The 72,089-nt window shown below is 42.8% G+C and overlaps 1 protein-coding gene across 1 annotated transcript; it reads right to left on the reverse strand.

Annotated features, from left to right (window-relative positions):
* Positions 1-5,529: 5,529 nt before the first annotated feature.
* ST6GAL2 (ST6 beta-galactoside alpha-2,6-sialyltransferase 2) lies at positions 5,530-34,331 on the reverse strand. Its single transcript, XM_063088228.1, has 5 exons — positions 33,407-34,331; positions 25,423-25,520; positions 23,969-24,070; positions 21,519-21,693; positions 5,530-5,801 (listed from the first exon to the last, which is right to left on the reverse strand). Exons 1-5 carry the CDS (start codon positions 34,329-34,331, stop codon positions 5,530-5,532), a joined length of 1,572 nt encoding a protein of 523 aa, XP_062944298.1.
* Positions 34,332-72,089: the final 37,758 nt, after the last annotated feature.

A 72,089-nucleotide genomic window follows, 5' to 3' on the forward strand; every position in this document is an offset into this window, starting at 1 on the left:
CTGCCCTGGCCCTTCCTGAGCAGGGCTGCAGAGCCTGGAAGAAAGCAGTCATCGTGTGGGAACGAAATCTGATGGGCAAAGGTGGCAGAGTCCTCTCAACTCAGCACAGCTGTGCCGCTGACTGATGTCTCCTGAGTTCCCTACCTGCTCACATTCCTCCTCCCATCCCAAACCCTGAAGCCTTCCTGATTCGAAGGTTCCTTCACAATGTAATGAGAAAAGCACAACTGACCTGGAATTTCTTTCCAGGAACCCAGTAAATGGATTTTCCTTTTACATGGCATGTATGAAAATACCAAGGCTAATTTGATATTGTGGTGGGTTGTAGGTGACTTGTGTCTCTACATTTTCCTCTAATAACTTATATTTTCTAAGACTTAAAGCCCTGTCTAGCTGGGGAAGTGTCCCCAAGGCAATAAATTAATCCCAGTGCTGAGTCACTGAGACACATCAGGACACGTTAGCTTTGATGCTCCTTGACTGTGTGATCAGGGCACTTGCATCCTCTTGCACATGGCAATTAACCCCTGGAAGAGAGAACCACCCACCTCCGGTTTCACCAGGCTGCGTCCACATCCATAGCTTGAAGGTGTGCTGCTGTGACTTCTTTTGACACCCAGTCTTCTAATGAGATTTCGGCTTTGTGCCTTTATTCCCCTAGGGATGGCTCATTATCTTGCCACTTGCTCATCTGTATGTGTAACTTCTATAAATTAAAAACAGAGAAACTTCTAGACAAATGAAAACATGTTTTATTTACAGAAGAAAGTCTGTACACTGTGTATACATAAAAATATACAAAACAAAATAGAAAATATCAAAGTGTTAAAATGTGTACAAACACTTTCAAAATGCAACTCCTGGAAAACTTCAGCCTTAATTAGTTTAAAGAGCACACATTTCATTTTAAAAATTATCATACAAAAAAATCCCCAAAGCTGTTAAAAAAGTTCACTGGTTTCCACTGGAAGAATTTTATACGTATTTCATCTAGAGTAAAACAGGATGTGTGTTACAAATGTTAGATTTCAACACTACCAATTCAGTTTATTTGTTTGAAACCTACCTAGTCAGAAGACTATTTTCCATAATACTGATAAATGTTTCTTTTCCTAATCCTGTAAAAGCCATGAACTATAGAAAAACTTCTCTTCAAAATTCAGAGTTAAATCAGGCTTCCAACTAGGCTACAATAGTAAAGTAGTGATTCTACTTTCATAGAGCCTTTTAAATATTTCAGTCATATTTTTTAAAATGTAGCCAAGATGTGTAGAATATGAGTATGTGGGAAAGGGGAGGTGGAGGACTGAATTTCTTTTTAACAGAAAGACATATAATATTTACTTCCTTCTTTTAAAAAAATTAGATTTTTCATAATTAAAATTTATTTTAAAAGTTTCAACGAAAAAGATTGATGGGAAAACACAATGTAAAACCAACCATGTGTGTAGATATGTATATATACAGTTATATAACTATATCTACATGCACACTTTTTATACTAAGAGTAAGAACGAAACCAATGTCCTTTTAATTTCATTAGCCCAAGCTTAACCAGAAATGTGCTAGATTACCTTTTTCTTACTAAAAGGCTTCAATCATCTACTAAAACAAGAATCAAAACTTACAATTCATTTCCTTGAAGTGACAGAGAAATACCTTTCATTTACCAAGTGTGTTAATGATGCCTGAGTGACAGAAACATGCAGAATAATCTCACAATGAAAAATATCCAGAGTATGAGACTAGTTTAAACTCTGGCACATTTTACATTTGCAATTAATTTCTAAATGGAGATGCCTTGATCAGTCAGGGTAAGAGTTCTAAACCACCATCTAAGAGTTCTAAACTATCAGAGTTAGAAATTGAAACAGACAATACAATAGAACATATTCAGAGACTATGTGGCCTATATATTCAATCATGTCTCTCTGGTAATTCTCCTGGCTTCACCACCCCCTTTCTGTCTCTTCCCATAGCTAAGAAGAAATGGGACCAAGTAACTTCGGCCACCAGCCTCCAACATGCACTGTGCACTAATCTGCAAGAAAAGCTGTCCTTTGTGCATACAAAATTCTTCCATCACATACTGTAACACTCATCTGAGATTGATCCCACTTAATGCACCCAAACAGGACCTAATTAATTCAATAGATGTTAAGTGTTGCTGCCCAGGAGGGTCAGCCAACAACATAAGGTATAATCTGTCCGGGCAGAATGAACTGGCTCACAAACATGTAATAGAATAACCCAGTTTCTTCGATTTCCCAGTTTTGAAAATGCTAATGATTATTTTAGCATTGCTTTTGTCCAGACGCTATGGCTACAATGAGAGAGGATTACGGGGGAAGGGGGGGGGGTTCCAGGATTGATTAGGTGTCTGGCTGAGGATGCAAGAGCAGGAGACACATGGAAAGTGCTGTTTCTGAAGCAGGGCACCCTGAGCTCTGCGTCCAGGCAGACAGAAAAGACCTGGACATTCAGAGATGTGTAAAAGTCATTTACTTGGCCATTTTCATGCATGCCCCGATGCGCAAGTGCAACTTTAATTGACCATCTCTTGGCCCTGTGCACAGAGTTCTCTGTAAAAGCAGCCCCATAAGGATGCAGTGGGGAAGGTCAACTATGGGGGACCAGCATTTCATTCCATGGGGACAGTGAGAACACCACGCCCGTTAAGTGTTAACCTCCTATCTGGTGTGACCAACTGGAGAAACAAGTGAGAGAACATTTAGATGCAGCTGAGTTGTTATTCTTGGTCAACATTTGTTTCTTTGTGGTAACAATAACATCAAAAGATAGAGTGAAATCTTGAAATGCAAAGCAATGTGACATCTGTTAGTCTTGAGAGTGGAAAAAGGAACATCTAATGGCTTCAGGTTGCACCATGAGGATTTTTATCAATGTCCCTTCACAAAAGAGGATGGAGGGTTCTGGAAGAGAAACAGCCTAGGAGAAATGCAGTGAGATACCATTTATTATTAACTGCTCCACAGAAGGGCTGTGTGTTTATTACAGTTCCATAAATGTGGCATGTGATGACTTAATCAACGTCTGGCAAAATATTGCCATGTAGGACCCATTTGGCTAAAACTAGAGGCAGCTGTCATGTTAACTATAACTGCCTAACTTTTCTGAGAGGCTGAACAATTTATACTTTTAAATAGAAGAATGCCCAGCCAGCACTATATTAATATGTGTACTACATTTTCTGAATGTTTAATAGACCCTGATTCCCAAGAGTCTTTAAGGCCATAATGAATTCAGAAATTTTAATTAAATTTCTTTTATGCTCTTCAGTCTTTCTTGTAACCTCAGTGAATCTAAAAGTATTCTTTTAAAAGTATATGCGTTATAATTAAAAGCTATTTAAAAATCTTTAAAGTGTTTTCTGGGGCTTTTGAAGTTGAATATCTACAATGATCTCAATAAATTATTCTCTAATCAAGTTCTCAAGTCACCAAAGGGGGATTGTTTGGGATAGTAAGCATGCTGGTGAGTAAAGCCACTCAGAAGACTGTAAAAAGAACTTCAATAGTCATGAACATTTAAAGGCAAAGCTTGCAAGATCCAGAAAAATCTAAGGATCGCAGGAGAAATATTCATCCCACATCCAAGCTACCTCACTTGAGTTACTAAACTTATTACACACGTGCAAACATGTGGACAAGACCAAGCTCTTTCAGGAAATTAGAAACATGCCTCGACCATGTCTTCTCAAACATAAGTTAATGTATAGGACAAAGTTCCCATCACTTCTCATAGATGTAGTAATGAAACTCTCAAAATGGGCTTTTTTTGGATATTGTCATCATTAAAACTTTTCAATTACTCCTACTTCACTATTATAATAAGCTATAGCAGATGCCTGTTATCCAACTTGATTTTTGCTGAGTAGACTAACCAGAGAGAAGCTGTCAGTCTCTGTAAACCATTTGTAGACAAGAAAGTAGTCCTGAGAGCACTCTGGGAAAAACCAATCCTGAAACAAAAAGAAAGTTTTCCACCAAACTCTCCTGACCTTCACACACTTGGCAAGGGAGAATGTATTTCATTAAGCTGCTACCATCATTGCCAAGAAGTCTCAACTGTACCACTGAGATATGTTCTGGTTATATATTGAGATAATAGCATGTTTAATTAAGGTATTCCAAAATGTTTCACTCTATTCATAGCAAAAAAAAAAAAAAAAAAATTTTTAATGTATCAGTAACAGAAGCTGAGATTAAAAAAACCCTATAAACCCTGAATATAGCTAACACATTGGGATGAAAACTTCCCTCTAGCTGTCTTTCCCTCTGAAGCATATACATATTTTCCTTGTTGTTAAAGAGCAATGCTTTGACACAATTTTATTTAATTATATGGCTTTGTCATGCTGCTGACATAAAACATATCTGTGAAAACAAGGGCTGGATTCCCGAATGTCAGTAGGAAGAATGAGTGAAAATTCAGTGCAGTGTCGAGTTCCAGTAGCTGATAAAACCTGCAAGAAATACGCGTAAAAGAGATAGGTGTGCATCCCAGCAGCATGGGCAGAGGCCCCGAAGTTCTTCCTTCTAGTATGAAAGGCGCAAGTTGTCTGGGCTGTACCAATTGTCATGTGTCACTCACTGGCTGTGCTAAAGCTGCAGGGTGAACCTGCAGGCAAGGAGGTACAAGGTGGAAAAGCTGGAGCCAGGGAACCTCCGGGGTCACCCTGCAGCTCTGCAATTCTGTACTTACTTGCTGGTGATGTTCTTCTCTGTCTGTGTGTAACTAACACCCCTAGTCAAGTAAATAAATTATTGCAGAGAAGCAAAGGGCATCCTCTGTGGTGCTATCGGGGGTTTGGCTTTTTTTAGGACTGCTCAAGAGGGATGTTTTATGGTTGTAGAAATCTTTCCTGATACACAGTGGTCAAAGCAGTCAGTGGGCAGTGGGAGGCAGAGATGGGAACTGCAAGGGCTGGAAACACGTGCACTTGATTGGACAGACTGGGGGTTTTTGCTTTCATCATTAAATATCCTAGATTTTATCATAAACGTCTGACTTATCACTCAGATGTGTCATGTGACATTCATCATAAAGTCTAGGACATTTAATGATGAAAGCATGTAAAGTGACACACTGGATGCTGCGGGCACTGTGCTTCAACTTGGATGTTTCTAGATGGAAACCTTTCCATGTTATCAGGAGTATCACTGGAACCTGCAGATGAAATCAACCCTGATAAGGGTTACCCATGGCATAAGAAAAGGTTAACATCTGTGTAGGTATGATACCATGGTTAAACATTTGTTTTCTTTCTAGCTATCCTTTTTTTTTTTTTTGCATCTTTCTTGAGCTGTTTTAAAAGATTCCACTTCTATATTCAAAGCAGTAATAAATACTCAATGGCTTAGAAAGAGAAGAATTCTTATGGTCACCACTACATGACAGTTTAAAGACTCAAAACTGCATCATCTAAAATATGTCTTCAAGTATCCTTTTGTGACTTGGAGGATGACAGTAGTACCTTATTGCACATTGATTCCCAAGAGTCCCTTTCTAAGAGTGTGGACCCGCGGGGCTTGGAGCAGGGCAGTGCAGGGTCTGGAAGCCTGGCAGGACCACCTTGCCCTTGCGATGCAAATCTGCCTGGGTGCCCGTGTTCAGGCGCTGCACCAGCAGCTTCTCGTAGAGCAGCGGGTGGTAGGCACCCAGGGTGCAGGCGGCATCATAGTACAGCTCGTGGTAGTGGCAAAGCTCCGTCTGCCGGACGGACGGGATGTATTCATACACGTGCACCTCTCTGCACATGGACATCATGATGAGGATTCCTGGCACAAAAAGAAAATTAGAACCCAATGAGCAACTCCAAGTGAGAGGGACCGTTTCTCTGGAGCGGTGGTGACTGGGAATGACTGAAGCAAAAGACCCTTGCTTTTCACTTGCTTTCTTATTATCTTTACATGTGCAGTGCTATCACTGCCATTAAATGGGGCACATGCAGTTTATTGGGTGTGGGACATACCAGGATTTAATTCTAAATACAATAGTCTTCTTTAATCCCATTTCACTTTCCATGGTTTCAGTTACCCAAGGTCAATCGTGATCTGAAAATATTACAGTATTTTGAGAGAGAGAGGCAGTGAGAGAGGGAGAGAGAGCAAATTCAACATAACTTTTATTACAGTACATTGTTATAATTGTTCTATTTTATTATTAGTTTTTGTTGTTAATCTTTTACTGTGCCTAATTTATAAAGTAGACTTCATCAGAGATAAGTATGTATAGGAAAAGACACAGTGTATATGGGGTTCTGTAATATGTGCAGTATCAGGTACCCACTGGGGATCCTGGAACGTAACCCCTGTGGATAAGGGGGGATGACTGCATAGTCATTCATTCAGTTGATGACTGTGGGCCCAGGAAAAAGAGAGAAAAGACAAAGTTACTGAACTTAAGGGAACCATACTCCACGGAGCGGTAGATTTGCAACCCACATTAGACTGTCCTGTGTCACATTCTACACACTTGCACCACCTGATTTGCAGTGCAGGACTATTATGTTCCAAAGGAATAAATGTTATAAAAAGCTTCTTGTAAAATAGTTGCTTGATTATACATTGACTATGAAATGGTTGTTTGAAAAGCTATAAAATAAAACTGTACATGAAATGGCTATTATTAAATAGTTGTTTGATGGAAAAAATGGAGTTGGGGAACACAGAGTTTAAGATTCATATTAACAGAATTATTTTTCTCACTGAAACTGTCAGTATTAAAGTTGTTTTAATTTATTTATTGCTTCAAATAGCTACAAAACCTAACCATCACTGAGCAAATCTGAGTCTTGATCTGGGCTAACAGGCTTTCTTTTTTTAGTACCACCAGTGCCATCCTTAACTTAAAATTTTTTATAAAAAATGTGCTTATCCCTTTTCTGAAAGAAATACTCCTTGTTATACAAAAATGCAAAGCCACCCAGTTAATTTCTGTTATAGCTAATATTTGTTGCTGAGGACAGTCATGTTCCCCAATTACTCCACCGTGCAGAATTCTGTATGAGGGTTGCTGGGAGAGAAGAGAGAAGGGGCCTTAACAAAGAGAAGGGTTACGTAGAGCAAATGGAGAGCAACGTCAAAACTTCCGGTGACTGGTCAGTTCCTCTCGTCTTCCAGATCTACCAGTTTCGTTCCAGCCAACCTACTGCCTGCTGCAGCCCCTCCCTCGGGATGGCCCAATGCGACTGTGATTGAGGTGTAATCAACTGAGAACAAGGAAGCAGTGCTTCCTGGATACAGGCGGATGGGCACCCGCATGGGAACATGCAATGCAGCTGGTGAACAGTTTCCCTCCTCCTGGTTAGCAATTACTGCTCCATGAGCATTCTTCCAACCCTGCATTAAATCATATATAAGAAAATGATGTGGCTGGTGAGAAAGCCATCTGCCCAGGAAGAATTAAATTCTCCTTTTATAACTAGTCACTTTAAACCTAAACAAACATGACACTCTTTGGAGTGTGTGTTCCCAGGAGATGTTTCCCCAGGGCTAGAATCTGTGGAGCTAAAGATGGCTCCAGTGTTTTCTGACCAGTGGCTGCAGAACAGGTTCCTGCACATGGCCCTAGCATTCGTGGCTCTCTCTCTTCTGGACATGGTGTATGCTATGCTAGCTGTGCACGAGGAACCACCTTGATGGGGCTGTCCTTCCCATCATGGCATCACTGATTCATTTATTTGTTACAACATTTTTCCTGTATGTGGCAGTTAGGTGGTTTCAAGGGTGTCTGCACAAAGGTATTATCCAAACTAGCAGTGAGAGTACACCCCAAAACCACAGGTCTCTGTTTCCAGGTGGTTCTATAAGCCAATAACAACTGCATCCATGGACGTGGAGTCAATCGTGTCCGAGTTATGACCTTTGCAACTCTAATTCCTAAACTGAATGGCTTTCAAAAGCCAAGGTTGTATGTAGGAAAATATGTTAGTCATGCATGAGGTATTTGGCCTACCCCCTAAAGCAGTAATTCTCAAACCTCAACATGAGAAATGATCTGGGCAGCTTGTTAAAGTGAAGATTCCTGGGACTTGTCCCCTGCTGTGGATTGATTGAATTGTGTCCCCAAATTTCATTGTGAGAAAAATAGAGCAGTTTAGTCAGGCCCCCTACCCTCAGGTCCAGTTGGGGGTGGTGCAGCACATTCTTTGTAAACAAGTTTTGTGTGGGTGGAGTTACTGCACATGCATACCCATGTATCTTTTTTAGTTTGTTGCTATTCTGTGTGTTCTTGAGTGTGTGGAGCCTTGGCCCTGAACTGCTGGATGGCAGAGAGCTTGTGTCGAAAAATTGAGCATGTTTACTTTGCTGGCAGCTGCTCAGTTTTTCTTTGGACTTAGCCGGTAGCAGTTGAGTTTCTTTTTGGACTGCCTAGTGTGCTGAATAAAGCTTATTATTCCCTCAACCAAGGCTGCAAGGACCTTTTTTTCTAGTTACCTAGCTCGTAGACCTGCGTGTGAAGAGTTTGTGAATGGGCTCAAGGGGTCTGTGAGCTCCAGACCCAGCCCTAGCTCTACATTCATATATTAGCTTAATTCCCACTGTAACTGCTCAGGGTGGGAAATCCTATTATGGTAATTGAAAGGTGGGGCCATGAAGAGGTGATTAGATTGTAGGACCATACCATAGTAAATGGATTACAAATGGTGGTCAGGGGTGTGGTTCTGAAGGCTTTAAAAGAAAAGCACTTTAGAAGCTAGTCTCTCTCTGCTCTGTCATTTTCTGCTATTTGAGACCCCTGAGTCACTGTCACAACCACCAAGGCTTTCACCAAATGTGTTCTGGACTTTGGACTTCCCAGCCTCCAATACTGTAAGCAATAAATTTCATTTTCTTTATAAAATACCCAGTTCTGTGTATTTTGTTATAAGCAACAGAAATGGACTAATACATCCCCATTTCCAGAAATTTGTGTTCCATTGTCTTGCGTTGGGGTCCAGGAATCTGAATTTTTAACAAGAATTCCTAAACTATCTGTGGTGAAGGGCCATTTAGAAAAATTTTCCAATCCATCACAGACCAAAATACTTTGTAAAATACAATAATGATGAATTACTTGAAAAGTGATCATCTATTTGAATGCCATGGCTATGTCAAATTGCTATAAAGTTTCTAAATACTTTCAGTTTCTAATCTGGTTGTATCTGTGAGGGATCCCCAAGGTGTCTCATAAGTAGGACACTAGATTCTGCATATTGACAACTAATCTAGAACAGAACTGGGTAGAATTACCCAAACCCAAGTAAGAAGAACCTTGGGTAGTCTCCATCAACATTCTTGCTATCATATGGGTCTCAGATAACTATCAGATGCTCAAATTTGGTTATTTTTCTAGAAAGTTTTTCCAGAGAAAATTTTAATTCTTGCTGCTAGTTAATTGTTACATTTTAAATCATGTATTTGCTAAAAATACAATATAGACTGTCATAAGACTAGGCAAATAGTTATGGTTTCAATATAAGTAAATAGATACATTTATAAGAGTTTCTTATATAAGCACTTCATATTTTAAAACAACTTCTAGAGCTTCAGAAATAGAGGAATTTGTTAGTACAAGCTAAAGGCCAGTAGAGGTGGGTGTTTGTCTTGAGTTATCTTCACAATTCCTGATTTTCACCTACCCCATAGAGATTTAGCAACAATGGTTTCACATATTTTGTATTCTCATATGAACTGTGGCTTCCTGTGATTATGAACCTTGGCCTAGAGCATCCTAAAATTTAAATAACAGCAGAATCTGCCCTAAGTGTTTAAATGGCAGCCAGCTGTAGCACTGATACCAGAAATGGTACGAAGGCACTTTCAAAGAGAAGGAAAAAAATTAGTTTATAACTCATTGGGTACATATGAAAGGTGGACAGGGAGATTTATAGTACCAAAGGAGAAGAATGTTCTTTAATATTTTTAAGTTTTTTTCAGTCAGCATGGTCAATTCATTTATTACACATAAATATGAGTTTAGATTCAGACTCATATAATACTGAAAATCATTATTATTAGATGTGGCTAAATCTACAAGTCAGTTTTCCTAAGACTTGTGACTAGTACTTAGCAATATATAGAAACCTGAAAAGTGAATTACTTTATACTTTGCAAGAAGAAACTAGGTGGACGTCAATGCTTGGACATTACAGCTCTCACACTGTCTGGAATATGTGCGTTGAGGAACAGGGCACGGGGAGTAGACAGTGCAGGGAGGCAGGACCAGGACAGGATCTTCAAGTGCTGTTGGAGGTCACACCGGGCACAGTGCTAATCACTGGGGATTTAGAAAAACTTTCTTTAAAAAACCCAACTAATTAAACTAAAGGACTCATCTTTAAATTTAAGCACAGAGGGCAAGCCCATGATCATTCTTAGAATGACTTGAAGAAGTGTCCTAAATGTTGTACTGAGAAACATGTTTGAGCCCTACCACAAGATCTCTTCTGCAGTGCTGTGACACTGAGCCTTGTCATCATAAATACCATAAATACCAACAGCACACAGCTCTCAAATGTTCTCTAAATAAACACCAATAAGGTAGTTGTTCAATGATTTGCTAGGAACACCCCACAAAATCCAGCATATAGTCATACTCATGGCTACCATTTGTTACGGCAAAAGGATACAAAACAAAATCAGCACAAAGAAAAGCTGCATGGAGTAAAGCCCAGAGGAAACCAGGTGCAAGCTTCCAAAGTTCTCTAACAGCGGAGTCACACAGGATGCTCTTTATTCTCCCAGCAGTGCGTCACTGCTGTGGACCGAATGCATTCCCCCCAAATTCTTATGTTAAGATCCTAATCCCCAATGTGATAGTTTTAGGAGGTGGGGCCTTTGGGAGGTGATTAGATCATGAGTGTGAAGCCCTCATGAGAAGAGGATTAGTGCTCTTATAAGAAGAAATATTGTAGAGATGATCTCTCTTTACAGCAAGAGATGCAAGGACCCAGCAAGAAGGCAGCTATTTATAAACCAAGAAGAGAGCCCTCACCAGGAACTGAATTGGCCAGCACTTTGATCTTGGACTTCCCACCCTCCAGAACTGATAAATTTCTGTTGTTTAAGTCACTAAATCTATGGTATTTCTGTTATAGCTGCCCAAAATGACAAAGACCACAGCAAATGTGAAATGCTGCCAACCAGGGAAGCTTGTTAGAGACTCAGCACCCCTCAAGGTTATTATTGGGAGCTGGTTATGTAGGCAGTTTCTGGCCAGCACATACCAAAATTCCAGACTGCCAGAAAGAAAGCAAGTGTTCATTCAGCACAAGCAGGGCAAGCACTGTGGGTCACTCTTATCAGTTAAAGGGACAGGAATCTTCCCCAAATCCAAGTTCCCAGACACCAGCCAAGGGCCAGTCTTGTAAGCAGTCCTTCCTAAGGGTAAGCAGTCAAGTGGGCTCTGTTGTCTTTTCTGCATAGATACCATATATACATAAATTCAAAGTATCATGTTACTTCGTAATCATTTCCCTATTCCAGACTGACATGGGGAATTCACATCTGGTTATGCTAAAAATGTTATTGATTTTTTTTTTTCATTTCCTCTCTTATGTCTGCTCAGGATTAACTAAAATGCAAGATGAATACACATCATCTCATACTAGGCAATTCAGTGAAGAATAACTTTTAAAAATCACTTAAGGAACTTTTATATTATTAAGTAAATTTGTTTATGGACTACCAAAAATTAAGTGCTTTCATCACTAATAAAAGTTTTACTGCTTTCAACATGGAGCCCGACTTTTTGATAGGCAGGTAAATATTTAGAAGCTTTTAAGTGTATTCTTCCAAGCCAGCCATTTAAAATCTCTAAATAGAGTTGAATTAATGTTAAGTTTCTTACATGGCAAGTTTTCACAAATGAGTCCATAGGAGGAATTCATTTGAATAAAAAAAAAGTATTAGTATTTTCCAGGCAATTATGACTCTGGAGACATTCATTTGCCATATTGCATGTTTTAATATTAGTTAAAACACATTTTGACTGGTCTTAGTAACATGTCCTATTATATGATTCAGCATAACAAGCAGAATGGACACATTTATTTGTTCTGAAACCTGAATAAAAAACAACTTTAACCCATGTTTGGATAATAGATTTTGAAAGAATGAGGTTTTCTCTATAAATCTTTTCTTTGTGTGTACAGATATGTATATTTGATGTGTTATCAGAGACTAGTATAGTATAGTTTAATGACTTAGCTTAATTGTGATTACATAAAAATTAATTTGTTTTTCACCTGGCAGAAGTATTTAAAATAAAAACCCAAATCATTAAGAATAACACAATTTTCTTTTTGATGAAAATATCCTTCCATCAAATAGCAATGTGAGCTATGGATATAAAATGACATCATTGAACAGAAAAAATACCAGCTTAAATCAATTCTAATAAACACTTGAACATAATTCATATGTGAGGTAAATGAGGAATTTCTGAGAATGACCTACAGAACACTGCAAAATATTTTTCTAAGTGAGTGGTGAGGGTGAGAGGCTAAGTGTATTGGATATGCCAGGCTCATGGAAATCTAGCAGCTCTTGTGTGGTTTCTCTGCCAATTCAATCACAAAATGGAAAATTGTGAGTGCTTCAGATTTCTTAAAGAGAAAAACATGACTTTTCAGTGGCATTTCCAGAAAATATTCGTAATTAAAAGATGTTTTAGAAATCTGAATTTGAGGCAATTAAGAAGTATTTACTGCATTAAATAAAATAATATAAGAATTATACAAGAATAATACTTGAAGACCAATTTTTAGTTCATTAACATTGTATTATTTGATGGTAACACACTGAGTATTCATTATTTACAGGAAGATGGAAAAAGTTGTTCCTAGTCAACAAAATTGTGACGCATTTCACATAATTACAAATGTGGATGTTAAGTGGCTTATTATCTTGTGTTAATGCTCTGAGTTTGGATGATATATCAGAAAATTAGGACATTAGGACCCAAAATGCAATATAAAACAAAGAAAAGAAGTTATGACTTGTTTTTAAGCATATTATTCTTGTGCATATATTAAATAGCCTGAAATTATAGTGTTTGCATCTGTGAATTTCAGAAATATCATTTATAATATCAGTAGTGGTTGCATTTAAGGAAGGGAAGGTGGGGGTGTTAGTGGTTTCTACAATAAAAATTTGGCAATTGTATATTGTAAATGAGTTCCACGTCTCTGAGTGTGCTGGACTGGACCCCTGGCTATAAGGCCTGTCTGCCTGTCGGTGCTCAGACGATGAGCCAAGGATAGCGAGGCCAGTGCCTCCTGGTTTGCCTGGGTGACCTCTTGTGTTTAGATGGCAACAGATCCAGCCATGCTCTATGGCCTCAGGTGAGCTCAGTCACCTTCTATAAAAATATCTGTTGTTATGAGGGAAAATAGAAGCCATGAGATTCCAAATAAATTATTTATCCTCAGTCAGGCTATGACACAATAAAAATTACTTCATTGCACTGAATAACAAGACAAAATCTCCAGCATCCAACAAGGATACTCTTTATATCTGAACAAGTAGCCCCCAGAGGTCTGAGGGAAGGAAGCTAATAAGATGAAAATGTCGTTCCAAAGAAACGAGTCCTTCTGGATTCTCTAAATTACCTTGATCCATGTTAGAGCCTTTTAATTTTAAGAATACATGTGCAGTCTAATAGGTGTAAAAACCTCTACTGCTTGCTTGGAGAAGGGACTGCTACATGTAACATATCTCCAGTGTATCGATTAGCATACCTCTTCCTGTGAACCGTGGGGACAAATATGGACTCTGGTTAGTAATTCAAGTAGATGATTCTGGGGAAGGCAGTATATCAGCATGCATCAACAATCATCAAGATGTTATAATCTCTGCTCCAACACCAATACTCCTGGGAATTTATCTTCAGAAAATAGTTTAAAGGAAAGAAAAGTCTATATGTATTAGCACACGAATATAATAATGACTCAATAATGTAATTGTTTCATAAATCAAATACTTTTAGCAATCTAAATAAATATTCAGCAAATAAAGACATAAATCATGATATACTTATTTGATATAATTATATGGCCTCTGTAATAACAAAGGAAACAAGTCTATTTTCACCTTGATTATAGATCTTAATGAAAGAACAGCCCTTTTCTATTTGGGAATATAGTCTCTTGTGACCCAGCACAAAGTTTCAGATGAGGCACATAATGATAATAGTAAATAGTAAATACTAGTAATTGTGATTGGGCACATGAGAACTCAAAGTTAAAGGTATTATTAGTATCTTTATTTTACAGATGAAAGACCTGGGGTTTAGAGATGTTAAGTAGCCTGCTCACGGTCATATAGCTAGCCTAGCGATGGAGCCAAGATTTGATACTGGTCTCTGCAGAGCACAAGGTCTCAAGCACAGTGCACACATAAAGTGATTCTTGAGGAGAGTGGGCATCCTCCTGCATGTAAGACCAGTCAAATCAAAGGTGAGAGTCTACAGAATGACATAAATCACAACCTCCCCATCACTCATATGTTTCTTCATTCAGCAAACATTTACCGTATACTTGTTCTGTGGTGCCTTGCACTAAGCAAGGCTCATTTATTACATTTTAAGATGTAGACGTGGTCAGGATTTGGAAGAGTTACACTAAAATAAAATCAGATGGCAGTACCAGGAAGGGGAGAGGATAGAGTTATTTGGTATTTTAAGAAATGTTTAAATGTTTAGTCATAATGTTGTTTCCCTCTTTTTACAAGGTCTGCAAAGTTCTAGGAGATTCTTCAAAAGTGCTGCAAAGAAAAGCTAATGAGGCAAGACAGAGTCATTCCCTTTCTTAAGGTTTGGTGAAAGGTTTGGATCCATAACTATGTGAGGATAAATAATATCTGTAAATCTCCTTAGGTTTCAAAATGGGATCTCTTAAAAAGTTAGTCTGGTTTTCCCTGATTTCCAAGTGATGACCTTGATACCAAAAGTCAAAATATATTTGTAGTTATTTTTAAATGTTTTGAAAAATAATTATCAGTATTCAATGTGCAACTTTGAGTTAGGTTTTCACATTTAATTGCAGTAAATACTCATCTCTTTAATAATAATTCTTTAAAATACTTTGTTAGGTAGAATTGCTCAGTAATAATAGGAATATGATGTCAAAAAAGTGGAAAACATGATTTAAAAATATTCATTTAGAACTTTGAAAGAACTTCGGTATACATTACAGGTATTAAAACTTTAGTAAGTGATCTTATTAATATTAAAGTAAGCTTGTAATGAAAGTATAGTTTGATTCTTTTAATATTAAAACATTTATATTGTGTCAATATTGTAATTATTCACACATGTTCTCTGAGTTATTAGAAGGAAAACATAATAAATTATTAGCTTTGATAAATTCTCTATGTATGTGAATTGCAAACTTCTGAAATCAGATGTTTTTGAAACAATAAAATGAATTTTGATGAAGAGGTCCTCAGAGTTTCCTTTCTTCAATGCCTAGGTCAAGGTGTTCCTCAAATCCTATAATTTATTGCTCTGTCTCTTTAAGCAGAAAAGGAAGCCCTATTATTTACAGATAAAACAATAAGAATTTATTTAGTTGCAAACTAAGTATTTCTGTCCATATCTGATTTCAGTAGGAAATCTGATTTCTTTCTCCATAGGAAATGATAATACACAGATTCCCCACCACTGAGGAAAAAGCTCAGCCCTGCCTGCAGGGCACTGGGATCAATGACAATTCCGATTTCGCAATATCTACAGGCCAGCTAACCAAAGGACATTCAGACTGGTGCAATGAGCAGAAATTGCTTCTCGACTCATCTTCCCTTCGAGATTTATTGCTTCCTTTTCCCCAGCAGAATACACACGTGTGCACGCGTGTGTGCACACACACATGCATGCTACAGCTCCTACTCTAGCAGGGCAAGGACACCTGATCTGTGAGCCATCAAGGAGGCTGCTGTGGGCTAGATGCTGCTGATGAGGGTGCACAAAAGGTGTTATGTTTCTTGGGAGGAAGGTGTTGGCTGAACGCCTTAGTCCATTTGGGTTACTGTAACAAAATACCGTAGACTGGGTGGCTCATAAACAACAGGAACTTATTTCTCACAGTTCTTGATGTTGGAAATTCCAAGATCAAGGTGCCAGTAGATTTGGTGTCTGGTGAGGGCCTGCTTCCTTGTGCACTGATGGCTGTCTGCTTCCTGTGTCCTCACATGGCACAAGAAGCGAAGGAGCTCTGTTGGGGTCTCTTTTATAAGGGCACTAATCCCATCCATGAGGGCTCTGCCTTCATGACTTCATCACCTCCCAAGGGCCCCACCTCCTAATACCTTGGGGGTTAGGATTTCAATATATGAATTTTAGGGGGACAAACAATCAGTCCACTGCACCAAACCATCTCCCCAAATGTTACTGAGAGGATGGTTTCCTGAAATCAATTAGAGTTGGGACCTTGCTTGTTGGTTTCCAAATGTATATCCCATTAATCAGTATGGGTCTGGGTCCCAGCATGACAGAAACAAAAATTCACTTTTAAGAGGGACATTTACAGTCAGTTGTTATATACGTCATTTCACAAAAAGCTTTAAGGACATAAAATGAGTTCATTAGTAATGGGAGGAAATTTTATCGATTTGTCTTCAAAAGAAACAAAAATAATAAATGAATTTGTAGTTATAAATTTAATAATACTAGATCCAGGATTTAATGCTACAAAATTTCAAAACACAAAGATATCAATATTTTTAGTAATATATTATATTGTTTTAACTAAACACAAGTAAAAATAATTACTCCACTTGTGTTTAAACGTTGCAATAAACATGTAATTAGTAGTTATTAAAGAATCCTGTGTCTTCCTACTGAGCCAAATCCGTGTACCTTGCTGGTACATCTATCAGTACAGAACCTATGGACTTGATATCTAAAGTTCTCTCCAAGGTAAAAGCCAAAAGAATGGTTCTAAAAGAAAGTATGGTCCCAGGACCAGCAGTGTCAGCACCACTTGAGAACCTGAAAAAAATTTCTCACAACCTCCTCCTACTCAGAAACTCTGGAGGTGGGCCCAGCAATCTGGTTTAAAAAGCTCTAGTGGCCACCCTTCAGATTGGCTCCCGATGATGCCCACCTGCAACTCAAACCTTTGTGTCATTCCCTCCCACAACACTGGTGCTGACTGTGTAACAAATAATGTAGCAAATGTGATAGTTTATGACATCGTAAAAACGTTGTGGCTTTCTCCTTCTCTCTCTCAGATCCCTTGTTCTTGGAAAGCCAGCTGCCATGCTGTGAGGATGCCCAAGCAGCCCTGTGGAGAGGGTCATGTGGTGAGGAACTGAGGTCTCCTGCCAGTGGCCATGCAAGGGAGCCACTTTGGAAGCGGATCATCCTGCCTGAGTCTGGATTGAAACCTCATGATAGACTGCAAGCCAGAGCCATCCAGCCAACCTGCCCCTGTATTACTGACCCACGGAAACTGTGTGAGATAGTAAATGCTTATTGTTTTTTTCAGTATCTAAGTTTTGCTTTGCAGCAGTGTACTACTAATACACAAAGCTTCTGAGGATTCTGACAGATGCTAAACTTTGAAAATCACTGAGCTAGAACATTCATTCATTCACTAAATCATTATTTTTTTGTATCTACTATGGGCTAAGCTAAGAGCAGGGACACAATGATAGGCAAAACAGGCACTGCCCAGCCCTTGATGGATCCTGTTTCCCTTCACAGCTCTTATCACAGATTGCAATTACATTTTATCTATGTCTGACCCCTCTCCCCTGCACTGCAAGTTCCAGGTGAGCAGGACCCTTGCCTGGTTTCCTCACCACCACATCTCTGGGGCCCAGCCCTGTGCCTGGCACACAGGAAGTGCTCAATTAATATCCACTCAATGGACGCCTCTCCCCTTCCTTGTTCACCACCTTCCTCCATATGCGTTCAGGCCCCAGTAACAAGGCCTCTGAACAGCACCAATAGCACTACATTTAAGGGGTTCGGGTGCATCTCCCTGGGAATCTAATTCCCATTGGATACATTTCCATAGAAAGTAATGTCTTTTGTGTTCAAAATAATCAACTTTCAGAGTCCCTGTATTTCACACACGCGGATTCCTAAACATGAACAAGGAAAATGTACACAGTGGGTTTAGAAATGTAGGTAATGGCATGTGAGACTGTTTCCACACGTGGATGAGCATCACATGTATGCATCCATATGTGAAAAAAACCGATGAAGGTTTCAGCCAAAAAGACTGAAGAGAAAAGACAATATAAAACCAACCATGGGTATAGACATGCCTGTCAGATGGTCCCAACTTATGGTGGTTCCACTCACGATTTCCCACCTTTGTGATGGTGCAAATGTGATATGCGTTCAGTAGAAACCATACCTCAAAGACCCACATAACCATTACATTTTTCACTTTCAGTACAATATTCAATAAATTAAATGAGATATTGAGCACTTTACTATAAAATAGGCTTTGTGTTAGATGATTTTGCCCAACTGTAGGCTAATGTATGTGTTCTGAGCACATTTAAGGTAGGCTAGGCTAAGCTGTGATGTTCTGTAGCCTAGCTGTACTGGATTCATTTTCAACAGGGTATTTTCAACCTATGATGGTTTTTTGAGATGGAACCCCATCATAAGTGGAGGAGCACCTGTACACCTGATAAGTATGTCAGTAAAGGTAGTGATTCATCCTGCTCCACTTACAGTGGAGCCCTGTGTGGATTAGGATAGCAGCAAGTTGGGACACTGCCACGGGTCTCCTCTGATGAGGACAGCCCTGCTGACCCAAGTATCCGGGGCAAGGACTGGACGGTGCATACTGACATTAGAAGTTAGAGTATTTGAAGATGTGGGGCGGGGTGAGACACATCAAGGCCTTTTCAACAGGACCTTGGAACATGAGGGACATTTGCAGAACACTTTTCGATCACAGAAAAAAAAAAAATCCAACCAAACCACTTATTGATTTTTAAAATTTTATGGAAGATAGACAGGGATGTGGGTGACATCATTTTACTGTTATCTAAGGACGTCAGGTAAATTATAAGACAGACTTTGGCTCTTAGCCTATTTCTGATCAAGATCGAAGAGGAGATGTAAAGACTACAGGGGCATTAGGGTTGGGCTGGCCAGAGCTCACCCAGGGTGTCCCTGTCACCTATCCCTGGTGAGGGCTCTCACACACTTAGTTATGTCAAGGCACAAGAGCAGAAAATGAATTTAATGATGTCAGCCCAGGTCTTCTACTGCATCTCTATCCCCACCCACAGAACAAAGCCTGCCCACTGGGAAGTTAATGATTCCTTACTAACATACTGTTTTCCATTCTTTGGTGATTTGCAAAGCTTAACAGTGCTGTCCTACATGACTTAATGTTCTCTATCTGTACTGTCTAGTAGGGTAGACACCAGTAGCATGTGGCTACTAAGAACTTGAAATGGGGCTAGTGGGACTGACAAGTGGAGGTTTTCCTCTTACTTAATTGTAATTAATCAAAACGTTAGTAGTTGCATGTGGCTAACAGTTGCCATATTGGGCAGGACAGTGCTAGAAAATAATCCTGATTGCAAATGGGCCACCTACCTCATCCTTGGAAAGGCTTTATTATTTCCATTTCTCATTTAAGCGTACTGAGGGTCAGAGGATTAAGTAACTTGCCCAAGGTCAGAAAGCGAGAAGCAGCAGAGCAGAATGCAAACTCAAGCCTGTGCAACCCAACCTGCATTCCCGCAGTGACATCAACCTGTACTCCCCTTCTTCAAGTAAAAAAGGACAGGACTTGAAGCCGTCAACAGCTCCAAAAGCTCTGAATTCTCAGTAAGTAGCTGTGAAAGGAAGCTGGCCGGTGTGACATGCTTTCTTGCAATGAAAACACATGGGAAAGTACTTTTCTCAGCTACGACTGTCTAACCTGAATCTTTCAAACTACATGTCAATAATAAGTATATCTGACAGCCCCTCCCCAGCTGTGCTTAAAAACTTTTGTTCTAATCAAATATTAGCCACATGAATTCATGAGAAGGCGATGACATGAAAAAGACTTTATTAAACTTCTGCCACATCCTATTACACATTCTAAGCATTATTCTATCCTGTTTACCCTTTGCTGACAAACTGCATTATACTTTCTTTCCTGAATCAGCTGGATGCTATGCAAGTACACAAAAGATAAAGAACAAGGATTTTAAAAGAGTGTTTTGAAGAAAAAGAACATCAAAGGCATGAATTTAAAGGGGAGGAAAGCTGTGCTTAAGAAAAATAATGTGCAACCATATTGTAAACTTTTTCTTGAATTTTATACAAAATATTTCACATTATTACAATAGCAAAAATCCACTCCAGAACATTCAAGCCTCAATTCAGGATATTGTGTGTCCTGTGTCCATGACCAACCTATAAATCATGTGTCCACTGTGAGGCTCAAGGAAGGTGTGGGGCTGTAAACTCTTTGGAACTGGGGTAGAGAACATCACAGTCCCTTATAGTCAAAACCAATATCCTTTGGCTCTATCACAGCCTTTTATATTGTCAAGGGGATCTAAGATATTCCTTAATATTGCCCGACTCAGGTCAAATCAAAGAAATAATGGGGTGATACGCTGAAACATAGATAAAGAAATGGGGGTAAAACCTCAAACCTTGAGGATAAAAGCCTAGACAAAAAAAAAAAAAAAACAGGCCAAGGGTGATTATCTTGTTCTCTAAAACCATTTTTGGATTAGAGCTAGTGGACTCTCTGGTTGAGAGAGCTGAATGAGACACTGGAGGTGGTCTCATTGAAGTCCCTACCTACCAGTGACCCTGTAACACGGCACTCTATCCTGTGGTCACACATTTAGCTCCTCAGCCTGGCGTCACATAGGCTATGTGAGTGGAAGTGGGTGGGGGACTGAAGATGATGCAGGTTCCTGGACACACCTCCCCCCCTCCCTTCAAGAGGCAGGGTCCCTGCAATCTGGTGAGCTCCACAACTGCTCTGACCAACAGAACAGCACACGTGACACTGTTCAAGTCTCCAGGTGTTAGCCTTAAAGAGCCAGCAGCTTCTGCTTCCTGGCTTTTGGAGCCCTCTCCCTAGGATCCCTGAGCTGCCATTTAAGAAGTCCAATTACCTTGAGATCACTATGAAAGAAAGACTAGGTTCAGGCACAGGGTCAACAGTCTTGGCTGAATCTGACTTCCAGCCATCCCTGCCAAGGGGCTGGACACATGAGTGAAGCCATCTGATGAAGCAGCCTGATACCATGAAGTGACCCTGTGGATGCCACGTGGAACAGAAGTACCACCCAGGCCCATCCTGACCCACAAAATCATAAGAGAAAAGTTTTCTTATTTATACCTTGAAATTTTGCAGTAGTTTGTTACATAGTAAGCGATAACTAGAACAGAGTGTTTCTCTTTTCCTCAGTTAATCTACTTTCCTCCTGTTAATTGCTCTTAACTATATGACATAACTGTATATTGAGTATTAGGCCTCACCCTGCCCACCCACCCAAGCTCTCCAGTTCTTAACATGCACCTACCAATGAAACCAGAAGATGGTGGGTTTGGCTGAATCTTCTCCTTAGTGTTCTCCTGGATAATGTCCCACAGTTGCCATATAAACTTAGGATGAAGAATGTAAAATGGCTGATTTGGGTTTCTCTGACGATGCTGAATATATGGAGTGAACAGGTTGTAATCTGGCTTCTTGTACCACTAAGAAAAAAAAAATCATTGTGAAAAGGAGACAGTGCAGCACCCAGGTGGGCATATTTAGAGGCAGGGAAGCCAGGCTGGGGAGGGAGGCCACGGCTTGTCACTTCTTGGACACTTCCTCACTGGGATGAGGAAACAAGCACACAGCAGGGTTCTAATGCACAGGAACAACGCCTTATGCTCTAGTAAAATGAGGGAGATGGGCTAGATCAGGGTCAGCAGGCTTTTTTCTGCAAAGGGCCAGATAGCAAACACTTTAGGCTTTGTAGGCCATGTAGTCTCTGCTGCCGCTGCTCAACTCTGCCATGGCAGCATGGCAGCTGCCACAGAAAATACACAGTGTTTGGGCAGGCCGTGTCCTAATAAATCTTTATTTATAAAGACAGGGGGTAGCCAGATTTGGCCTATGGCTGTGAGATTGCTGACCCCTGGGCTGGATCAGTGAATTTGAAAAATAAGTTTTCCAAGTTTCATCTATAGTGACAGAAGGCATATTACCACTGCCACCAGGGCTTGGGGTTGGGGCTGGGAAAATTGACTAGGATGGACTGACAACAGAGCTCCTTGGGGTGATGGAAATGTTCTAGTGGTGACTGTGATGGCAATACATGAGTGTATAGATTTGCTAGTACTCATCAAAATGTACACTTATACTTATTCTATGTAAATTATTGTATAAATACCAATAATAATATTGATTTTTACAAGTCTTCAGAAGTGTCTCAGGTGTCACTATGATATGGAATTTGGAGAGGGTGTGTGGGGAGAGGCTTCAAACAGGGTTCCACAAACAAAAAGTTTGCAGAAAGAATTAATTAAAAGACAATATGAATCTTGCCACAAACTTTTTGAAGTACCCTCATATTAATATTCCCGAGTAATATTCCAGTATAAAAAGGTTTTTTAAATGACTGGACCAGATCATCATTAACAAATTAAGTGCCCAAGCCATGTGGCACTGGGAGGGAAGAAAATGGAATGAGGGGCCAGAGGGGAGGCGTTCCCCATCCCCCACCTCTGGGGCCTCTCACGGCAGCACCAGCCCCATAGCAAGGGCTGAGAAACTTGGGTTTTAGCTCTGTCACTGCCCACATCTGCAGAATGGGGACAGCCTTTTGCCCTGGGCTTGGATGCTTCAACAGAGGAACAAACAAGGTCCAATAGCTAGAAGCTCTCAGTCTGCAAGAAAACTGCCAGAGCTTAAAACAAGGGAACCTTGGGCAGGGGAGGAAGTTGAGAAGTTCAAACAGCCATCTGATACTTGATTCTCAGTACAGGGCACATATGAGAATCAATCAGAGAGCATTCTCAAAAAATGCACAAGGCTGTATCCCACATTTCTGGAAATGGAACTCTGACAGATTCTGAAAGTACTCTCCAAGCGATTTTGATTTGTATCCCTGGTTAAGAGCCAGTTAGCAGTCCTGCTAGGTAAATGTCCATCCTCCATCTCAAGATGAACAGTGACCCAAGCACTCCTTCTGAAGGGACCCATTCTATTCTGGGTGACTCTCTTGGAAAGTTACCCTTTGGAGGAGCCAAGATTTGTCCCTGCGTTTATCTTAAGAAGGTTGTATCCTCTCTGGCCATGGCGGAACAAGTCAAAGACACTCATTTGCACAGCCGACAGCATGTTCTGCTAACCTAAATATCATCCATCTTTCTCAGCCCTCATTAAAAAACATGTACACTGGCTTTGCATGCAAGATTTCATCAAAAGTAACTGGCTGCTTGTTTAGACAGACAATGATTTACCAGAATGTCCCAAATATAATCTGCTTGAATCTCGATGGCTAGTAATAAACTTGTTTCAGCTCTATTGCAAGAAATTAGACAGGTTCAAGAAAAGCCTGGGACGGGCTCCATTTAAACAGCAATGAGCTGTGGAGTCACAAAGTTTAGATTTTCTTGCCAACCACTTCCAATTTATTTCAAAAGTTCTTGCAACTACTTGGAAGGTGCTATAACCCTTTCACAGTGGAGCCATATTGAGCTTAAATCAGTCCAACCTTCAGTGTAGTGAGGAATTTCTGAACATGTAGATATTCTACTTTTTTTTTCTTTCCAATCTTCAAGAACAAAAACACTGTGATACTGCTCACCAAGAATGCTACTGCAACTGGGTAGCAAAATGGTGTGCACACACATGTACTTAATCAGTACCCGTGATCAGTTTCATTTTGTCTGTCAAAGCTTAATTCTTGACCGCTGCCATGATTCATCAGTCACAGGCATTGTTGACCACTGGAGTAGGCACACCAAGGGAGACACTTACCAGGTTAAGATTTGCAGAATAAGGAGCAGGGTCCCAGGCCACCAAAATAACATCTTTATACAAAGAACTGTCCATGAAGTGATGGTTGGGGTTGGTCAGAATCTGCAAACACACAGGAAAACCATTTCAAAATTGTTTGGTTCTCTCAAATTATATTTTAAAAAGAGATAAAAGTTAAGAAGAGGAACCAGAGCAAGAAAACAATGGCTCAGATTTTCTGCTTTCCGCTGGGGGAGTGAGAGAGGCTGGCCCTACATGCTGAAGCACAGAAAGACTGTTTGGGGAAGGAAGGTTTTTAAAAAATCACCAGTTCTTACATTTTTGCCAGCACTGTACCCATACCTAGTGGTATGGAATTCAGTTCCTGAAAGGGGTAGCTCCCTGGCTAATTCCGGCCCTTCCGTCTCTTCTACAATTGCCCTGATGTGTACATGGAGAGAGAATTGTGCTATGAACTCAGTCATTCAGGAGCCTCGGGCATGCCAGCCACGGTCCTCCTGCTGTGGTCCTGTCCGGTTCTGGATGAACTCTTCAATCTCACCTGCCAATCATCTTTTTTTTTTTTTTTAACTATATCTTTGGAAAAAAATAACATACTGCTTTCCCTGTATTTTAAGATGCAGCTATTTTTTTTTTTTTTTTTTTTTTTTTACCATTACTAAGATGTATTTTCTTCACATTTTAACTTCACATGTTTCTGAAGTTAGGACATATCTTATAAGTGACATTAATAAGTACTTTAATTTGGTGGGGTTTCTCTCCTCCTCTCTGAGTTGTTATTACATGAATGGTGGATTTTATAATCGACATCTAGATACGACTTAAGGAAATAAGGTAATTGTTTCTTACCTCGTTGCAGGCTGCCTGGCACGGTGCGCTGTGCAGAAAGCTACTCTTTTGTTCTGCAAGCAGTTCACCATAAATCACTCATCACCACATATTTTTGAAACTCTAGAAATTGTTGTGAGAATAATTTTGCTATACCTTTGACATTCTTAAGAACATGAAGAAAAGAGGTATTTTCATTTTCAATTATCCTTTTTTTAAATTTCCAAATTACAGACTAAAGTTTCAAAAATATACTACAGACCTTCAGACTTTGTATCTTTGATTTTCTCTCCGGTATCCCCTGCCTTTCTTATTGACATGATTTCTTCTAAGTTTAACTGCCCTTTTCCAGTTCATAAAACACAATACGCTAAGTCTATCATTATAAATATCAGTATATTTATCTACTTTGATTTTTCCTTCTAATCTTATTTACTCGCTTCTTCCTATTCATATTATATCTAAATTCCCATTTCTCTGCATTTTTCCTCATTAATTCTTTATAGGACCCATAGAAAAAAAGCAAGTATCATGGTCACGAATAACCAGGTAATTTCTCTTCACTCATCCAGTTAAACTATCTACCTACAAAATATACATCCACAAGAACACTCCATGTGTCTTACCTGGGAATTAATGATGCGCATGGTGGTTTTATTTCCAACATCTTTCTCATAACCACGCGTAGGAGCAGAGTTAAATCTCAAAACTGCATCATGAGAATCTAAGAACACATAAGTGACAAGCTTACTTTTTTCTCTGTAGAATCACATTATCTAGGAAAAAATGTTAAAGTAAATCTTTCAATACCTGAAACTAATTAGATGCCACCAATAAAGTTAAGATATCCATATACATACATATTTTTAAGATAATTTACTATAGATTTGGAACGAGACGTTGGCTGGGGGGGAATCAACATAGAAATATACACAAACCCACTCCGTTACTGGTGCTCTTGGACCATCTAAGTTCTATTTAGATGCTTGTTATGGTTTCACATTCTTTACAGTGACATGCTTTGTGAAGCCATTCTCCCAAAGGTTCTGAAACATCTCGAAGGTGGACTCTGCGGGAGCAGGTAAAGGTCCTAGGAAGCAGGGGCTGCGTGTGGCCGCAGGACCCGGATCCTAGCCACGGTGAGCAGGGACTGTGTCTAATGCTGGTGCCTTCGTGAAGACCGGTGCGTTCTCACCCAGTAACAGCCACAGCCTTCGATCCCACCTTACTGCTTTTGAGTGCTGGTGAGTGCTGAAGAAAACTAGCCCTGACCTCCGCGCAGCCCTCCACCTGCCGCTGGCACCAAGAAGACCCCAGGGGAGTGAGTGCAGAGGCTCCTGCATGGGCGGCTGTGGTCCACCGAGCTTGAGCTAAAGCGTAAATCCACGTCTCGCTTCATTCCACTGAAGGCCAGACGTTTCCAAGTTCTCGGTGCCGGCTGAGAGGCCCGGGGGTGCCCACAGCTCCCACAGCGCCGAGGATGACAAGGAGCGGACAGGTAGAGGGAAGCAGGTCACCTGATGAAAAGGGTGGGAATGGCCTGAAGCAGTCTATGAACATACATGGGGCTTGAGATGCCCCGAAACCAGCCTGAACCAGAGTCAATGAGTAATAAGGGGATTTCTAGGGCCGGCTTTAGCGTCAAAAATCCCATACACAATACAAGTTTAACTTGGGGCAAGGACAGTGCCTGTTTGTGAGAGAGGGAGAGGTAAGGATACGTATTTCAGATACACCAGACAGCCATGTGGACACACCAATGCTGTGCTTAGAGTGACCACACCCCACACAAGACCCTGAGCCGCTGGCCTTTCTCACTGGAGTCCTGCTACCCCCTCCACGGGGGTCTTCCTCCTACTCCCTAGACAGTAGAACTCTCCATGCATGCCACTATTATAGCAACATTGCAAAAGGTGTCTCTACTGACAAGCCCTGAATTCAAATGCATTCAGATTCCAGTTTCAAGCACGAAAATTAATATACTTTTGGAACACAATGAATGGATATAGGGTACCTGGCTATGTCATCAAAAAATCCTACAATGTTCTTTTAGGGGGAATTTTGTAGGAATTGGCAAATTTGATGGCTAAATCTGGCCATCACCTGTTTCAGTAGATAAAGCTGAACTGCAATACAGACACACTCATTGTGCACCTACTGTCTACACGACAGGGCTGATTTGTGGAGACAGAGACCCTGGGGTCCACAAAGCCTAACATATTTACTACCTGACTCTTAAAAAAATTTACCAGTCTCTAGATTTGAGAGGATCTATGCTTTGTATAAACGTTGCCATAATTCCTGAACACTTCCAACTAAGAGCTCATTCAGTACTTCACAGTTCAAGCACTTGTTTGTACCTTTTTTTGGTAATAAAGTGCTTTATTATTTATTCTTTATTGAATAGTGCCTTGTCAAAAAAAATCAAATCATATTTAAGCTAGAAAAATTAGATTACCAAAAGCAGTAGATCTCATGTTTTGGTCTCAGGACCCCCTTATGCACTTGAAAATTATTGACAACCCAAAGATCTTTTGCTTATGTGTATTATATCTATCCATATTTACCACACTACAAGGTAAAAAAGAAAATTATTAAATAGTTATTGATTTATTTTACAATAACTTCTTTTTTACAAAAATAACTTCAAAACAAAAATAGTGAGAAGACTGGCACTGTTTTAAATGTTTGCAACTCTCTTAAACGTCTGGCTTTTTAGAAGACAGTTGGTTTCTCACATCTGCTTCCGCCCTCAAACTGTTGAAACAGTTGTTTTAGTTGAAGTAAATGAAGACTCAGAAACACTGTTGAAAAAAGAAGGGCTATTTTAGTAGTCCTTCTAGGGAACTGTCAATACTCTACTTTGATACTTCATCAAAACTCCACAAGTGCTAGCTTCTTAAAAGTTGGTTACAATGTGGAATCTGAAACATATCGATGAACTTTTTTTGCACGGTTGCATTAAAATCCACTAGTCTTATCTTGCTTGTAAAATGGATCTTTCATCCATGCATACTTTTGTAATATTGTGCAATGATCATTTGAAAACTCTCAGCTCGATAAGTTAGTCAGAGCTTCCAAATATTGATGTGTTTCATTAAAAAGTATCAGAAACCACATTGACTAATGTCACCACAGATCTCATCGGTTTGTAAGTATGGGAAGCTTCCATGCTTCTGGCTGAAAGCTTGAATTTTATTCTTGGCAACAAATACCATCAGTTATGTTCCTAAAAGTGTCAGGCTCGCTTAATCCCTTTGTGAGAAATTATCTGTCCAGTATCCAAGTCTGAATAATTAAAGTACGTCTGTCAGACTTTTTTTTCAAGTAAATATTGTGTTTTATGAAAAAGTGGACCTTGAAAAGGGTCCAGGGGACCCAAAGGGTAAGCAGATGACAGTGTTTGAAGTGCTGGCCTCGGGCAACCCTCTGACAAGGCAGAGGAGAGGAGACTCCAGATGGGGAGGTGACTGCAGGTGCTCAGAGGGAATCGGCAGTGAGGCCAGGGAAGCAGACACGCTGCCTGCCCCTTAGACACAGCCTCAACTAAAGGTAAGGGGAGCAAGCCACGGGTCCCAAGTGTGGGTGCGTTTCAAATTAATTGAGTAGGAATTCCCAATTAATTTTAGCACCCTTGAAAATGTCACAGCATTTAAATGCTTGTTGTGCTACATGGAGCTGTGTTCTAAGCCTTCCAACAACTTCACAGGGCACAGGAAGGTAACGCAGCATAACTCCTTTGGAAGTGGTCTTAGTTGAAAGAGTTAAAAGGTCACCTGTGTGGAAGAGGAGGGAGGCAGAGCTGATGGAAGCTGGTGCTGGACCTGGTGAAGGCTCCCAAACAGCAGTGAGATTGGGGTGAGACGAAAGCACGTGGCAGAGGACGAGCTGAGCGTGTCCATCACACGGGCACATTTTGCAAATGTGCGTGTGGCTGATCATAGCCTGGGTAATGTGCCTAACGATCTGGGCTGTCCATTCATATTTAGAAAGTAAGGAACAGATCAGACAGCAAGCACAAGGGGAATAAACGAAAGCTTCATTTCTGGAGAAGGCATTTCCAGGCCAGAGCCATGCTGTGTTGACCTTGAGAATGGAGCCGGGATAAGTGCATGCACTGAAGGAAGATTAAAACCCTCTGAGGAGCCAAGGAGCTGCTGGGACAGGAGGTGGCCAGCACGAAGTCACTGCTCTGTCTCGGGCCCCAGACGTCATCTCCTCCCCTCCTTTCCAGAGCTGATCCAGAAAATGAAAACTGAAACAAGAGTGCAAGCCTCTTGTCACTAGGGAGTGGCCTGTCAGGGATCAGGACAAAACGGGAAGCTCATCTCTCTCAACTCCCGCCACCCTCGTCTCTCCTCTGGCCTGCAACCCTCACGTGCTGACTTCCCCTGTGCCCTCAAATCCAGGCTCTGGAGTGGTCTCTCTAAAATGAAGATCTGTCCTGCTGCTCCCTGCTTAAAAGATCTCAGTGTCTCTGCATCATGGGCACAGGGGTGACAGCTAGAGTTTCCAGACTGGGGTTTGAATCCAGACTCTGTCCATGTGACTCCAGGTGCCTCCATGTCCTTATCTGTGAAAGGGAAACAGCTGTATCTATCACTTAGGGTTGAAAGGCTTTTAACAGCTAACACATAAGAAAACACTCAGAACAGGATCTTGTCTGTAGTAAACTCCCTAGAGGTGGTACCTATTATTACAATTGTGAGGTGAGGTCTAATTTCCATAGAATGGCATGCAGAGACCTCAGCAAGCTGCCTTCCTGCCTTCAGGGCCACTCTTCTCTCCCCTCCCCCAGCCCCTGCACTCCTGCAGCTCTCTCACCCGAACACCAGGCTGTGTCTCACCTACCTATTATGCTCGGCTTTCAGCCTGGATTTGCCTCTTCAGATCCTCTTTCCCACCCTCCTCTCTCTGCCCAGCCACCAGCCATCAGGGCAGGTTAGTATCCTGCTGTCATTCCCATCCTATGCTATTGTCAGTCTACGCCACTCTGTCCTTCTCCTATCCACGTAACATTGGAAGTGACTGTTCACAGTCTGTCTTCCCCACGAGACTGCCATGGGTATTGAGGATCGGGGCTGGGTCTTATTCATCTTTATGTCTAGCATAGGATCTGGCACAGAGTTGGTGATCAATAACTAATTAATGCTTGTTGAATGAGTACATGAACTACTTTCTTGCAATTTTTAAGGTAAGATAACAGGACATGCCAAATCCCAAGCTCTCTCCAGTAACGGCTATGTGTCCTACTCCCTACTCACTATTATCCCCTACCTCCCATTTCCCACCCACTTGCCAGAACTTGAGTTAAAAGTACACAGATCTTGGTCTCCTACATCAAGGCTATTACTGTTAGTTCAGAGGAGTCCTTTCTTCTCTGCAGTGTTTCCACAGGAGTGCTGGTCGTGATCTCACCAGCAAATTATTATTGCTTACAAGCACGGGTGAAAACAGATCATCTCATGAGTCTAGGAAAAAATGTTCCATGTTTCCAAAACAGTTCAGTTTGCTGTTCAATAACATATTCAAACTGGAGGTGTTTATAAATGCTACACTTTTCTAACCGCAAACAATTAGAAGTTATGACAGTCTAACAGAAATGGGGTGGGGGGTGGGGTGTCTGCATCGCCCACGGAGCAAACACCAGGGGGAGCTCAAGAGCAGCCAGTAAGAAAAGAGGAGGGCCACTAGATCTCCCTCTGGGAGGGACAAGTTGCTGAGTACTCAGGGACAGCAGCCTGGGGGGGCCTCAGGGCAGAGTTGAGGTGGGCTCATAAACACAGAACCCCCCCCCCCCCAGGGACTTTCTAGCTCTGCCCTCAATTTTTCATAAAATCATGACATTTGGTCTTTTGATCTCCACTTAGCAATTCACAAGTAGATATTTAGGGACCAACATGAATTTAGCTACAGCATGCCCCAATTTTTCAAGTTGCCTGAAGGAGTCTGCTACATGAATTTGTTTGTATTATGAGAGCTGCTAGTAACCATGTGGGTTGCATGTAAACACTTGGGCGAGGAGGAAGGAGAAAGGGCAGCACCCGGCATGTACAATACTGATCCTATGAGATACCAGCTCATAAAAATAAAAGACTTTGTGTTTTTACAAATTGAGTTATGCTACGGTTACGTTTTCTTAAAATGGTAGGTACCAAATCTGATTCAAAGGACCTAGACAGAACAAAAAAATTTTTGAAAAAAGTCGAGGCATGTTCTTTAGTTGTGATTCTACAAACTCTAATCATGAAGCCTCATATCGGAGCATACAATATAAGTTAAATTTGGATACTAGAAACCATCAAAGATATTACTCTGGCATTTCATGTTCCCCAGAAACATGGACTTCCCAGTGTCTTTCTCACTTTCTCACAAACTCTGAATAGAGCTTACAAGACTCTGGTCAGAGGTATTTATGCAGGAATAAAGAGCAAGGAAATTCTCCCAGACATGCAAGAGCAATCCAAATATGCATCTACCATGCAGAAGTGTTTAACACAAAACAAAACCAGAAGCAAGTTACTGCCTGCTTCAAAGCTTACAATATTTAAATTCCTTCTCTGCATTATTAATATTGGCCCTCGGAAATGAGAAAGAACTGTGGTGTTATTTCACCCTGGGGACCTCTAAACCACTGCTCTTTTGTAATAAATTGCGGCTGCTCTCTTCTGGCTTTGGTTACAAGCTTATGAGACACATGGACAGCATTACGAGCCTGCTGCAATGTCAGCATGGGGACACAGGGACCCCAGACCTCAAGCCCAGACTTGCTGTCTTGTTTTCTTAACTTTTTAACAATTTTCCATTCAGCCTCATTCCCAAGAACATCTGGGCTGAGCACTGGGTTTCCGAGCTTGCCTACAGTGACATCACCCAGTTCCAAGATGGCTCTGGAGCACCAGCCAATCTTCAAGGACACAGAACAACTAAAGGATCTGATTAAAATGAAGCCAGGAACTGATTATTCCTTTGTAATGAGGGAGCATGCCCCCTAAATGTCCCTTCCAGACTAGTTATGACCTGCTACTAGTTATGACCTGTGCTCCATCTGGACTTGAGGCTGAAGCTGTGTCTGATTCACATTTGTTTTCCTGCACCTAGTACAGAATCAGGCACAAAGTAGGAGCTAAACACTTGTTTATTAAATTAATGAACGAGGCTAAAGGGCCAAGCTGCTTGCTCACGACGCTTCAATGCAATCAGTTAGCCTGGGCATAGAGGGGAGTCCCAGGAGCAAAGGGATCCAGAGTTGCTGAGGGAGAAGCAGTGACACAGCAGCCCGGGCACCTCCAGCAAGAGGGGGCAAGAGGCTGGGGAAGGTGGGGAAGCAGATGAGATCCAGTGAGGGTGGGGAATGCTGTGGAGAGCCAATGCCAGCCTACCCGGTGCACAGCCTAGACTCTGTGGGAGGGGAATGTACTTCAACCCTACCCTGCCACCCTCAACCACGGGAGAGTGTCAATATTTTACTTAAAAGCCGGGAGACAACTGTGATGGATAATGTGACATGTCACCTTGGCTAGGTTAGGGTACCCAGCTGTTTGGTCAAAGGCCAGCCCAGATGTTGCTGGGAAGGTATTATTTAGAAGGGATTAACATTTAAATCAGCAGACTGTGAGTAAAGCAGATCACCCTGCACAGTGTGAGTGGGCCTCACCCGGCCAGGTGAAGGCCTTAGGAACCAAGACTGAAGTCTCCTGAGGAGGGAGTTCTGCCTCAGAAATGCAACATAGAAATCCAGCCTGAGCTTCCTGCCTGTCAGGCTGATTTCAGACTTGTCATCCCCCACAATCGCCTGAGCCAAGTCTTTAACATAAATCTCTGTCTGTGGCTCTGAATTCTGTATCTCTGTTTCTCTGGAGAACCCTGATACAAGAGCTGTGAAACACATGTGCTCCAGGGCTCCTGACACGGATCTGAAGAGTGTCTGGCACAGAAGACGGAAGCTCGGGTATGGATGGCCCTGTTATTTACCGTCTCAGAGAAGGGCCCCACTAGGTGCACTGTCCGTGACAGAGATGTTGGATCTGTGCCGACAGTGGGGAGGCCAGAACTCATTTTCTGATGGCAACAATGTTCTCAGCAGCAGCAGTCAGGCTCGCCTAGAGCCGAGGGATGACGATTCAGTCACGTAAGTAAGTGGAATCATCTTCATGGATCCCTCTCTTTGGAGGTGACACCTCTAACTGGGCGTTCTCCAGCGTTCCTTCCTTCTCCTCTCGTTCCTCCCCCACATGACGGGCTCGCCAGGCTTTTGGGAATGAGGCTGGGAGCCCATCGAGGCAGAACAGGGTTTCTACAGGAGACGAAGTGTGCGCAGGAGCAGGAGAAAGGAGGTCGGGGCGAAGGGCAAGGCCCCCTGACCCAGCTCTGGGGGGCAAATCTCTCTCTCTCCCAGGAATTCTGAGACCCTGCCCCAGCATTCCCCCAAAGAGTACCTCTGCTGGGATCCCAGACAGACTCACTCGGTCCCAGCCGCCGGGGCAAAGCACCTGACACTCTCCAGCTCAGGGACCCCAGCCAGCCCCGCCATTGAGACACAGGCGCGCACGAGAACCAGCCCCCACAGCCCGCGCGCCCCAGCCGGGAGCCCGGCGTCGCGACACCCACCTATTTCCTCGCCCAGGGAGGAGTTGAGGATGGCGCCCGCCGACATGACGACGGCGCAGCTGCGCAGGCCGCCGCGGGGGCGCAGCCGGCCGAGGGGCACGGCGGGCACCAGCCGCCGCCAGCCCAGCGCCGAGAAGGGCGCCTCGGTGCCGTCCAGCGTCCGCACGCGCGCCCGCCGCCGCAGCGCGCACAGCAGCTCGGCCCGGCCCCGCGCCGCCGCCCGCGGCCCGCGGAAGCGCACGCCGTGCTTGTTGGCGCTCAGGTAGTCCTTCATGGCCTTCTGCAGGCGCGGGTTCAGCATTCTGGAGGAGACGTTGCCCTTCCAGAGCCGGTACAGGAAGGCCCTGGACATGGATGAGTACAGCCTGTCCCCGTCGTCGCCCTCCTTCGGCACGTGGCTCCTTCTCGGTCTCGGGTGCCTCTTCATCCGCCTTCTCTGCACCTGCCCGGCCGGCAAAGTCCCCTCCCGCTGGCCCGGCTGCAGGGGGGCAGGGAATCCCAACATCCCCTGAGCGTGCCACTCTGGCCGATCTGCAGCAAAAAAGTAGTCGTCGTCGTCCGGGTAGAAAGCACTTTGAGATTTTCTCCCAACCTGGGATGAAAAGAAATCTTCATTGTCAAACTCATCCCACGTCTGTGGGTCGCCAGGTCCCGCGTGCAGGAGGTCGGCCGGCTGTCCCGGGGGCAGGAGCTTGTTCACACCCGTGCTGGTGGGCGAGGGGGCCTCGTGCATGGCGCCCATGATGGCCCGCTGCTTCCCCTGGATGGGCAGGAGCCTCCTGGTCTCCAGGAAGGAGACGGAGCTCGGTACGGGTGCAGCAGGGCTGCTGTCGGTGAAGTAGATGAAAATCACCAAAAAGAGGAGCCCCCAAACAAATATCCCGAAGAGCATCCGTTGTCTCCATTGCTTCAAGTGCAGTTTCATGGCAGGTGTCTGGGGTCAGCACCTTGTGTCCTACAACGGTGGGAGAAGACCAAACCTGAAAAATAGCCAGATGCAATAGTTAGCAGACGTGGGACACCCACTCAGACGCACTGGGGACACTCTAGCTTGAGCTGTGTTTCTGTAGGGACTGGGGGCACAGGAAACCAGCATCATCCCGGAGCTTTGGCTAAATTCTGTTGTCAAATCTACCCCCTATTCTCCACCTCTGCAAGACAAGGGCTCTCACCATCTCGGCTGAGAGTCTCAGGGGGAGAGTCTGCAGGGTGAGGTGACGCAGGTGGACGGGCTTCCACCTTGGGATCCACTTAGTCAGCGCCTATCCCAACAAGCTCCCCTGGCGCCTGCGTTTACAGAGTTCCAATTGGTGAAGCAAAGTGGGAGTTAAGCTAGTTTGCCCTCTTATCTGCTAATCAGAACCCAAAGGCTCAAGGCTCGTATATTTCACAGAAGCAGTGCTGTGCCTTCCTCAGGGGTGACGCCCTGTCTTTATGGTCTCCCCAGGCGGGAGGCTGCCTGGAACGCACCAGCAGTCCACAGATGGCACTGTGTTGGTGACTGTGGCTGCAGGCAAATGTTATGCCAGTTGCCTTTTGACTTCAACTGCCCTCAGTCAGGCCCTCCTACTTCACCTTGTCAGGAGCACTGCAGGATTAGAGGGAAGTATGTTACACTTTCAGATATGGGAGATTAGGAAAGGGTTTGCTGATTCTAGCTGGGAATCCCACAGAGAAAGGGTGATGAAGGAAGCAGAGATGAAAAGTACCAGACCCAGTGAAAGAGAATGAGGGGTGGGGACGAGGAAAGGGTTTGCTGATTCTAGATGGGACTCCCACAGAGAAAGGGTGATGAAGGAAGCAGAGATGAAAAGTACCAGACACAGTGAAAGAGAATGAGCCTCTCCTCTGTACGGTGTCACACCAATGTCTATTGCTATGTGGGTAGCACAGTGCTTGGTACTAAGGGAAACAATACAACATTGATAAATGCTCCTTAACTTCAGGAACTTAAGCAAAGCTCCAGAAAGGGAAACATATAAGGTATGTTTGTGGAATAGTCATTGAGCTTGCTGTAGCTTAAAGGTGAGTGAAGAGCCGAACACAAGCAGACCTTCAATGAATACTGGTTGAATGAGTGATGTGAATTATGTGAGCCTGTGTGTGTGTGGTTGGGGTGGACTGCGTGTTTGCAGGTATGAATGGGCGTGTGTTTGGGTGGTGCTGTTGGAAGAAGGGAGACCATCTGGGGAAGACTTAACGAGACAGCTACGCCCGTCCAGCTGTGGAGGGCCTCCTGTGCCTACTTGGATGTCTGGGCCACAGGCTACTTGAGACTATAAGGGAGTGATGTGGTGGTTCCCTGGCCCTCCAGGAGATTACTTTGTGGCAGATAAGACAGGAGCTTGGAGGAGTGCAGGGAGGCAACAGAGGATACGAGGAGGTCATGAATAGAAATTGGACATTCACACAGTTCAGCAAGTCTGACCAGGGAGCTGGCGGGGAAGACTCCGCTCTCCTTCCCCAGCATGGCTGACTGTTGCTAAAACACAAAAGCATGCAAGGTGTGGCCATAGTGCCACATCTGCCACTTTTACTTGAACAGATAAGAACTGAAATAAAAATGAGTGTTATCTACATTGATGTGGTCACCTGGAAGATATGCAATGTCTTTGGTGGAAAAAGATGTGCCAAAGGAAGAAAACCACATTTCTTTTGTGGCTCTATAGCAGATTAAAGGTGGACACAGACTCTTTGGGGGTCTGTGTCTCCCCTGCTGAACAAGGGGAGGGCTATGTGACTGCTTGGACTGGTGGTATAGTTACCAGTCCCAGGTCTAGCAGCTTCCACTTCCTGCCTCTTAAAACGCTCACTCTGGGGGCAGCCAGGTACCAATGAAGACATGTCTTTGAGCTTACTCCATCATGCAGGGAGGAAGCCCAGGCTAGCTATGTGGAAAGGCCACATGGAATAAGAGGTGGCCAGCCAGCCCCAAACTGTTCCAGCCATGCCAGCCCAGGCACCAAATGTGAAGAGTGTAGAAGCCATTGTGGATGCTGAGCTCCCCTCCAGCCCCGCTGAGCTGTCATATGACTCCAGCCCCAGCCAACAACTGATTGCAACTCTATAGAAGACTCCAAGAGAGAATAGCAGAGGCCAACCAAGCCATGGAACCATGAGCAATAACCATAGATTGTTCTTCTAAGCCATTAAGTTTCAAGGTGATTTGTTACATCAGATGACCACTGGAACAATCAATGCCAAATAAGGAGTGCCAGAAATGCTTCCAACAATCGCAGCATCCTTGGGATAAGGGTCTGATATTGCAGAGGGATTCCACGAAAAGCAACATTCACTTACATGTATAAGTTGTGGCTTTAAAAAAAGTGCTTTACCTTGTATTCACATGGAAGTAAGGCTGTAGGTCTCATATACAGTCACAAATCAAACATACATATACAGAATATATTTTAACCAAGCCAGAATCACTGATGCCAAGAAATGAACACAGAAGAAATAATACCAGTAGTTAACTTGCTATGTGCCAGGCTCTGTGCTTAATGCTCGTCCTGGATTACTTCATTTGGTTTTCCTAGCACCTAATAAAGTAGGAAATACTGCTATATCCATTTTTTAGATGAGGAAATTGAGGCTCAGAGAGACTAAGTAACTTGCACCAAACTAAGAGATATATAGCAGCAGATATCATATACAATCCCATCTGTTTTATTCTAGGGCTTACACTTTTAACATTAAGTTCTTATTCCATCTGATCAAACCAACTAAGGCTGTATTTTCTAAATTAGGCTCCTCAAACTATCTGTGGTAAAGGATCTTTTTTTTCCCCCCAAATTGTCATTGTCTTTTCCTATTTCCATGCCTAAATGTCTTGGCAATGCCCAATTGCTGTAAAAGTTTCTAAATTCTTCATCTCAACTTCTGTGCCTATCTCATGGAGAACTGGCGATGAATGGTTTGCAGACATGAATGGTCCAGGGCCACACTGTGAGTAGCATCTTCCACATGATGTGTGTAATCTGTCCGCTCAGAAGACACTGCTTCAAGGTGTGGTGTCCAATGGGAGGGTCCAGAAGCTGTTTCCAGTTTTTCAAGATTTCTAATACAAATTAGAAAATTACCCTTAATAACACTTGTTCTGTTTCCATCCCAACTGCAATATAGTTCTGACACTCACCACCTGGAGGTAGCACAGGCTCCATGAATTAAGGGATCAGTCCTCCACAAGACTGCCCTCATTTCAGATGCCAGCTACATGTGGGGTCCCCAGGCCACCCACACTTCCAAATGTCCAGCTACCCATCACCAAATTCCTATGACCTTCAGGCTAGATAATGTGCTACAATAACTAACAGAAGTAAGGGAATTGCTATAATTGTGGTTATAATTTTATTGAAAAGGATACATGTAGGGTGACATCTAGAGGGAATGCAGTTTCCACACCCTTTCCTCATGGAATCTGGGTATGTCACCCTCCTGGCATACCAAAGTGTTTACCAACCAGAAAGCTCCACTGAGCCTCAGTGTCAAGAAGTTTTACTGGGGTTTCATTACACAGGCACAGTTGGTTATATCATTGGCCATGTGATTGAACTCAACCTCCAGTCTCCCTTCTCCCTGGAAGTCGGGCCAACCCAAAGTTCTAACCCTGTAATTTCACCTGGTTGGTCTCTCTGGTGACCAGCCCACAATCTGAAGGCATCTAGGGGCCCAATGTGAGTTGCCTCATTAGCAACGAAGATAGCCCTATCACTCATGAAATTCCAAGAGTTTTAGAAGCTCCATGCCAGGAATTTGGGCCAAAGACCAGACACATTTTTTATTGTATCATTTCAAGGCTGCAGTAGCCAATTTAAAGCGCAGTCTTACTGTTTCTGGTTGGGAATCACCATTACCTGGCTTCCCCACACTGAGCAACAGCTTGGGTGGGAAGCTAAAGAAAGGGAAACAGAGGTTTCTTATTTTAGCATTTGCTCGAGAGAATATTTTTAAACGACAGAGGCAAAGGTGAGGTGGGTGCAGAGTGGTGGGAGATAAAACAATGAAAACAAAGCCCTGGGTTTGTTGGGAAGGAGCTAGAAGCCTCTGGCTTGTGGCATGGGGCTGAGGGCCAGTGTCCCCCATGCCAGAAGAGCCAATGTTGCCTTGGTTCAGTGGAGTCAAGAAGCTGCAGAAACTGGAGCTGAGAAGGTGAACCTGCTACATTTCATGGCAGGATTTGGATGATCAGACATAGATGTCATCCTGTGAAAATGCCTTATACCCAAGTAAAGAGGTAGGAAGCCTATTTGTCGTCAGAAGATGACAGACATGAAAGGAGAAACAATAATGAGAGGACATCTGGGAACAGAAGGAAAGTAAAGGAGAGTGAGCAGGATAGAGAAGGCTGCCGTGGGCCAGGGCCCTGCGACAGAGTCTGTTCTCTCTGGCTGGTGTGCTGGGAGTAGAAAGAGGTGGGATTTGTGAAGCCCTTTGAGGACAGTGAAAAGACTAAGTATCCCAGTGAAAACAATGATGACTCCTCATTAGGCAAGCCTCATGCGGCTCCTAACGCACAGTAATAATAGAAAGGAGTGGGTTCACTGCCTCGACTCATGGTTAGGCTTCAACTTTTAGTAATCTAAAAGGCTTCACTGCAGCCTCTGTAGCTGCAGACCTTCTGTTGCCAATTAAAGGAACATTTCCCCAAATGATTAAATCTCAAGGCAACAGCAAATCCTCTGCTAGCAAACAATACAGAGATCGCTGTACATATCATAGGTCTCAGTCATCAGCATATCTGTAACAGATCCAGACTGAGAGAGGCAGGGGACATCAGTGTTACAGATGCAGATCCTTCTCTTCCTTGAGATGATCACACAGACTAATAGAAAGGAAGGTTTGGCTGAGTAGTAGAAAATACATTTTTTTCTCTAGTACAGTACATCCAGAATATTATAATGATGTAGCTTACACAAAGTCACCTGTCACACTGGCTGCTATATCCCATCATTAGCTGGTGTGATATAAATGGCATCAGGGAGATAGAAGAGGCCCATCAAGCAAACCATCGTCCCCTGACACCAACAGAAAAGTGCTCCCTAATCACACCTACACGTGTGCTTCGTCCAGGACGGTGTAAGCGACCGGGGCTGTTGAGTTCTTGCCAGTTTCCCGCCGGGACACGCACTGGCGGTACTGCTCACGTACCCGATGCGGCGTGGCCTTCCCGCCCTCTCCTCAGCGGCTCTAACGTGGTCACTACCGGGCAGTGTGAAGGTCTGAGTTCCCAGTGGATGTTTTTAGCCTATTTGAACTACTTTTCCCTGTTTCCACCCTCTCTCCCACTTCTGTTTCCCTTCTAGCCAAGCCTCTAGGAAACTTCTATGTCTGTAAGAAAAATCTAAATACCCACTGCTGGAAATTATTTTGATTATCCTGCTCGCTCAGCAAGGCCAGTGCCCATATTTTACATACTAATTCCCATAACAGAGAAATGAGTCCCATTTCTTCATGGCTATTCAGACTAGCACAATAGAGTATTTAAATTCTCCTTCAAGTTGTTCTGAAAGAAATCACATTTTCCCAAAGGCACAATTTATCACAAGTCGTCAGGAGAAATTATGAAACATAGGCACTGCCACAGACGAACATCACAACACAGATCAGGGTGAGTGCGGCTAACGTCTTATTGTGTTCAAGGGCAAAGAGAAGTTAATTCTAGGCCTTGCCACTTTAATGATGTCCCTCTTAAGCCCTGTGGTTGACGAGCTTTATTGCCAGTTTTCTTGAATGGAGAGTTTTTTTTTTTTTGACATACATTGACTGATGTGTCTGCTGCTGTCGCCAAGTGGCCAGGCTTTCTGTGGGTCTGAGAAACACTCCTGTTTTTCTGTGTCCAAGAGTTGTCTGGACTAATCTTAAATCTAATCTTACATCTAAGTATTTATTTTAATATTGCAATAATAAAGAAGACTTAGTATCAGAGCTATAGTGAGACATTCACGTATCTTAATAGCTTTCAGGAGTCATTTTCTTTCGAGAATCATTTTTCTAAAATTAGCTCTTGTCACATATCTGAGAAAACACTCGGTCTGCAGGAAAGAGGATGGTAACTCCCCCAGCTGGAATTCTTCTATCTCTTAACAACCTCATCAGCTCCTTTTACAAATGGCCCCTTTTCTTTTCTTCTTTTTTCATTTTTTATGAATGTAAAAAAGTCTCCAGACAGCTAAATGCAGGAGGCTATGGGTGCATTGGCTAATCCATTCTCTCTCAAGCCCCAACCCATTCTTAAGCTAATGTCCAGAACAGAAAGGAAGAGGTCAGCCAGGTCAGCTAGCACCGTGCTGGGGGGGGGGTGGATGGCAGTCCCCTTTCTCTGACCCTTCTGTGGGCTAGGAAGGACATTACCAGGGCTGGCAGCCTCAAAAAACCTTGCTTGGCAAGGGTGGAAGTTTAAAATGCTGGTGTCAGGCTTCTGGTTAATCTAAATTCAGTTGCTTGAGCAACCTACAATGAGGAAGACTGGAATCTACTTGATGACGGGGACACCTTAACCAGTCTTGTATTCCCAGCACCCAAAGGGGTTTGGCCCGTGGGAGGTCCTCAGTCAGTATTTCTGAAATAAATGAAACGAATGGCTGGAATTCATAAGATAAAATAAGTGGGGGGAATGAATATGTCCTGCAGTGGGACTGCCCACCCGGGGCTCTCAGGTGGTTTGGGAGGGAGGGTATGCATGGCCTGCTGTCCTCTCAGCCTGGCAGCAGTGTCCAGGTGGTTCCCGGCACATGCGTGCTTAGGTGGCTTCATGGTTCAGTTCGTATTATTGACGGCAGGCCTGGCCGTGCTCAGGGTGCTGGGGGAGAAAGCCAGTGGCAGCGGTATCAGAGGCTGCCACTTACAAAATGCCTACCAAGTGCCAGGCACCCAGCACATCGTCTCTTTTTAATTTCTCATCACAGTTTGAAATTTACAACAAACTCCTTAGTAAACATTATTATTCTCATTTGACATATAAAGAAACTGAAGCTTCAAGTGGTTCCCTTCTGGTATATTGTCTCAAAGCCCCTGTCTTTTTATTATTATTATTATTATATCATAAAGCCAGAAAAAAAGTCACTGGGAGCTACTCAAGCACCAACCTTAAAATGTTAATGAGTTTTTTCTCTCTCTGCCACAAAGCGCTATGCCTAATTTCAGTCCAGCTCCCTAAATTAACCAGACCAAGCGATCCCCTAACATCCCATCTTCCCTAACACCCCCATTTTTGTTTGCTGGAGTAACTGATTTTTCCAGTTAGGCCTCAGAATCCACACCTCAACATGCCTGGCATTTACCTGAGATGCTCAGTCACGGGATGCCCACAGAGTGGATTTTGCCTAGTCAGGATGAGTGGTCAATTAACTAACATTCCCAGAAAGGTATATGTGTTAAGACCTGTGATCACAATAAGTTTGCTACCTAGGTAGGAAGACAAAATAATCCTGACTACTTTGTTCCTAAGTGCCAAGATTGCTGCATGTGCGAAGGGGCACTATGAATTAAAGTAATCCCGGAGGGCTTCGAAGATGAGGGGGATGAGAGCTGGACACAGACGGATGCACTGGTGTACAAGAGAGTCATTTTAAGCCAGTGGAATGCCTCAGCCAAGTGCCTGGGATGAGAGTATGTATGGGGGACAGACTGGTGGGGCTCAGGCTGGACAAGGGTGGCCATTCTTACAAGATGATAGCATTATCTTTCTGGGTCAGATAATTTCAGGGTTTTTGCTCGGGAGTCAGGGCAGATGGGAAATAGTTTAAAAGGCAAAGACTCACATATGTGAGCCACTCTGGGCAGCTTCCAGTCAGGGCAGGGGAAGTGGAAATGATTGCAGACATCTATCTGTGGCTGTGCAGAGACAACACAAGCTGTCTGCTGGCTAGGGTCTGCTGGCTTCCTGAAACAGCAGTCATCTGCTTTGGACACGGTGGCCTGTTTGTTTTATGATATTTAGCATTCAAATATTTACACTTTATACCAATAATGTGCCAAGACTATAATTAAAGTTGTAAATATGCTTCAGCATTAATGTTTAATAGTCAAGAAGATGGAAGGTTGTTTACCTATCATTAAGACTTGAAGGGTCTACTTGAGTTCCCAAAATGTAAGTGGGCTTTTTAGGTTGACAGCAGGTGGTTCGTCTAAGGAGGCTTCTAAACCAGAAGAGGCTACTTTTTCTTAAGGACAAGCTATATAGCGTGCTCCCCATCCTGGCCCTGGAGGAGTCCCAGGCATTACTGTGGGCGGGTAGTGGGCGAGCCTGTGATGGCCAGGGAGTGCTATGCTAGCACCACTCAGGGGGTGAGTCAGGGCCACTGTCCTGGTGAGACAGTGGGTGCTGTAGAGCAAGACAGATGATACTCCCTTTGTGAGGAGACAAGCGACATGCAGCAGACCAGAGAGCCCTGAGGTCAGGCAGCCTGCTACTCCGTGACTGTGGATAAGTCCTCCGAAACCCAGTTTCTTCATCAAATGTGAGTGGTAGCAATGCCTGGATCAGACTGCTCTGCAAGGTGTGCAAAGAAATCTACAAGCTTAGCTGACACGCAGCCCAGAGCGCTAGATCAGTTGATACAATTTTTCAGTCCAAGTTTAGAAATTCTGTAAAAGTGGAAGGAGTGGCATAGCAAGCGTGGATATTCTGTAGGAGCACAATCCCTGTGCCTACACACCAATGGCTCACCAGCAGGCACCCCTCTCTTACACAACCCTCCATCGACGTGTCCCGGTTTAGATAAACACTCGTGCCTGACACAGCTAACAAGCACCAAGCAAGCCCTGCCTAAGCCAGGGCTCACTCCGGCATTTCAGTCACAAAAAGCCAGGCTGTTATGGGCTGAGTGCCTGATAAGTACCTTCTAATGGGTTCATGTGTCAATCGGCTTATTGTAATTTATGCTGCCATAATTCAACAAACATTCATTGAGCCCAACATAAGGTTGAATATACATCACATGATGCCTTGCCTTGGGGGAACTGACTTAGTTCTTGGGAAAGTAGGATTTAAATTCTTGAGTCACAAAAGCAAGAAACAGAAAGAGTGCTGTAGATGCAAATTCCAAACTCTTTCCTCCGTCCAGACAATGAAGCTTCTCACAAGACCCCAGAGAAGAAAGGGTGCCGAGGAGAACCCTGCAGAAGACGTCAGAAGCCCCACATGGCTTGTGTTTTTCCCACTGGAAAGAGAGTGTTTTATGTGGCATGAGCTGTGTCTAAGAGGAAAAAGGCTAAATGGCTTAGCTCCAGCTCCATGGGTAAATCTCAAGCGTAATGCTGAGAGAAAAACATAGGCTGCAAAAGCAAACGTAAAGAACTAGGCCGTTTATGTAAAAATTTAAAACACACAAAATAAACTTCAGCAGCAGCTCCCTCTGAGGAGGGAGGAAAGAGATCTGAACGGGTGGGAGGAGGGAGGTGTGCATCATCGCTAAAATATTTCCTTTCTTATAAAGAAAGGATCTGAGGTAAACATGGCCAATTATTAATATTTATTAAATCTAGGTACATAAACTCCCTTTTTATATTAGTGACTCTATTTATTAGTTATTGCATATTTGATGTATGCAATAATTTTAAACAATAACAAAAGTTGTAAAAATAAAGTAGTAAAAGAGTTATAAAAATAAGAAAGAAATCATCGTGTTTGTATTTACATCTCTATTTTCAAAACCCCTTAGGTAACAATTCCTGCTAATATAGTCACAGAAAATATAAATCTAACACTTTACCCCGGACCCCAGACTTAGTTAAAGCTTTCGTGTGATGACATTATCAGTCAAGAAGAGAACAACTTGACTCTGTCGTGGTTTCTGAGCACGGAGGAGAGCACCGAGCTCACAGTGGAAAAGGATTCCCACCCCGGCTCCTGCTATCCAGGTGAACTTGAGAAAGTTTCTTTACCTTTTCAGCCTCAGCTTCATCTTCTATAAAATGAAGATAATCCCGACCTCATAGATTTGCTGTGGAATAACATATGTCAAATGATAAAACGCAAATGCTCCCATAAATAATATGTATTAAACAATACCAGCTACGCTGGGTACCAGCAGCTGTGGCATCACTGAGGGCATGGTCAGAAAGAGGACACGGAGGACATCTGCTCTCTTTACCTCCCAGTGTTGTTGAAGATAGCCAAGAGAGAAATGTATTAGGAAGAACATTTTAAATTCAGATGTTTTACCAATTTATTCAGTCTTCATGATATGAGACAATGTTTAGATTTAATAATTACACCACGTTAATTGTGGTCAATTTTTTGTTTCATGAAATAAATGTAAACGAAATGATGATCCTGATATACATAAAAAATCACCTTGGCAGATGTTGAGGTGCCAGTGAAAATCACAGACAGGTAAGCATTTTTCTGGGCAAGTAAAGATGGTAGTTGTTTGCTTGGCAAGGCTAGTTAGAGGCTGTCTTAGTGCAGGATTGATGCCCCTGAAGTTTGGTTTTAAGGATGGAACTTTTAAAACCTTATTTAAAAAAAAAATGCCAAATTGTTAATGATCTCACACCTTGCTCCTTACAATGGGATACATTATCCATAGAAGTTATGGGATAAACCAGCCATGTCTTCCTGGGGTGGAGATTTCAAACAGAGGATTTGAGCTGAGAGAAACACGTTAATTGTTATATTAAAACACATATACACATGTATTTTTGAGTCAAATATAGAACACATTTGAATACTTAGTATAAAACATGAGCCATCAGTGAAAGTTCTCAGTGTGGGGCTTTCAGCTCTGCCCGCTGATCCTCGAGAGCTGAATGTCTGTGTCCACAGAGCTGCCCTAAAGAACTGCGTGAGCAGCACTGACCCTGGAGGCTGCCAGGGTGAGGCTCAAGTTCAAGGCCCCGCAGCAGACTTAAGAATAACCTGGACACAGGTAAGGTGTTTTCTCTCCAGGATGCCTCTCCAGTTTTCATTTTTCAAAGCTAGTAAAAAGTTGCCAGATTATGAAATAGTTTTTGAGGTTTCTACCATTGAGGATTAGCTTGGCCTCATATGATCTTCTAATTTTCTACAAACTCCAGTCCTGGCCAGTCACTGAGTCACTGATCCCACGTGAAAAGCAGCACACAAGTTTCTTTCTGTCTACGTGTGTACAAGTACACATAAGCATGGAATGGAGGGTCCAGCACCCCCTCACCCCTACCTTGTTCACTTGTATGTTCTACAGATGTTTGAGCCCCTACTGTGTGCTGGATGCTCGTTACAATGCTGAGCAAATCAAATATGACTTCTCCTTCACTGAGCTGACAGTGATGTGGGAAAGACAGAAATTAAGTATACAAAACTTGCAGGATACCATGCAGTCTTTATTAATTTTTTCCTACCACATTCTCTTTTACCCCATGCCCTTGCTCCATGGACAGGGAAAAAAACAACACCTCCCACCCTACAGAATCATCTTCACAAAGGAACCAAGGAGAGTTATGCCAAAGCTTGGCTTTTAATTTCAAAAGCTGTGTTTCAAGGGGTGGAGAAGTAAGACAAAAATTGGGAAGAACATTTGCTGAGCCTGTTTTCTTCTGCTTAAGGGGAGACAGAGACTCTCTGGGCTGATGGAAAAGGAGAGAGGGCATTGAAGCAGCCGAGTTAGGTACTGGCCGGAATCTCACACCCTGCCAGCTTCAAGCCCACTGTGGTGAGGGCCGAGAGGAAGAGGACGCTGGAGCCCTAGGTAAGTTTGGGAACTGAATGAAGAAGGGCTTTTGCCCCACTCTGCAGCTTGAACCTTGGGACACTGCAGTCTTGCAGAAATTCCCACCCCATTGGAAACAGTAGCACTGTGATGACTGTGTGAGCCAGAGTTCTCATGGGGGACAGCTGTATGTGGCCCCCAAAGTAGACAGAATCCACAGTCCTAAAGGGGAGGATTTGCAGGTGTGGGCATGGGGGGTGCGGCAGTGCAGGGCGCCACAAGGCGGGAGTCCAGGTGAGCCAACACCAGCCAGTGCAACACACATACCAGTGGATGCCAACTAAGGACTGGACAGTCCCCCGATGTCATGGAGCTATCTGAGCCCCCAGGAATTAGAGGAGAAACAAAGAACCCAAGTCACCTGTGTTTACAATGTCAACTTGATTTAATCAACTAAAAGGACTGGCTGAACTGGCAGTTAAATTTCCTAATATTGAATGGAACAGGGTCTCAAAATACAGCTTCAGTTGAACTTGCAGTTGCATTTCTTGAACATGGGTGAATGTGGAGGGAAAATACATATCTGCTACATAAATACACAGTTACAATTGTGCTACCGTTTTCTATACACAGATGTCTCTCACATCTTAGCTGTAATCTGGGTTTCGCTCCTGAACTGCAGATCCATTATCACCAACTGCCCATGTGACATCTCCACTGACATTTTTTCTAAGAATTTCAAACTTGACGTCCAAACAAAACACTTGTCATTTTTTTTCAAACCTCCTTAGTCTTCCCCATCCAGGAATTAGCATGACGTCCAGGTCTAAAGCTTTGGTTTCCTTCCAGATTCCTTTTCCCACTTACACCCATATCCAGTCCTGACCTCCTGCACACTCTGACAGCCCTAACTGCACAATGTATCCAGACTCTGCAGTGTGCAGCCTTCTGCACTGCCCCAGCATGCTCCCAGCCACCTCTCACTCGCGCAGTAACCTTTCACTGGTCCCTGCTTCCAACCTGCTGCTCTTCTGTGGATGCTCTGTGCAGCAGTGGAGTGAGACTTTTAAGAGGGAAATTGAATGCGGCCGATTTCCTGCTCTGACCCTCCATTATTCTTCCTTACACTTCAAATGAACGAGGTTCCCTGAGACAAGACTTCAGGCATAGTCCCCACTGGTGAGCCTGTGGAGGTCTTCTGAAGGCAGAAGAATTCAAGCTGGGAACAAACGGACTGTGAGCAGTTAGGTCCCTGGGGCAGGGGCATGTCAAGTGCAGGAAACAGAGCTGCGGAGGCAGGGCAGCGAGAACTTGCATCTCCGTGCTGCAACTTGGGTGAGAGCAAAGTTGTGTAACAGACCATCTTCATGAAGATCAAACCACTTGTTACCCAGTCCACAAACACACTGTGATATAAAAATGCTGGCTTCTGTGAAACAAACTAACTACCACTTTTGAAAATACAATTGGAATGTCTTTATCACATCAGTGACATAAATAAATGCAGCGGGTTTCAGCATCCGCACTCGAGCTCAGTGAAGACCTTCCCTCACAAATGGTTTTGGCTAAAACTCAACTACATACAATAGAAGTATAACTTTTGGAAGTTTATTTTGTGGTGTATAAAACTAGGAAGAAGAGAGCAAAGTGAAAAGAATAACATATTCATACCCACCCAGTTTTGACTGATGCATGAAACTTTTGCTGGCTTCTGCAGGACCAAACGCTTGACAGTCTAACACACTCAGGATGCACCAACACCAAATGCTGGAAATCCAAATGCACTCCAGAAACATCAGTGACAGAAGTTAAAGGAAGAATAGAAGATTGAGACCATAGTCATAGCTAAGTCATCAGACTCTGAACCTAGAGCCAGGATGACACAGGAAAATAACAAAGGAGAAGAAAAACACCACCTGAAAAGTATGTCTGAGATGACACCAGGAGTCATAAAACCTGAAGAATGTTGCTTCAATATCTATGTCAAACAAGTAATCTGGTTATCTCCCCACCCCCGCCCTTTTTCCTTACTGCCAAATCTGTCTCTGGCCTGTAGAAAGCTCTTTCTATCAATTTGTAAAGAATTCATGGCATATAAATTGCCCACCTACCCCTTGATGACAATATTTATATATGTTTAAATATAAATATGTAACACAATATAATTAATATTAATATAAAGCATTTATTATATGTCCAGGCACTGTGCCAGATGGTGGTGATTAAAAAAAATACAACATAGTCTCGTCTTCTTATAGTTATAATTATCATCCTATAATTTAGCTGAAATACCTCGTAAAGTTGTCTTCATGTTACCAGTGTCAGCCAAGAATATTTCATTACTAAATGAAATATACAAATGGTAAATATGCAAATAGTATTACCATTTGGCTATCTGCAGCTAATTTCCACGCTGAGTAAATGACAGTTCTGTAGCAGAAAGCATTTATTGACTCAACAAGCATCTCCTCTTGTAAGCCACACACTCAGATTTAAAATTACAGTGGTCACTCTGTACATGACATGCAGCTTAAGTGAAATGGTAACACCAGTGCACCCCAGTGATAAAACAGCACCATCTTCCTGCTGCCTCTTCCTCCTGTGTGCATTGGCTCATTTTATTTCTGCTGTCAGCAAGATTTAAATAAAGACTTTTTTTTCCTTTGCTCTACAAATGTTTGTGGCATCTATATTACTCTGACTTAACAGCATTAACTACACTACAAATATATACTCTCTAGATTGCATTTCAAAAAAGGAAAATGTTTATGATCTCTATCTCAGAAACACTGAATTCACCAGTCTGAAATTTATTTAAAATGTCAGATGAACTTGATAAAAATCTATAGCTGGAATTCATTTCTGAACAGTGTAGGCTTATTACTTTCATTTCAAAGGGAAAGTACATACCCTAAAAAATGGTGTTGCTCCCTCAGAATCTAAAGTTTAAGTTAAGCCATGCCTGGCTACTTGCTTGCCCCTGTTTGAGTAAAAATTTCAGTCCCAATTCTACAATAAAACAGAGTATTGGTTTTAAGAGAAAACAACTGAGAAGCATGGGCTGAGATGCATGTAATTTTATTATTTCTTTACTTATGAGCCAGGCACTAAACTGAGGCCGGGCATAGAAGAAACATTTCTAGACAGAGACAGGGCAGTGCAGCCAAGAAAAGTGACTAAACACTGAAGAAAACAAATTAATTTGATAAATAAAATATGTTCCTATGTTTCCCAGCCCCCAAATAAATGAATAGAATAATAGAATCATGAGTTCATTGCTTACAATGTAAATGTTTTCCTTGTCTTAGAAAAGCCAAAGAACATGCTATCAGTGGAGATATTTTCTGCCACTATTATGCGTGTTAAAATTGGCACAGACCTTACTAGGACTCCAACTTTCTCTTTTTACAAATGAGGAGCCCATGGTCTGGAGACAGGAAGCAAGTTTCCTAAGGTTTCAGAGCTGTTGGAGATGACACAGAATGAGGATACAGGTTTCCTGGTTCATGCTCCCTCTCTTGTTCTTTCCATCTTGTTCTCTCTCATCAAGTGGTGGAAAAGGACTGACAGACTTACAACCTACAGAAATCTATGCTATTCACATTTGTTCCTTGTCATCTGATGATACTGAACAGATTGGATCATAGATTTTACTTCTAGAGTTTTTTAAAGTTCTGTAGCTAAACAAAATGCTGCAGAAACTGAGAATGAGGAGCCTCGAGAATAAAACTGCAATATCATATAAAGTCTATAGAATCATTAAAATGGAGTTCAAATGTTTTGGTGAGTGTTAGGGAGAAACAACACAAACTGAGGATTTTTTCTATACTCTTACAAAACAATCACCAACACAGAAGACAGACTTCTGTGACCAAATGTGTGGGGGTTTCTCCCCACCAGCAAGCAATCAATGAATTCTGCAACGGACACCAGCTGGGTGTCCTCCGATTCAATTCTGAAGCTATCTACCTGAAGATAGCATCGGACTGCATAGGTTGAGGGTTCAGTCCCCAAGGCTGCTCCCCATGCCCCCCCCCCCACCGACTTCTGATGCCAATTGCAAGCTCCAGGTTGTTTTATCTGTACTTCTGACCAACTGGCTATAAACTGGGATCCCATAAACCCCTCCTTTGGTTTGATTAACTTGCTACTTATATTTATCTGTTTATTACAAAGGATATTTCAAAGAACACAGATGAAGAGACGCATAGGGTAAGGCATGGAGGAAGGGGCACAAATATTCTGTGCCCTCCCCAGGCACCACCCTCCAGGAACCTCCACATGTTCAGCTATCTGGAAGCTCCCTGAACCCTGTGTTCTTGGGTTTTATTACATAGGCTTGACTGAAGCATGGACAGCCATGCAGAAGTGTGATTGTATAAAAAGGGTATCTAACACTAGCAGCCTGAGTGGGGAAACCCAGCAAGCCTGTGTGTTCAGGTTCTTCTCAGCCTCTCTGTGCAGACTTCCTTGCTCCCGGGCATGGGGCAATTCCTTTCTGAAATGGGGTCTTATGACCTACTATCAGACAATGTAAGCCAGAGAATTTCTTTATGGCCAGCTCCAAGACAGAAAGGCAGGAGAAAGGTTAGAGTCCCACCTTGGGATGCCAGGAACCGTGGATGAAAACAAAAGTATACATATCATAATGTCACAGGGAGCGCAGGTGGCTCCCTTTCTAAAGCACAATGTTTCTCAGGCTAGTTCCAGACCAGACCCCCATTAGATAGGTCCTCACAACAGGTGGGCAGTAATCTCTATGGGACATTGTGCACCCAAGGAAAACACACTGGCAAAATGCTCAGAAGTCCAGGTCCATCATTTGCTAACCACGGGACCTGGCACTACTTACATAACCTCTGCTGTCCTCAGTTCCTCCACTGTAACATCAGAAGAGTTAATTGCTCTGAACATCTCACGGGGTAACTGTGGGGATCAATAGAGGCTGGGCATAAAAGCAACGTGGAGCTAGGAAGAGCTATTGCTATCATTACGTGTGTGTCCTTTCCTCTTACTTGGGAAGACAGCTACTGAACAATAACAGTCCTCAACGTGTGGTGCCTGGCGCTGCCTCAGAATTTCTAGGGATGGGTGTTTAAAATGCAACTCCCTGGATCCTCCCGCAGAGATAGGGATCCTAAGTCTGAGAGGCGTGGCCCCCGAGCCTGCCTGGTCAAGGTTGCCACATGGCTCTGGAAGGGCTGTGGTTGAACGAGGCTGCCTAAAATGGACAACCGCATTCCGCGTGGGCCTCTGGGGATGGCTGGGCACTCTGGGCAGACTTTCCCATAGAAACAATGTTAAACATACTACTTGGAACTCCCAAACTACCCACAGATGCCTATCTGACCACAATCTTGTAATTCCTGTCACCTCTACGAAAACCAACCACCTCCTACAACACTTTAAACCCTGGAGGCCACACGTGATACCAGACACACACCTACATGCCTTTGCAAGGGTTGTTTTCTTAAGTGTCCTTCTGTGCCATTCCCTGTCTTTGCCTGTGCTACCCTAGCACTTCATATATAACTGTTCCTCCCGGGCAGAACCTTTAAATGACCAGTGCTGGACACACTTTACTTTCAATGTTTGATGTGCAAATACATGAATGAAGGAATGGCTACGTATTCATTATGGTTGCAAAAATCTTACCATAGCATTTAACATTACTCCCTTTGCAAAATGTATTCAAATTTCTGTTTGATAAGGCAAAGATATTATGTACTTGAGTCACAAATACCTGGATTCAAGTACATTATAACATAAGTGTTTCCATTTATTAGCTGTATTGACTTGGGCAAGTTATTAAACCATAGATCAGTTTCTTGGACTGCAAGATTGGGCAGTATCACACAGCTTAGCCCGCCTTTAAGAGGATTTTAATTTGGGTCTCTATGAAAGGCAATTAACATATCACCAAGCATAGATGTTTCACGAATGTTCACTCGCTTCTTCTCCTTTTTCCTCTTCTCATTCTTTAGTTGGTTCTGTGATGGTCGATGGCCACATCTGTAACAAATCTTCCACAAGGAACTTCTGCACTAAATCTGATTCCTGCTCAGTAGTGTGCTGATACACGCCTTACCACTGCCTCTCGGGGAGGGTGGTGCATGTGATGTGCATGCAACCCGTGCATCCACTGCTCTGGCCACCCATCACATGCAGCACTGGTGATGCCCTGTGGAGTCTGGTGAGGCCACAATGCGTGGAGTCCAGCAAGACTCAAAATGAGCACAACACAACCTCCACGACAAGGGGGATCCAGTAGCCCCAAGAGGCCGTGCTTCGTGTGAGAACCAGAACTGGCTTCAAAAACAGAAAGAAGGCAGTTGTGCCCCAAGAAACACAATTGACCAAGGACCCCACTGTACCCTTTCTTACTTCCCCGTATGAGCTAAACACGTGCACTAAAATAATGGTGCAGAAGACTGCTGCCTAACTCGTCAGTAGGCTGCAGTGGTGGCACGGGCGGATATAGTTAGTCTTCAGCGGCGTTTCCACTGTTCTGGTAAGGTCGAAACACATAACACACATGTCAGCTACAAAATACAAATTGTGTCATTTCGTTGATTCTGTAAACAAATCAAAGGCTCCTATATTTGCATTTAAGACTGGACTTACAGAAAATAAACCAAAAAATTCATGCTAATAAATCAAATTTTAACTATTCTTTACTTAGAACATTAAAAACACCATGGCAAGTTGAGAGAGAGAAATATGGGAAGGGAGGGGCAAAACATTTTGTTTTAGTACCTTTAAGGGTATTTTTTTTCCTACTTTTTGAACACAGGGTTCCACATTCTAATTCTGCACGGGGTCCCACAGCTAGCCCTGGATGTCACATGATGTGCTGTAGCAGAGTCATTCTCTGCAGCCAGGCAGATTCCAAGCTCCTGTGCTTTGACACCATTTTATCCAGCACCCCCCCCCCCCCCCCCGTAAAGCAACAGGTCTTTTCCATTTCAGAAAATTTAGTCATTATTCCACTGTTGGCAAACTGGATATCTGACAATTAAATGTTTATTCCCTTGGTCTTTTCCTATTTTTTCCCTTTCTCTCGATCATTTAAGCTGTACTTTCTCCACTCACTGGAGAATATTCACTCTGTGCCAGGAATATCTCCTTCTGTCACCTGACAGTGCTTCAGCTCAGCCTCCAGTTTCAGAGATGGTTAAATCATCTCTGAGAAGCTTAAAAAAACTAAAAGATAATGAGTTTGGTGTAACTTCAAAGTCTTTCTGCTTTTCCCCCAGTAGTTAATCACCTCTCTAACCATGGGCTGTACTTCAGAGCAGGACTAATCTTCCAGAGTGCTGGTCTGGGTAGGAAAGAGGAGGAAGCAGACGTGTGCACTGGCTGCTGTGCAGGCACCCTGTGTCAGAGAGGGCAGGTTTCCTACACCACGAGGTGTGCACCAGAAGCAGATTAAAATTCTGTGTGCTTGTGTCCCACAGAGGACTCAGGGAATTTCCGTCCCAAGACCTTTCCGCTCTTTCTTCCTCAAGGCCTGCCCGCCAGACCATCGTCTGGGTTGTAAGTTACATCATCCACAAGTCACTTCAAAGACTAAGGTATTATATAAGAAGGTAGTGCGAGAGCAAAACAAACAGAAAACCTATGTCACTTTACAATGGCTGCTTAAGCTACAGTTGAAAAAATTTGTTAGACATGCAGCAAATTCCATTTTCTTTGACTGGTCTATCCCATTCTAATAATAACAGCAACAAATGCTAACCTTGAGCCCAGTACAGGTGTGCTGGTTGGCACTTAATGATGCTGTTTGTGAAGAAACAAGCAGATCACTTACTCTCATTTTACAGAGGAAGAATATGAAGCCTAGAATATGATTAATTTTTTCATGTTTTGATAAAACAAAAAATAGCAAAAAATAAAGAAGAAAAGAAAAAAGAGTCACTTATACAAATACCTCCAAGGCACAGGCTCTGGAATTTCAGACCAAGTCTGTTGACCCAAAGGCCCCATCTCTCCTCGAAGGCTGCCCTCTACAGTTTACAAAGTTCTTTCAAATGCCGCACAATTCAGTGCCGTATGGATTTTAGATTAAGTGTCCAATTCTGACCTAAGTTACACTGCAAATAAACTTTTCATAGGTCATAAATTTTTAGAACTGGCCATAATAAACTAAATATCAGTGTACAAGTCCCAAAGCAAAGATAACTGCCCTGGAGGCCTTCAGCAGGGCTCCAACCGTGCTTGTTGTTAACTCTGAAGTAATGACCTATCAGAGAAACAGATGAACGAATCGAAATGGGAGACAAGAAATTGACGAAAGTGGAGGAGAGAATCTAATATAAAAGAACTGTCACTGATCTAGCATCTGTGCAGAGTATGAGGACTTAAGATGATTACAATAAGCCAACTTGTTTCTCCAGTTAGGAAGGAAATTTCTAACTTCAGAAGGTACCTTTCTTCTCTGAATGTCTGCTACCACGTTAGAGAGTTGAGGATGGAAAGCATGGATCAGGGAATACAATGAAAAAACCCACTTATGAAATACATTATTCATTGAAGGAGTGACACTATATTCTTTGATAAGTTAGTGGATGATAAAAAGTAGACTGGGTTGGGAGTTGTTGCCAGATTGTAACAAACCCCATGCCTACTATGAAGGAAGTTTCTTTTGTTCAACAACTATCTATGCAAAGAATTTGCTAGCCCCTGGGAGTACAGAGGTAAATTAGATACACTCCCATATCTCAGGAATTGTGGGGGGGAGGTGGGAGGGGGTTTGGTAACCAGAATATCCCACAAATACATGTACCCCAAGAGACAGAAGCAGCCCTGAGGGAGTCCTGGGAGGGAGCTACAGACTCACTAGAATTTCCATCTGGAAGGGGAGAGTACCTTCCAAACAGGTGCAACGGTGAGGAGGGCCTGGACCTCTGGCAGCTTCTCTGTGCACAGAGCTTGGCTTCTTTTATTCAGATATTCTGAGAAGAACCAAACTGGGACTACTGTGTTAATTTCCTGCAGCAAACAGAAGCACATCTTGTCTCATCCTTTTGTCTCTCCCCAGGTGCCTCCAAACAACTGCCCTTTGAGCTAACTGCAAGAGCGGAGGTGGGGGGCTGGAGGGGAGAGGGTTCCCTGTTCCTGCCGTCGTTCCCGGCCAGGGAGGAAGGGCTGACAGTTTACAAAGTGCAGAAGCCCCCTGCTGCCTGGGCTCTCTGGGCAAGAGAGGGGCCCTCAAAGCTGTTAGTCAGACCCTTCCAGAACGTGAAAGAACCCTGGGGAAGGAAGAAAGGATTTGTTTGCATTTAATCCCTTCTCATCAACTTGACTGATGGGGAGCCTCACACTCGGCACTGCACGGATCCAAGGCTGAGGCATGCACACCGTTCACACCTGTGCCTCACACCTGTGTGGGCTGCTGGGCCTCCGACTGTGCCGCTCGCCTTGCCGCTGCTGCACAGCGAACAGGACCGAACAGAGGGCCCTGCCCAGAGACTCCTGACTCTGAGCCTGGGAGAGACACTCCTCTATCTGTGAGGACCGTCATGAGGCCAGCTCAGTGCTGGGCCGTTTTCCACTCCCCTATTGTGACCATGCTGGCCTGGGGCCCGTCTGCAAAATGGCTAGTGAGGGCAGGGAGGCAGAGCCCGCTGTCCAGGCAGTCACTGGGGGTCCCTGCGCTCAGCCACATTGGGCAGGAATTCGGCTGAGCACTCATAGTGAGATCATCCCTACCTCTCAGTGGCAGAGAGGGCTGAAGGGACGTGTGTCCAGCAGGGTGCTGGTCTTCCATTCCAGGCACCAAGAGAAGGCCCTTCTTCCAAAAAGGAATAAAAACAGTCATTTTGGTGTGCAAACTGGATGTTTAATAGTAATTCAGAAGAGAGCCCAAAATGTTGAAATCTCTAATTACCTCAGCTACTCATGAAATGTAAACAAGTAAACACAGATCCTTTTAAATTGTTAGATCCCTATGATTTATTACCAGTTTTCTATGAAGCCACAAAGTTGTTTACTTTCACTGCCTGAGAGTAAACCTTCTCAAGGATCTAAAGTGTCGGGAAAAAGAAAAAAAAAGCAAAACTCCAAACCCATTACTAAAGGTGTGTTGAGGCCAAGTGTACCGCTGCTCCCAAAAGCTTGGGATCCTTCTGAAACCAGTTCCAGTATCCAGTGTGTATGGGTTTCCTGAAGAGCAGAACATTCTTCAGGTCGACAGGTTGGTTTTAGCACAGGGTGAATCCTTCCTGGCTGGCACCAACTTTCAGAACACAGTCAGAGACTTTTCTAACCACATCCAGTTATCAAGAACCAGGATAACAACATAATTAAAAAGTGTAGAGAAACAGCTGGCATAGCATGATTCATAAGGAAAATGGAAAGGGCTTGGGGGTGTGCAGAGATCTAAGGCCATTACGAAAATCAAAATAATTTTTACAGATTCTCAAATTTTATATTACTCTAAATAACAGCAACACCCTGATATTTCGGTCCCAGCCCAGGCTCCTAATAGAAGACCACATTTTCTTACTTAGAGAGCATCCTTTGCCTGGTGCAGGACTCCAGGGACAGATCATGTCTGTGCTTGTGCTGTGGAGATCAGGCACAGCCCCGGGCAGTGATGGGGTCACCAGATGGAAGAACCGCCAGACTGCCACCGTCCACACAACAATGCCAACAGCCAACATACATGAAGTCATTAAAATCCACTTAACTTGATTATGAAAGCAATTTAAAATTATTTCCATGGTGTGTGGAAATGCACAGTTAGGTCCTTTACTCTTCACTCCTAAGTAGTCCCTTGCACCTAATGTATACATAAACAGAGCAGTGAAATAGTTTATTCAAATGCTCCACATAACTTTTTTTTTTTTTAACTTAGTGTACTTTCATTAAATTCCTGCCATGTTCCATTTACCACTGAAAATCACTCAATGTCCCTAACTTCAACCACTGGTCAGACTCAGAGTAAGGAAAAGAGTCTCTTTAATTAACTGACATGTCCCAGTCATGCCCCTGGTTTTAATTTGACCTTTTGGGAGACTGCAAAATGTCAAAAAACAAAATGAAACAAAATAAAACTCTTAACCAGATACTGGAGGAAAAAATACATAGTGCTTAGTGCTCAGAAAGACTTGAGTCTGGAAAGATAATCTGAAAATACACAAAGTTCCACATAAACTCCAATGACCCCGAATGCAGGCTGACCCTGGTCACTGCCTGAAGAAGGCATCCCTTCATCCTGTGACCATCTCCTGCAGGGAGCAATGGCAGAATGAGGTCACGGCCATGGGTCTGGCACACACAGGTAGGAGACAGTACAGCGCCTTCCTCAGGCTTTAGGCTAAAGGTGTGTTAGTGTCCCCATCTGCAGTGAAGCTGGACTGAACTCAGGGTCAAGGCTCTGCATTCAGAATTCTTCATGGACAGCTGATATCATGTACTCTCACCGGTCTAGAAGTACTTTTTCCACATTTCAGTGTCTATTCATGGATGATTCTTCGGCAGGCAGGAAAAAAAAAAGCAGCCCGATAACAAAACACTGCTGAGCCCCTCTGCTCTGGAGCAGTCTTATTATTGCACCAGGTTTTGATAATGTATGTAGTTCCAATTGTTAGGATTTGATACATTTATGAACCCAAGACAAAGTGCTTTTATAAACTCTCCATGGACAGATCCTACCCAATTTATTTATTAGTTATTTACCAGTTACACATGTCCCTCAATTCTGAATGCTTTGCTGAATAAAGAAAGATGCTCAACCATATTCGTAATAATTAGGAAAAGAAATATGAATTTCAGGTTTTCTCTGTGAGATTCACAAGTGCCACAAAAATCATTAGGTTGAATGGTTTAACTTTAATTTCCTGACATTGCTAGTAAATGTGTTTCTCCAAAGAGGTTAACTGCAACTCTAAAGTATAAGGTATGTATGTACAGAATTGTCCACCTGCCTCTGTCCCTAGAATGTTCTGTTTATAAGTGAACCACTAGAATTTGGGGAGCTACACTCACGGGGATTCTATCTGAAGGAGAGAGAACAAATCCAGCCCACTCCCCTTTATTTTTAGAAACCATGTTTAGGGAGTGGACAGCCATCATTTCAATCTTATGGGACTCTTAGCTGCATTCATTCAACACACATTTATGAAGCATCTACTGAGCTCAGTATCATGCCGTGTGCTAAGCAGCTGGGGACAGAGTCCTGGTGGCCACCTGCAAGGAACTTGCAATTAAACAGAGGTGAGAGTAGCGTAAAGTCAATGACAGCACAGAGTAGTAAGTGTAGCATACAGGGATGACGCTACTGTTGTGCACAGGGGGACCATTAGATCACGTGTGTGTGTGTGTGTGTGTGTGTGTGTGTGTGTGTGTGTGTGTGTGTGTGTGTGTGTGTGTGTGTGTGTGTGTGTGTGTGTAACAGGAATTGGCGGGGGCTGGAGGTTAGCCAGAGGGAGCAAGAAAGAACCAGGCCCATCCTTAGAGTTAGGCTTAACAACCTGGTTAGAAAGTGGATGTGGCTCTTGGGGGTAGGAAAGTCGAGGTGATGAGCTGGGGCCCAATCCAGAAGCACATGATGTTCTAAAAAATTGCAGACCATGCCCTGCATGCAGTGGGGGATGACTGGGGCCTGTAAGGAGGAGAGAATATCCCATGATCAAGCTAAGGGCTTGGGAGAATGATTCTGCCAAAGTGGAGAATGGATGGGTGTGCCAGATAAGGGCAAGAGTGGACGGAGACATCTGTAGAATAAATTCCTAATACGAAATGCTCCTTTTGCCATTAACAGTGCAGGGCATCCAACTCAATTTTTTCCTTAAAGAATATGATAAACACTGGAAGCTGAGGCCCAAGAAATACTTCGCCCTCCAGAAACTGTAAATGTCACTGTCTCCATAAGGGAAGAAACTCTGGACAAGCACGTGAAGCATAATCACATATTTTCAAGTCACTGAAATAGCACATGCCCACAGGCATGTTGCAGAAAAGCCAGCATTTGCAACAGCAGGTAGCAGATACAGGTTCCTCTTCAGGAGACAGAAACCCAGTCATGACAGCTTTAATACCATGCAAGCTTTGGCTGCCAAACATGCTGCTCGATACCAAATGGTACCATTTGCATCTGGCTTTGAATTTAAGCCAACTTCTTTGGCTTTAGGAAAATCCTGAATTATACAATATAATCTGAATACATCTGACCTTTATTAGGTAATCTCCTATAACCCTTTTTACTTTTGAATCACTTTTCCAGAAGCTTTTTAGTTTGATGTAGTCCCATTTGTTTATTTTTAATTTTGCTGCTTGTGCTTTCGGGCTCATGTTCATAAAGTCTGTGCCCAGTGTTTCACCTATACTTTCCCTTAGTAATTTTACAGTTTCAGATCTTATACTTAAGTCTTTAATCCATTTTGAGTTGATTTTAGTGTATGGTGAGAGATGCATATCTAGTTTCCTTCTTCTGCATATGGATATACAGTTTTCCCAGCACCACTCATTGAAGAGGCAATCTTTCCCCCATGTAGATTTTTGTTGCCTTTGTCCAATATCAGATGGCTGTAAGCCTGAGGGGTGATTTCTGGGTTCTCAATTCTACTCCACTGGTCTGAATGTCTATTTTTATACCAGTACTATGCTGTTTTGGTTACAATAGCTTTGTAGTATAATTTGAAGTCAGGTAGTGTTATGCCTCTGGCTTTATTTTTTTTGCTCAGGACTGCTTTGGCTATTTGGGGTCTTTTGTTGTTCCATATGAAAGGTAAGATTGTTTTTTCCATTTCTGTGAAGAATGTCATTGGTATTTTGATGAGGATTGCATTGAATCTGTAGATTGCTTTGGGTAGTATAGACATTTTCACAATGTTAATTCTTCCAATCCAAGAGCATGGGATATCTTTCCATCTTTTTGTATCTTCTTTAATTTCTTTCAGAAGTGGTTTGTAGTTCTCATTGTAGAGGTCTTTCACCTCCTTGGTTAAATTGATACCTAGGTATTTTTTTGTGTGTGGCAATTGTAAGTGGGCTTACTTTCTTTATTTCTCTTTCTGTTAGTTCATTATTTGAGTATATAAATGCAACTAATTTGGGGGCATTTATTTTGTATCCTGCAATGTTACTGAAGTCTGCACAGCAAAGGAAACAATCAACAGAGTGAAACAGCAACCTACAGAATGGGAGAAAATTTTTGCTAACTATGCATCCGACAAGGGATTAATAACCATAATATACAAGGTACTCAAGCAATTATACAGTAAAAAAGCAAATAACCCAATTAAAAAATGGGCAAAGGAATTGAATAGACATTTTTCAAGGGAGGACATACAGATGGCCAACAGGTATATGAAAAAATGCTCAATTTCACTAGTCATCAGGGAAATGCAAATTAAAACTACATTGAGATATCACCTCACACCAGTTAGGCTGGTAATAATATAAAAGATGGTGAATAACAAATGCTGGCGAGGGTGTGGTGAGAAGGGAACACTCCTACACTGTTGGTGGGACTGTAAATTAGTACAACCACTATGGAAAACAGTATGGAGGTTTCTCAAACAACTACAGATAGATCTTTCATATAATCCAGCAATCCCACTTTTGGGTATATACCCAGAAGAATGGAAATCATCATGTTGAAGGGACACCCGCACTCCCATGTTCATCATAGCTCTGTTTACAATAGGCAAAATATGGAACCAACCTAAATGTCCATCGATAGATGATTGGATAAGGAAACTGTGGTATGTATGTATACATATATATGTATATATATACATATATATGTATACATACATACATACACATACACACACACACACACACACACACACACACACACAATGGAATACTACTCTGCTATAAAAAAGAATGAAATGCTCCCATTTGCAACAACATGGATGACCCTGGAGAAACTTATGTTGAGTGAAATAAGCAAAGTACAGAGGGGTAAATACCACATGTGCTCACTCATATGTGGGAGCTAAGAGAGAAAGAAGGAAGGAAAGAAAGTCTATAGTAGGGCACTGGACTTGCAGAGGGAGAGAATATTCCTTGGGCTACAAAGTGGAATGGCAGGGAAAGAGGGAAGAGGAGGGAGGTTAGGGATAATTGGGTGGGGGACATGGGGTACAAATGTAATTTTTGGCAAGGGGTATGCTGCCAGTATAAATCTGGCCCTCACATCATGGGCACAAGGGGTGACAATTAGCTTTGTATCTCATGAATATTCATAACCAATAATAAATAAATAAATAAATAAATAAATAAATAAATAAATCACATTTCCATTTCTTATTCTTTTCCTTTTGACAAAACTTTAAGATAACATTCTACCTTTTTTTTTTATATCCCTCTGAACTTTAGTGTTTGGTGTAGGGGCTACATCTCTCAAAGTTGGTCAGTGCACTCCAGCTACAGGCAGGCAACTCATGGGGTATGGGACAGGCCTTGACACGACTTTTAGATTTTTACTTATTTCCAAACTGCAATGTAGAATTTATCTAAGAGGACAAAAATGCCAGAGTTTATATGATTTAAATCTTCCAGATCCTGCTGAATTTTTCTATGAACTAGTTCCTTAAAAACATCTGAGAGTCTAACTATATTAAGTAAAATAGCTTCTCGACCTATCTATCTATCAGTGTCCCCAACAATAGTAAATTATTCCAAATTCACAATTTAGAGGCAACAAGTTGCAAAATGAAACTAAATTCAGTTAGTAAGGGAAATTTCATTTTTAAAGTGTGTTTTTCCCCATAGAAATGTAATACATTCAGTGTTTATTTTTAATAAAGTGAAATATATTAAAATATGTCTTCAATAATTAGAGCATACTGTACTAGCTTTTTGTACATTTTGAAATTTATTTTTGATACTGTGGTTGTAGTCAGCTGAAAGGAAGATCTATAGCATTCAACAAATGGCAAAACCAAGCTCTTATGTTAATTAACAACTCTAGGGTTATTAATAACAAAACGTACTTCATACAGCATGAAAGTTTTAATGATGAACAAATGTTAAACTTTCCTACTTGAACAGCACAACAGTACTTCATTACTGGTTACCTCTGTCTTAATTCTAGAAAAATATTCTAAATTGTTTAAAAGTTATTTCATGGGCCGAGCCCGTGGCGCACTAGGGAGAATGCGGCGCTGGGAGTGCGGCTACACTCCCGCCGCGGGTTCCGATCCTATATGGGAATGGCCAGTGTACTCACTGGCTGAGTGCCGGTCACAAAAAAGACAAAAAATAATAATAATAATAAATAAATAAATAAAAAATAAAAAATAAAAGTTATTTCATTTACTTTAATGTAAGTAGGTGACACAAGGGTAATCTATTCTGTTAGAAATTGGGATAGTGGTTACCTTTTGGGGGACAGCAACTGGAAGCGTGTACAAGAAGTCTTCTGGGATGCTGGTAATATTTGTTTCCTTATCTGTGGGTTACACAGGTGGACTTAAGTTTATGAAAATCCACCAAACTGTATACTTATGATCTGTGCAAAAGATTTAATAACTAATTTTTTTATGTAGCAATCCTCTGGTTTGGGTATAGAGCTGAAGAAAACAAGATGGGTAAAGTAAATGCCCAAAAGCCAGAGTAAAGCTGAGTGTTGGAGAGAGTGGACACCCTGGTGTCAACCCTACACACGTGGACACCAGCAGCACATTACCGCTGCAGACGTGCTTAGAGAGAATGCAGAAGAAAAGAGTTCAGGACCCCAAAGAGTCTCTCTGGAGGAAAAAAACAAAATAAGTGGCAGGTGGGGGAACATGAGGATGACATGTTTCTCTGCACATCTTTTCTCCTCCCAAGTTCCTTCTGACATCATTCCATCACTGGTGTCCAGTTTGAGGCCAGTGTTTAGCGTCTCCTCTCTACTCTGCCATCTTTGGATGCTTGAGGAAATACTCTTATGGTCTATATGATTTCAAGCTGGGGATACAGCTAAGTTTGCTTCTCATATCCCTTCGGAGACCCCAGAGGGTGGTTTAGGGGCACTGTTCCACTTCACTCTTTAGTATTTGAAGTGGATGAAATCTGATATGTCAGCTTATATGGAGCTGCCAAGAATATTGTCCCATGAAAGTAGATGTACACAAGGGTACTTCAGAAAGTTCGTGGGAAAATAGAATTAAAAGACAACACAAGTTTTTCCATAAGCTTTCTGAAGACCCCTCGTGTGTGTCTGTGTGGGTGTGTGTGTGAGAAAAGCACATGATGGCCTATGAGCACAGACCTGTTTTGTTCAATGATATCACTCACACAAGCACAACAAGAACTTGTGGCTGTGAGTTTCTTTTGGTAAACTTTAATTTGTGTCTCCCATTCAATCGTCTCAAGCAATGTGGCCTATGATTTGGTCACTGTTTTTTTCCACCCTAGAAACTGTCAGCACCAAATGAAGAAAATTTTATTTTGAAGTACACAGTTGAACAGGCCAAGGCGCTTAACCTCATCTCTGAAAAAAAGATTTGCTTAGCAACTGCACTGGATAAATAAAAGGACTGTTTAAATACCTTACTGCAACCATCAATACTTGTTTCTACCCACTATATTAAAAAAAAAATCTAAAGCAAACAAATGAACAAAAACATGCTTGACCTTTTTTTTACAGTACGGTCCTATACTGACCTCTCCCTACATACACCATTTGAACTGTTACTTGAGAGGAAAGAAGATGTAGGTTCAGAGAAAATATATACCCTGAGAGGCAAATTAATCAATGAAGGTATGACTTTAGGTGCAGCAAGGAGTGCTTCTAAGAAATACCTTCTGATTACTGCCCCATGGTCTAGGTTGAGCAGAGAACTGGAGGAGAGCAGCCCACGTAACAGGCTGCATGTTGTAAGAATCACACAGCACACTTAAGGGCTGCTATTGAGGTGCCACATGGGTATGGTAATTCCCAGACAAAACGTGTAAGTCATTCACGGGGTCACTTTATGTATTTCTACATCATAAACTCATTTGTCCTTTTCAGCACAATGTGGTCAGTACAAGATATATCAAACTTGGGTAACTGAGAGACAGGGAGATATGGGGTAAGATGAGTTAGTTTACTTTCACCAGTAAACATGCACATCACACACTTGACTATACTGAGTTCTACACTATGATTAGGTTATATGTATACCACCTAGAAACAACAAGGGTTCTTTGGTCCAGGACTCTTTTAACTACCCCTTAAGCAGCATATTATGTAATACAGTCTAAAGCTTTTCTTTTACCCACTTCTGGTTTTAATCCAATACTGTGCTCAAAGGTCATAAGATAATAGTGAAAAAACTCCAAACCAAAAAGGATTGTTTTTCTATTTCAGTGAAGAATGTCATTGGTATTTTGATGGGGATTGCATTGAATCTGTAGTTCGCTTTGGGTGGTATGGACATTTTCACAATGTTAATTCTTTGATCCAAGAGCATGAAATGTTTTTCCATTAACAGAATCACATTATTTTAAATTCATACCTTACGGACATTTCCCTATATCCTCAAGTCAAATTGTGAAACTGTCCCACCTCAAAGAGTTAATGAAGTAACCTACTTAATGTCACCCCTAAATGTTACTATAATGTACCAAGTATTGAGTCAGGCAAATTACTTCATTAGTTCAACTGTCCCAGCTACTAATTTTGAACATAGGACAGAAGAATATGTTTGTTCTTTTTTAACTACACCATGACTCAAAGGAGGGAAACTGCACTTTGAAAAATGGCTATGATACACCTGCATACACATTATACACATGTCACATACATATATGAACACATTTTTAAAAGGAAGCCACATTGTACTTGTTTGCTTCCCATTTATTTATAAATTATTCAATTACAGGAATTTTAGTTAAAAAAAAAACCCTAACGGGCCGAGCCCGTGGCGCACTCGGGTGAGTGCCGCGCTGGGAGTGTAGTGATGCTCCGGCCGCGGGTTCAGATCCTATATAGGGATGGCCGGTGCACTCACTGGCTGAGTGCCGGTCACGAAAAAGCCAAAAAAAATAAATAAATAAAATAACCCTAACAAACTCTTGGACTTATTGTCTTAATTCTTTTACCTAATGTCTACAGCCATTAAAGGACACTAATTCAGGGCAACTTCTAACAGTAATCTGTTCTCCAGGAGAGAGACTGAGTCACCTACACTATTTGCTTGACTTTAGGCTGACTTGAAACATCTCTAGTGGCTCAGCCTCTTTCATTCCAGTGAATAGCTGACTGATACAAAGGATTCCAGTCATCAGCGCTGGGCCCGTTCCCCTCGATGCCCTACCTGATAGGTCTAACCACAGGAGTTAGTCTCAACAGTCAGAAACATTCTGCAAACCCCCAAAGGTACCCTGAAGATGCTGTTGTTATAAAATTTACAAATATGTACATGCACATATATGCACACATAGATAAAAGTATGTTTTTCCACATATGTCCCATTTATAATAAATTAAGAATGGAGTTTAAATTCTAAACATTTTTGCTAGGTTCTCACAAGCCACATATAATTTGGAACATGCAATTCTCTTAGAGATAAGTAATAAAGGAAAAAGAATGTTCTCATAGTCAAAAGGGCTGGGCTCTCTTGATTTTGTTACCCAACAGCTGTGAATCCCAGCAATTAATGCTCAAGTATTCTGATTCAAGTTCCCACTCCTAATCGCTGACATAACACCACATTAATGTGGGGACTTTTTCCTCTGTATGTGAATGTGGGTGGGTGTGCGTGCACATGTGTGTTTTTAAGAGACAGTCCTCTTTTTCCTTCGAGATTTCTAATGTGATATATTTTTCCCAATTTTAAAATATAATTACATAGCAAAATCCCTCTTCTAATAGTAAAAACAAATTCATTCATTTAATCATATATGTATAGTTCCATTTTGTAACTGAGTTAACTCTACCATTTAGTAAACAAATCTCTATAGTAATGGTACTTTTTTCTACCAGTCTGTGGTCAGTGGTATAAATATATGTTTTTAACACATAATAATATATTTACATTTTAGAAAATCCGTAAGAATATTTTCAAGGAAGCTACTTTTTCAAATTTATTTCTGAATAATGAAAGCTATTAGATTATCTAAGAGATTTACCCTTTCCCAAATTTAATTTAAAGCCAAGTCATTTTAGAAACCATAACAATTACCAAGATACAAAAACCTCTCTTGAATAATTTGAACATGGAAAACCAATTGTTTTAAATTTAATAAAGCATTTTGCTCTTAGGCTCAAATACTAGAAGCAGCTTAGAGTAGAACTTAATGTGTGAATTATAAAGTTCTGAAAAAAGGCGCTTATAATCAAGACATTACAGGATTTTTTTAACTGTATATCCCTAATGTTTTAGCAAATATATTTCTAAATGTCCCGAAAGCTTGTTCTCTTCACCAACTCAATAACTCAAAGCAGAAGGGTTATTTTCTCAAATCTTAGCCTAAAATTTTCCTTGGAAATTTAACTTGATATGACACCCTTCATATCAGCCAGAATTTCATTCTAATACTTACTGCCTGGATATTCCAAATGTTATGGCCCATTTTGAAGTTGGAGCTCAAGCCTTTTTCTGCTTCCAGGTTCTGATGAAAACATGCTTTCTGTATACCTGGCCTCCCCTGCCACCTCCTTCCATGAGGGGAGGATTAATCACCTTCATCCAGCAAGCTCAGCTGTGGTTTGAAGACATGAAAGCTCACAGTCACAGTCTATCTCTGTCCCTATACAATGATTGCGGGAGTCATTTCCATTCCTCTGTTGAGTGGATCTCAATCTAACAGGATGGACTCTGAACACCCACAGCCAGGTTCAAATCCTAGCTCTGTCAAGGCACTTCACCTCTTAGGTTCAGTCTTCTCACCCGTGAAATGGGGATAATAATACCTCCCAAGTTTGTGGCTAAGGTGTGGTGCAAAGCAAATGGCAGGGTGTGGTGCATAATAAGTGTAAATCAGTTGCTATTATTATTCTTTGAATTACTACCCTCTCCTGGGCATGCAAGGAAATTAGCTTTTAAATATGCCAGAATATACAATTACCAATTTTGTCCAATCCCAGCATCAGAAGACACCTTAGAGAGGATGTCATCTAAGCCTTCCTTTTACAGCCCTGGAGAACTCTGGTGAGGCTGAGATTTCCTTCAGTGCTGGTCACTGCAGGGGCACCAGCCAATAGCTTTCGTTGACATTTTGCTCTCTAAAAAGTCCAGTGCAAAACTGCAAACCCAGCCCTCACACCATTCTAGTTTTTTAGAGCCTATGTCTGCCTTGAATTTGGACTTCTTTCCTGGAGAAGATTACAGGGGCCAAACAGAAGCCAGGAGGGGTACAGAACAGTTCTGTGGGGATGAATTCCCCCAGAGTGGGCAGCATGACTATGGTACAATTTCTATGCACAGAGCAATTCCTCCCCAAAACCTGGAGGCACCTGGTACCACGGGACAGCCCGGAACCTGCAGGAGGCTGAGTGAAGGCAGTCGTCTGGCAACTGCTGGGACCCAGCCTTTACCAAGTGGTAGGGCTAGGAGGAATGCTGGTGCTGGCCCAGGCCACCAACTCTTGTAAGGCCTTAGGATGCTCATTTCATGCATCACAACCTTTAAACCTATTTCATCCATGGACTGGGCAGGTTCTAAAGTTTTGTTGTTTTTTTTTTAACCTTGATAAAAATTTGCTTTTATTTTATTTTGCTTTGAGAGACTATTTGGCACATCTTGTGCCTGCCTCCAGTTTTTTCTTTTTTTTTTTTTTTGAGAAATGAGTTTTGAGCTTGATTTCAATCTCCCATAACAAAATCTGTCAAAGAAAATGAATGACAGTTACATATTTAATAAGTTAAACAATGCATATAAAGATTATTATACCCTGAGAGAATTATGTAAAGTAATGTTTGATTAAAATATTTACATCAGTGGTGGACTACTTTGTGGACTGTTTAAAAGTCTTTTTCTTAAAAAAAATTATTATTCTTTAAAAAGATAAACAAAATTTGCAAACCTTTATCTAGACTGACAAAGGGAAAAAGAGGGAAGACAGAAATTACTAAGAATGAAATAAAGCCGAGGCATAGTAGAGCAGTTGCTTCTTCTATTATGCTGGAGTGGGCTATGAGGAGAGGGATGTCCTCTCTTTTTTTGTTCACCACTGGTGACTCTCCTTGTGTCACAGCAGTTGGGTGTCTAGCGGGCCACCTGCATTGTAGCTGTGGCTACTGCTGTGGCAACAAGCTGCTTTTGCGGCAGCCGTGGCAGTGGCTGTGGTGGGCTGCCCACGAGAAAGTGGTGTTTTTGGCGTGCACCTTGCCTGTTTCCCAGTGGGGGATGCTGCCCTGGGCTCTTGTCTTAGGACTCTGGCGTGCTCTGTTTCTTCCTTGCTTCTGGGCAGAGGGGGCTGGACCTCCGGTTCCAAGTATTTTGAATCGCCACTGTTCCCCATCAATTCTTGGAGGGGCTGGAAATTTCAGATCAGGGTAAATTTCAGATTTGTTAAGAGGCATAATAATTCCATATTTCTCTAATGCTTCTGTCTTTTCTCTGTGTTCTTAATAACATTTACAAACAAATCTCTCAAAAGTAGGAAGGAGCACTTTCAGAAAATGGCAGCTATATTAAATTGGAAGTGTGACAATCACTAACAGTAGCTGGTCATCTACAACCGTCCATTCAGTCCTTGGTATTGACATCAACAGCTGGTTGGTGATAAGAACACTGAAAATTCCTGTGTAAATGAACACCTGCACTTCCCTGATTCTGAAATTATCTGATTCTGTGAAATTATTTCTTCTACAATCATTCGTGAATTTCGTCCCACAGTTCCTTTAAAAGAATGAGATTTCAGCTTTCAATGCTTAAAAAATCAAAACTTAACATACACCTACCACAATGGCATTATCTGTTTCACTTAGACATTGAAGCAAGTCAAGTAAAGAACCTAATTTAATTTAAGCAATTAAATTTTATGATCACATTATATAAGATCCAGGAGAGGAAAAAAACATGATCGATTGGGAATAACTCAATATACTTAAGAGAAAATGCATTTTAAAAAGACTGTTCCTATTATCATGCATAAGATATTCTTATTCAAAGTATCATGAATGAGGCAGCAAATCTGCAAATTAATTGTTTCCCAGAGGACAAATATCTCCAAGTTTTTGAAAAAACACCCATCATTTATTCACCTGAGCAGGAGATTCAGAAGCCCAGGAATGAGTTTGTCATTTTAGAAGACTTAATAAATGCTTGGATAAATTCTAGCCCTAGAGGATAAAATTTCACCTACTATAAGCAATAGATAGACTAGAGACTCACACACTTATCTCAGAAGAGCAGAGTCTAATCAATCAATCAATCAATCAATCAATCAATCAATCCTCCAGAAACAGGCAAGTACAGACATTTCTCAGCAGTGCCTTCACCATTTAACCAATCTTGCTGGCTGGATTGGCCACAACTCCCTAGACGCAACTTACGTCTTCACCCACAGAGTAAACTCTTTCCCTCTTAATTATCCTCATCAGAAACTGAGTACAGATGATCGCCCTTTTGTGCATAATAAACCACTGACATATTTTCAAATACTAAATCATCTCAGCTTTGAATCCTCCGGTCTAAATATTCTCAATTCTTTATCTTCATTTCCTAGATTGTGAGCACCACATAATAAACTCACTAAATGCTGGTCTTTGCTCTGAACTCTCTCCAGCAGTTTCTGTGTCTTCTCTAAATTGTGGAGCTCAGGACTCCACTAAGGGCAGAGGCTCATCACACCAGAAGAGATTTAGCTCAAAACTCCAGAACTGCACCAAGCCAAAAGGTAAGACGCTACAATTTGTATCTACTACAGTAAGAATTAGATCAAGAATCCCAACATGTGAGAGTGCCTTTTTTTAACCTCACTGTAAAGTTCAAGGCAATGCCCCTGTTATTTCAGGTTTTTCTCATTTTGATCACAATATCTATTTACCATTGCTAACAGTCTTCCTACTGTATTATTACAAAATGCAAGCCTTCACACGTGCTGTAAGGATTTTGGTTGTGAGTTCCAGAAAAATAATGGGAGAAGGGGAGTGGGTAAAATAAGTTCAAGGCTACACATCATTATTCTTTTTAAAAGAGGTGTTAACCCTAAATTTGCAACAAGATAATATACAGCATTTCCCTTTGTTGGAATTCTTCCTTAGCCATAAATTATATTTCAAAATGGCAAAAAAATGTTGATCATAATTTCAAAATAATTTAAGTATCAAGTAACCCGCTTGGGGCTTTTTACATGTGCAGAAGGTTTAAACACAAAATGTGTTGCAAGCCTGCCAACAAATCCCTCACAGTCTGCTGCGTGGAGGACCAGCATGCCCTTTCCCGGCTAGAACGCCAGTGGTACAGGAGACAAAGATTGCGACCAAATATGGTTTGCCTCTCGCCAAATTTTCAGCTTGACCAGTAAAAGTTAAGTTCACAAAAATCCAGCCAAGCACCACTTTTCCCCCCAAAGTGCTTCTCGGATTAGAACACAGCTTTGAAAGTTCAGCCTGACAAAACAAATATGGTAGTAGGGGAAGAGACCTGGGAGGCAATCACAAAAAGTCTCATTTAAATTCCTGGAAAGCACAGCTTCTCCAAACACAGCTATTCAGCTCTCTCTGGAAGGCATCACTTGCTGCGAGTCACGAGTTTAACTTCACTCTGTCCCTCAGCACCAGCACCATCAAACACAAACGAGATGGCTGTCACATTCCGTACTCATAGGAATGCATCAAATGTCCACTCTGTACACGGTAGAAAGTAAAGCAACCCCAAAACGGAGTTTTTCGCCTCCCACGTGCGTAAGAATTAACACTCGGGTATTTAGGATTCTAAGGATCCTTTCTGCCCTAAACATTATAGCTGCACAGAACTAGAGAATAAAAGGCCACCATTACTGAGACACAGGGGCACAACTGTGTCTACTCGTCCCCAAAGCGCAAGTCCTCCTGCTCACTCACCCTCTCCAGAACTGCCTGCTTCTCCCCAAACCACCCTCAACATTCCACACACACATCTGGCCCCTTGTCGCCGAGTCTAACTCCGTGCTGAGCAGGGCAGGCAGCAGCGACACCGAGGAAGACGTCGCCCAGCGCCCGACTCCTGTGCCCTCCCTTACCAACCTTCTCCCCAAGCCGCGCCTCGAGGCGCACGACACCGCGGTTCCCTGCTCTCCCCGGCCGCGCGGCGCTGGAATCGGAGACGTGCGTTGTCACATTTTATGCCCCGGCAGCCGCTCGGGCGCGCGCGCCACGCGCTCCCACACTCACACGGCGGCCGGCTGGAGCGGGGCCCCGGGCCGGGGGCGCCCGGCGCGCGCCGCGGAACTTGGGGGCTGCTGACGCGGGGCGCGCGGCTCGAGTCCTCCGGCCAACGTCCGTCCCCGCCGCCTCCTCGTGCCACCCCGGGGTCTCGGAGCGACTGCGCGCTCGCGTCCCGGGCGGCCTGCGGGATCGCCTCGCCGGGGCCGGCGCCGCTTCCCGCCTGGCGGCCGCTGCAGGCGCGGGTGGCGGGGCGCGGCGGGCGGCTCGGCCTCGGGGCCGGCGCGGAACTGAGCTCAACGCCGCGCCGCGCGCCTCATTGTTCCGGGCAGCGCGGCAGCGCGGACGGCTGGGGGGACGGCGACCCCGAGCCCCGGCGCGAGGCGGCGGCTTTGGGCCCCGGCGCCGTGGAAGCGCCGCGCCCCGCCCCCGAGCTCCGCGCACCCCCTCCTCCCGCCTCGGGGCCCCCCTCCGCCTCCGCCATCCGCTCCATCCTCCCCGCTCCCGGCTTGGGCTCACCTAGCGAGCGGGCTCCGGGCACTGCGAAGTTGCACTGCCCCCTCCCCGCGCCCCCGGCCCGGCAGCTCGGCCGCCGGCGAGCGCAGGCGGGGCGCTCCCGGCTGCGCGCCGAGCCCTGCCTCTTGCAGAGAGTGATTGCAGACTTGGGCTGCGTGGGGCGGCGCGGCTGCCTAAAAAGGCATGTTTCTCCCCGGCCGCCGCCTCCACCCAGCCTAGCTCCTCTGAGGGTTACCTGCACAGTCCCCGCCTGGCATCGCGCCTGGCACCCAGGGGGTACTCGGGTCCCCGCCGGCGG

Source organism: Cynocephalus volans, chromosome 2, assembly GCF_027409185.1.
Source record: "Cynocephalus volans isolate mCynVol1 chromosome 2, mCynVol1.pri, whole genome shotgun sequence".
In the NCBI taxonomy this organism is placed as follows: Eukaryota; Metazoa; Chordata; class Mammalia; order Dermoptera; family Cynocephalidae; genus Cynocephalus; species Cynocephalus volans.

Excerpts from the sequence above, each read along its gene's own strand:
- ST6GAL2 (XM_063088228.1), bottom strand. The coding sequence starts at position 34,331 with ATGAAACTGCACTTGAAGCAATGGAGACAACGGATGCTCTTCGGGATA. Across the intron at positions 24,071-25,422 it reads TGCGCATCATTAATTCCCAG|ATTCTGACCAACCCCAACCA; the intron begins GTAAGACACATG and ends GTGTGTTTGCAG. Across the intron at positions 21,694-23,968 it reads ATTCTGCAAATCTTAACCTG|TGGTACAAGAAGCCAGATTA; the intron begins GTAAGTGTCTCC and ends TTTTTTTCTTAG.